Source organism: Macaca thibetana, chromosome 18, assembly GCF_024542745.1.
Source record: "Macaca thibetana thibetana isolate TM-01 chromosome 18, ASM2454274v1, whole genome shotgun sequence".
Classification (NCBI taxonomy): domain Eukaryota; kingdom Metazoa; phylum Chordata; class Mammalia; order Primates; family Cercopithecidae; genus Macaca; species Macaca thibetana.
This window is the reverse complement of record NC_065595.1, coordinates 56,018,008-56,078,955: the sequence shown is the minus strand read 5'-3', so window position 1 is coordinate 56,078,955 and position 60,948 is coordinate 56,018,008. Positions and strand designations below refer to the sequence as shown.

General features: G+C 41.2%; 1 pseudogene; it reads right to left on the bottom strand.

The window, feature by feature from the left end:
• Positions 1-1,514: 1,514 nt before the first annotated feature.
• On the bottom strand, positions 1,515-24,257 carry LOC126941096 (eukaryotic initiation factor 4A-III-like; annotated as a pseudogene).
• Positions 24,258-60,948: the final 36,691 nt, after the last annotated feature.

Genomic DNA, 60,948 nt, shown 5'->3' with positions numbered 1-60,948 from the left:
GGGTTTCTCTGACCTTCTGCTGCCCCCAATTCATTCCCTCTTCTCTAGGAAAGACAGCCATCCCGGGGCATCAGCACAAAGTCTATAAAGTCCCCAAGGCTTCCCGCTGGTGTGGGTTTCAGAGGCTGCAGGATATCCCAGTGGCAGAGTAAAGGAAGAATTAATGCAAACAAAACCTCAAGCCATATGATAGAATCTCAAACTGTTGGGCAAAAATGGACTCAGAGAAGCTGCTAGAGAAGGTGTTATTAGGATAGTTTCTCTCCCTGTTTTGAAGTCACAGTCTTGAATTGAAAAGCACACTCTATTGTGCAAAATACCTAATATTTCTTAAGGATTGACTAGGTCCCAGACTGTGAGCTATGCACGTGACACAAAGGATCTCATTTAATCCATGTAGTGACATTCCACGGGGGATCTCCTGTATCCCCAGGGAGGCCCAGAGAAATGAAGTCGAAAATGATGGAATTGGGATATGTATCCCAGTAGACTGACTCCTGAAACTGTTATACTGCTGGACTCACAGTCCCATGCAGAGGGCATGATGAGGAAAAGGTGGGCACCAATCTTTCCAGCACTGAGAGGGAGATGAAATGAAATCACTTCTGGTAGGATCCTATTAGAAGACAGAAAACCATTGTGTGTGAAATGTATGATGAAGCCCTAGAAAGATGTTTCTCTGAGTCAGTCATTAGTAAATAAGGGATCCAGGGTTTGTGAGCAAGAGCATCCAGATTTTAGTTGTTATTAACCATTTTTGATGCTATAGTAAAAATATATCCCCATCTTGGGAAAACTGAAAACTATGAGGAAGTACAGAGGAAAAGAGATGTTCTGTAATTCCACTGCACTGAGATAATTATTAATACTTTAACTTGCTTCCTATGTGTTTTTTGCATAGTTGAGATCATAGCATATAAAATTATCTGTGTTGATTTTTTTCACTAAATTTTATCACATAACTACATCCCCAGGTTGTTGAAAGCTCTTCATAAACATCATTTTAATAGCTGCATAATATTTCATTTCATGCATGTAATGTTATTTCTTTATTCCTTTAATATTGGGTATTTATGTTGTTGCCACTTCCTCATTATTAAAACAAAAGAAAAACAACTAAAAACCATTGTGGTGGATATGTATGTACTTTCTGTATTTTGGTTTATTTTCTTAAAATTGAGTCTTAGAAACAATCTCCCTGCATTGAAGTATAGATATTCTATTTTTGTTATTTAAAAATAATTTAGTAATTTGAATAATTCTAATTACTATATTTTTATGGGAAAAGTTTTAAATGTTTAGTGAAAAAGGCTTAAAGCAATGCATTATTTACATATGGATAAGAAGACATGGCAGGATCCCCAGAGCTTTTCCTGGGGTGTTTGGGGGAGAGCTATGTAAAGATAGTCCACATAAACCCCACTAAATAAAAACTGCTCCTAAATATTTCCAAACAGGAACCCAAAATAGATGAACAGTCTCCAACTCATCTTTAGAGTAGTGGGACTGCTTCTTCAGATCAGATCAGTGGTGTTCATAGACATTGCTTCTATCTGAGTGGAATAGTACTGTTCAATGTCTCTCGGGATGCGGATGTCGGTCATTCTTGACAAAGTTAATGGCCGCACCCTTCCAGCCATATCGACCTGATCTCCCAATTCTGTGCGAGTACAATTCTGTTTTTGGGCAGGTCATAGTTAATGATGAGAGACACCTGAGGGACATCTGACCTCCCGGCCCAGACATCTGTAGAAATGAGCCCTGTGCTGGCGCTGGATGGGAACTCCTTCATGACAGACTGTGGCCCTTTCTGAGGTGTGTCTCTGTGCATCGAGGACATGGTGAGAGCAACGTCTTTCATTTTCTCCACCAGTCAGTCAGTTTTCCTTTTGGTATTACAGAAGATGACCACCTGAATGACAGTTAGCATTTTGTAGAGATCACACAGGATGTTGAGTTTCCACTCTTCTCTTTCCACTACCACAAAAAGCTGTTTGATGCCTTCCAGAGTCAATCCACCAAGATGCGGACTGGGTCCAGCATGTACTTGCTGGTCATCTCTAGGATTTCGCGAGGCAGTGTGGCACTGATGAGAACTACTTGTGTGGCTGGAGGCAAGTACCTGAACATGTCATAAATCTGATCTTTGAAACTTAAGTTTACTTGTTTATTATAAAGGATATTGCAAAGGATACAGATGAAGAGATATGTAGGGCAAGGTAGTGGGGAAGGTGCTGGGAGCTTCCAAGCCCTTCTGACTGGGCCACTCTCCAGGAACCTCCATGTGTTAAGCTCTCAGGAAGCTCCCTAATTATTTTCAATAAGTAATACAAACATGTATAAAACACAAATTCAAAAGATACATAAGGTTATACAGTGAAACCAAGCCTTCCCACTCTACCTTCCAGCCACCAAGAGTCCAGCTTCAGTTTCTTGCTTTTCCTTTCAGAGAAATCCTTTGCATTACAAGCACACGTATCTGGCAGATCATTCTGTGTCACAACATAAAGACATGCTTTATTATTTATTATTTTTATGTCACCCCGGCTGGATGGAGTGCAGTAACTATTCAAAGGCATGATCATAGTACACTACAACCCCCAACTCCTGGGTGCAAGTGATGCTCCTGACTCAGCCTCCTGAGTAGCTGGGACTAGCATTTTTCTTTTTAATGGCTGTGTACTGTTTGAATGTACATCTCCTATGGATGGACACTTAGTTCTTCCTAATTTTTTCCTGCAATAAACAATGCTGTACTCAGTCATGCTATGTGAATCTTACTTCCACAGGATAAGATCTTAGGAGTGGAATTGATGAGTTAAAAGATACAAACATCTAACATTTTGATATATATTACAAAATTTATCCCCATAGAGATTATATCAGTTTATATTTCTATCAGTGATATGAGAAGAGAGAGCCTGTTTTTTCATATTCCCATCTACAAAGTATATTATCAAATGTATTGAAGTTTGCCAGTTTAGAAGGCTAAAGTGTTATTTCATTATAATTTTAATTACTGTTATTTTGAGTGAAGCTGAGCATTTTTTTGGAAGTCACTAATTATTTCCTTTCCTGAGCAGACTGTGTTCTTTTGCGTTGTTTATTTTTTTCCTTATTAATTTGTAGGACATTCTTTACATAGTGAAGAAATTTTAGCTCTTTGGTTGTGATATCATCTGCAAGTGTGTGTTTTTGGCCTAGATTATCTTTTCAATTGTTTATGTTATTTGTTTGTTGATTTGTATGTTTTTGCCATTCAGAAATATTTTATATGTATAGTTCCATCTTTCACAATTTCTATTTTCAGGGTTCTGAGTTTTGTCACATACACAGAACGTCTTTTCTCACTTGGAGGGTTTAAATATATTTTTCTACTTTCCTTTGGTATTTTTATGGGTTTATATTTTACACTTAGATTTTTGCTCAATCTAAAATTTGTTTTTGTGTAAAGCGTGAGATAGGGATACAACTGAATATTTTTTTCACATAGCTAACCTGTATTATTTATTGTGTAAACTACCTTTTGCCTGTTATTTTGAAATGCCAACATTAACATATATTAAATTAGGCCTGGTGGCTTGCGCCTGTAATCCCAGCACTTTGGGAGGCTGAGGCAGGCAGATCACTTGAGGTCAGGAGTTTGAGACCAGCCTGGTCAACATGGTGAAACTCCTTCTCTACTAAAAATACAAAAATTAGCCAGGTGTGGTGGCACATGTCTGTAATTGCAGCTACTTGAGAGGCTGAGGCACAAAAATTGCTTGAACCTGGGAGGCAGAGGTTACAGTGAGCTGAGACTGTGCCACTGCACCCTAGCCTAGGTGACAGAGTGAAACTCCATCTTAAAAAACAAAACAAACAAACAAAAAACCCATATATTAAATTTATATTGTGTATTTGGGTCTATTTCTCAATTTTTCTGTTTTGTTCTATTGGTATTTTTTTTATGAATGGTGGTGTACTTTAAAATTATTCTAGCTTTATAACAGATGTCAATACCCAGCATTGCTCTTTTTCATTATTACTCTTTTTCTTGCTTTTCTTTTCAGATAAATTCTTTACATTTTCCTGAACAGTCTTGACCACTTTTTTTCCCCCCATAGGAACATTAGAATGGCTTTGCCTGTGTTTTTTTCTTAATTATATGTAATTTCACTAGAGTTTTTTTTTTTTTTTTTTTGAGACAGTCTCATCTGTTGCCCAGGCTGGAGTGCAGTGGTGCCATCTCGGCTCATTGCAACCTCCACCTCCCAGGTTCAAGCAATTCTCCTGCCTCAGCCTCCCAAGGAGCAGAGATTACGGGTGCCCACCACCATGCCTGGCTAATTTTTTTGGTATTTTTAGTAGAGATGGGGTTTCACTATATTGGCCAGGCTGGTTTCGAACTCCTGACTTCAAGTGATTCGCCTGCCTCAGCCTCACAGAATGCTGGGATTACAGGTGTGAGCCACCATGCTGGGCTCACTAGAGTTGTGTTAAATTCTCTGATTAATTTGGGGAGAGATGACGTCTTTATAATTTGATTTTCCTTGTTTCAGAGAATGGTTGTCTTTCCATTTATTTACTTACTATTTGCCCCTTAGTAGCATTTAAAAATTTACTTCATGTGGATTTTTCATACTTCTGGCTAAGTTCATTCCTAGATATATTATCCCCCTCAGCTTTTTTTTTTTTTTTTTTTTTGCTATTTCAAATCAAGTCTTTTTCTTCCATTTTACAATACAACCGGTAGTTGCCTGAACAGTAAATATGTGGTGGCTATTAATTTTATGTAACAGTTTTGTTTCTGATCACACTTATGCTCGTTCTTAGTTTCAGCAATAGCTTTGCATTATTAAAACAGTTGACTTGGATTTTCTTGAGAGAGTATTACATTATTTTAAATGATGCTAATTTTACCTCTTTTCTTTCTCTCTCTCTATTTTTTTTTTTTTTTTTTGAGATAGGGTCTCATTGCGTCACCCAGGCTGGAGTGCAGTGGCATGATCTCTGCTCACTGCAGCCTCTGCCTCCCAGGCTCAAGTGTTCCTCCCACTTCAGCCTCTTGAGTAGCTGGAACTACAGGGGTGCACCATCTTGCCTGGCTAATTTTTTCGTAGTTTTTATAGAGACGGGGTTTTGCCATGTTGCCCATGGTGGTCTCCAGCTCCTGAGCTCAAGCGATCTGCCCAACTTAGCCTCCCAAAGTGCTGGGATTACACGTGTGAGCCACCGTGCCCAGCCTCTTTTCTTTTTTTTATGCCTCATTTCTTTTTCTTGTTTTGTTATATTGGCTGATATCCCCATTATAATGTTATATAGTAGTTGATAAAGTGGGCATCTTTGTTTTGTTTCTCATCTTTTGAGAATATGTATAGTTTTTTCTCAGTAAGCATGATGGGAGATTGAGACAGATGTATTTTATCATGCTAAGGAAGTTTACCCATCTTTTCCTATTTTGTTAAGATAAAAAAATTAAAAGTAGATATTGAAATTTTCAAAAGCCTTTTTTTTTTTTTTTTTTTTTTTTTTGAGATGGAGTCTCACTCTGTTGCCCAGGCTGCAGTATAGTGGTGTGATCTCAGCTCACTGCAACCTCTGCCTCCTGGGTTCAAGCGATTCTCCTGCCTCAACTACCTGAGTAGCTGGGATTACAGGCACCCACCACCATGTCCAACTAATTTTTTGTATTTTTAGTAGAGATGGGGTTTCACCATGTTGGCCAGGCTTGTCTTGAACTCTTGATCTTGTGATCCTCCTACCTCAGCCTCCCAAAGTGCTGTGATTACAGGAGTGAGCCACTGCACCCAGCCTGAAATGCCTTTACAACATTTATGGAGACAATTGTATGGATTTTTGCTCTTGATCCATTAATATCAATGGGTTTCTTAGTATGTTTTGAATAATCCCAATTGTATGGATATTTCAAAGACTCTAATCCTTATTGTGACTGCCTCGTAGTATAGATTGTACGTGTTTGCTACCCCATCATAGTTGTATCAGAACACCTAGCAAATGTAGCATGGGGATGGTAATCAGTGGTCTTCTGCAGTAAAAAGTTATTATTGAAGAGATGAAGAAGATAAAAAATTTAAAAACCAGAAAGGGCTGAGAGGTGGGCAGATCTTCAATCTTAGTCCATTTCTGTGGGAAAACCATCTGCGTAAAAGCACCTTGCATCTTTGCATGATTCAGTTATAGCAACAGGAAAGTACAAAACCCACCCACGTGGAACCACTGTGCCTTCTAGCTTATGAAACACTCTTTCTGGGTACCTATGGGAAGAATCAGGTATGTTATTCAGGAAGGCTGAGAAGCAAAATTCAACTAACATGGACACAAAAGGAAATGAATTGGCTCATATAACTTGGAAATCTAAGAGGGTGGATCTGACTTTGGGTAGAGCTGCATCTATGAGTTCAAACACTATTATCAAGATTGTTCTTTGTTTTTTGGCTGTTGGCTACCTTTGTTAACTTCATGCTTAGAAAGTCATTCTTCACATCCCAACAAAATGGCCATCAGCAGTGCCAGACTTATGCTTACCTCATTCTTCATTCTTCTTGAACTAAGAAGAGACCTTATATTTTTTCCCTCCTACTATCAAAATATTTTTTTTCTCGTTTGAGTCAGAGTAGAGCCAGACTGGTCTCGAACTCCTAAGCTCAAGCAACCCGCCCACCTCGGCCTCTCAAAGTGCTGGGATTACAGGCGTGAGCCACTGCACCTGGCCTAAAATAATTCTTAAAAAAAAAACAAACTATGGCTCTGCTATGCCACAGGTCCACCTGCTTTTTAATTGCTTTGCTCAGGAAATGGAGACATCCTGATTTTGACTTTTCTGCCTGGGTCATGTGTTTGCCTCTGCAGTGAGAAAGCAAAGTAGACAACAAGCAGTGGATGAGGTGATAGAACCAGGAAATTCAAGGAGCTTCCTGGCATTAGATCACATCTTCACCATGGATCTTGTTAGAAATAAATATTTCCTCTACAAGTTATGCAAAGAGACACCATGATACTTTTTTTTTTTTTTTTTTGAGACAGAGTCTTACTCTGCACCCAGGCTAGAGTGCAGTGGTGAGATCTCAGCTCACTGCAACCTTCACGTCCTGGGTTCAAGCGATTCTCCTGCCTCAGCCTCCTGAGTAACTGGGATTACAGGCACGCCCCAACATGCCTGGCTAATTTTTGTATTTTTAGTAGGGACCAGGTTTGGCCATGTTGGCCAGATTGGTCTCGAATTCCTGACCTCAAGTGATCGGCCCGCCTTGGCCTCCCAAAGTGTTGAAATTACAGATGTGAGCCACCGCACCCAGCCAACACTATGATACTTTGAATTTAGCTGAACAGGCTCTAAAATTTAGATATTCTTATCGTTTCTCAGCCAAATCATGGGAGGCGAGCATACTGCCTATAGACTCTATTGAATATTATTTGAAAGCCCATTAAATTAAATACACAAACCCTTGGCAACATGGGATTGCCATGAATTTGACTTTTATCTCTAATGTGTCAGGAAATAGTTGATGATGTTTCCTCAAAAATGACAAAGAAAATAAATTGAAATTAATTCTTTTTAGTTGATTAACTTCATGGCAATATGCATATACTTCAGAGGTTCAGGATTTAGGGAAAATAAGCATCCAGTGAAGAAAAATTGAATAGAAAGACTTGGAAGAGGAGAACTCACAAATACAAGTGAGAGATGTTTTGACAGTAATGGGATATCAAGAGCTGAATTGGCCCTGAAATTGTGTTCATTAAGTGTTGTGTGTTTCTTTGAGGTTTATTAAGACCCTGGAGAGGAAACAAACACATTTCAACACAGAGAAATAAAAATACTCATTTAGGACTATAACATGTCTCCCTTGAGTTTTTTTAAATGTTATTTTTGACACACTTTTTTGGCATTTTGACACGCCGTTGTTACAGATCCAGTCACAGCACAGTACTTCCATTAGACAAAAACAACAGCATTTTTATTTCTCTAAGAGAAAAAAAGTTTGAAGTGAGATTTGAACTGGCTTTCAAGAACTCTTCAGTGCAGCGAAAGAGTTGAGAAGATAAGACTGAGATGACATTTGTGTGAAGAAAGGCGGGTAGGCCCCTAGCTCCTTCTCTAGGAACCCAGTCACTGTCAGCTGAGTTACTGTGCGGGACAAAATCCCAATAGCAGCACAGCCTTGACCTTGTCCTCAGGTGCTTTGGAAAGAAAACCTCACACAGGTACTGTGCATATGTCGGAAGATGGAGGGAATTTGGCTTTTTGCCAGGCAAGTACTTTGAGTGTAGCATCTCAGGGTTGTTGTCTGGGCAACTGTAATCCAAAGTCTCTGATAAGAGCCAGGAATAGGGGTGTGCCCCTGTAGTCCCAGCTACTCAGGAGGCTGAGGCAGGAGGATCGATTGAGCCCAGGAGGTTGAGGCTGCCGTGAACTGTGATCGTGGCACTACACTCCAGCCTGGGTGACAGAACAAAACCCTGCCAAAAACAAACAACCAAACCAAACAAACAAACATCCCTGATAAGACCTAGGTCAGATTTTGAGGAAATTTGGAAAGCAGAGAAGCCATTTCTTCAGTGTTTCAGGGATATCCAATCTCTGAAATCAACTCTCACACTGCTCCTTAATTTCTTCTCTTCTTTTCCTTCTCCTTTCCCTTAATTTCTGCTCACCTGTAGGTGAAATAGAGTATGAGACACTGAAAGTGACTAAGAGATCCACAATACATGTCAGTCCTGGTGAGGAATCCCTGAGGCCCTTGAGCCCACTTCTACCTCTCACAGTTATACCTGGAAAATGTCTCTGACTTTCATGAGCCTCCATTTCCCAATTTATAAAACGGGGATAAAGATATCTACCTGGTGGGGTTATTGTGAGGTTTTTTGCACCTGAAACAATGTTTAGAATGAAGTAGTTGTTCAGTTGATGTTAGTTTCTCCTTTCTTTTTCCTTTACTTAGGAGACATGAGACAGAAGTATATGAAAAAGTAATTAGCCTTCATAGAATATTTGCATATACAACAATTTTTGATCTAGACCCTGTTTACCAAGGCAAACTGTGGCTTTGGAAGGTAAATGAATGATTTTCTACAGTGACACATACTCCAGTCTACTCATTAGTAGCAGAGCAAGCAATCCTTTAGAAATATATGTAAGCAGGCTGGGCATGGTGGCTCACGCCTGTTAACCCAGCGCTTTGGGAGGCGAAGGTGGGTGGATCACTTGAGGCCAGAAGTTGGAGACCAGCCGGTCAACATGGTGAAACCCTGTCTCTACTAAAAAAAAAAAAAAAAAAGAAAAAAAAGAAAAAAAAAATTAGCTAGGTGTGGTGGCAGGTACCTGTAATCCCAGCTACTTGGGAGGCTGAGCAGGAGAATCTCTTGAACCCGGGAGGTGGAGGTTGCAGTGAGTCAAGATTGTGCCATTGCACTGCAGCCTGGGTGACAAGAGTGAAACTCCATCTCAAAAAAAAAAAAAAAAAAAAGAAAGAAAAAAGAAAAAGAAGAAGTGTATGTGTGCTGGCTAAAGAAAAAAAAATACATGTAAAAATAAATAGATAGGATTAAATAAACAAGAATGGACTAGTATAGCAAGCTCCTGCAGTCAGATGATCTGGGCTCAAATCCTGGCGTGGCTTCACACTCTTGGGTGAGCTGTTTAACCTTCTGAGCCTCATTCTTCTCATCTGTCAATGGGGATGACCATGGGGGCTGATAAGAGGAGGAATAACTGGAGCAATGACTATAAGCCAAGTAGACAGGGCCTGGCACATGGCATGGACACTTAGTGTTAGCCATTACTAACAATACAGAATGCAATTATCAGTCAAGTCGGCTGTTTCAAATTTGTAAGGGAACAAGGATAAGGCAAAAGATCCTAACACAATTCAGGGTATTTTTCCACGTAAGTCCTGACTGTTCCACAAGGTGTTAGGGCATTTTGGAGGTTGCCATTCGAAAGGGATTTAACCAATGGCTGACATCCCTGCTTGCTCCCCGCACCTCACCGCCACACTGTAGATCAGTGCCAGCTCTGTGCATGAAGCATTACTCATACTGTCTCTTTACACAGCAGTTAACCTTACTTGTCACTGCTTCCAGTGGGAGATCAAGAGCATTGAAATTACGGAGGTGGCACCATAAATCACGGTCACTTCTTGACATGGCCAGACAAAGCAGCTGGAAGGAGCCTTGCTGCAATGTCAGCTCAATGTTGAAATGTAAAGTTTTAACATATTAATTTTCTCTCTCTTTTTATTGTCATCCTGTTTTTTCCTTGCACCCTCATGACTCAAAGGAGAGCACGGGAGATTGAACTAGCAGCTTGGTGGGTTAATCACCATGCATGGTTTTTCTTTCTTTTTTTTCCCCCCTCCAAAGGGGAACATGGTGATTTAAGAATGAAATAATTGAGCAAATCTAACTTGATGTAGTGAAAGAGCTGTTTTCACCTGTGAAACGTCAAGTTTCAGCATCTCATATTTTAAACACAAAAGCTCTTAGAATGTAAGTTCCGTGAAGGATGTATCCAAGGTCTTGCGCCCTGCCTAGGACATGCAGGCACTTATCAGATATTTGTGAAATTCATGGATGACTGCTCTGGCTTTCCGTCTCTCTCATTGCTTTAGTTTCTCCTATTCTTTTACCAAGACTTCCTCACCTGACCCCTCAAGTGCCCCCCAGATATCAATGGTATCAATTAGGGAAACACCTCTGGGAGAGTTGTTAATATGGTTTGGCTCTGTGTCTCCACCCAAATCTCATCTTGAATCATAATACCCACGAGTCAAAGTAGGGACCTGTAATCACTACATGTCTAGGGAGGCAGGTAATTGGATCATGGCATCGGTTTCCCCTATGCTGTTCTCATAGTAGTGAGTGAGTTCTCAAGAGATCCGATGGTTTTATAAGTGTTTGGAAGTTCATCCTTTGCACTTCTCTCTCCTACTGCCTTGTGAAGAACGTGACTGATTCCCCTTCTGCCATGATTGTTAAGTTTCCTGAGGCTTCCCCAGTCATGCAAAACTGTAAGTCAATTAAACCTCTTTCCTTCATAAGCTACCCAGTCTCAGGAAAGTTCTTTATAGCAGGGCGAAAATGGACTAATGTAGTTGACTTTCTGGATTCAGTTCTTTTCCTACCGTACTTGGCTGCCATGACCTAGGACTTTAACTATAAACTTGTTCTTTCTGAGGGCTTAGGATTCTGAACTGTCTCTATTTAGTAGCCTGTTTTCTTGTTTCCTCATGTTAGGCAATTGGATTTTATGAAAGCTATGCATCTCTTCCCAGATTAATTCACATACAAATGAGGCACATGTAGTTTGGTCCATGATTTTTTTTGACCTTTTGGGGACACATTCATGAATCTAAGTCAAAGACCATGCCTTTTGTAATTGCCTGTTTAATTATCCGTAGCTGCCACCAAGCTCTTCTCTCCTTGAGGGCGGGGAATAGGTTTTCCTCAACTTCTATTCATTTCTCAACCCACTACAATTAGGCTTTCATCTCAAAACTACTCTTCAGAAGTGGGTAGAAGTGCTCTCCAGGCTGCCAACTGCCCGAGCCATCCCCGATTCCTATCGTTGGTCATTATTGCTCACTCTTGTCTTCTCTCCTTTTCTTGGCTCTCACGACACCATTCTGCCCTTGTTCTGCTAGCTCTTGGATGCTTCCTTCTACCTTTCTTCCCTGGTTTCTCTTTGTCTTCTCTACGCCTGAATGCTCATCTTCCTAAGGGCTCTATTCGCACTCCCCCTTTCCTTACATTCTACATCCCCTTTCTGAGGAAGCGCGTCTCAGTTCTTGGTTTCCATCACTATGTGTCCACTGCCAATACCCAGGGCATGTCCCAGCCCAGACCTCACTCCTGAATACCCCCTCACCTCCCTCTACATTCACGTGTGGGATGGCTCCCCTGGCTTGTGTTTGGGACCTTATGCCCAACATGTCCATTGGGAGAGAGCACATGTTCTTCACTCCTGATATTTTCTTCCACAGGGAGTCATGTGCATTAGTAAAACACTTTCATCCTCTTTGTACTCCTTCTCCACTTTGGAGAGGAGAAAACTCCCTGATTGGTGAGCTGCTCTTGGAGAACATGTTGTCTTGGTTCCTCTTGGCCTTCAGGAGGCTTAGTGGGAAAGTCCTTGCACCTACCATGGGAGGTAAAGGGCACCCATGGTGGGGAGGACCAGCAGCAGTCTAATTCGGGATTCAGCCTGCGTGAATCCACTGGCCTACAGGTATACACTGTGTTCTATAATATCAACCTTACTTTAAATAATGGGGATGTTTTAATTTCCTATTTGCTTTACTGTTTTATTTCTTTAGTGGTTCAGAAGTCAGGGCTTAGAAAAAGCACATTACTTGGCTGGGTATGGGGTAGGAGAAGGGGTGGAGAGGACTTTCAAGTGCTCATATTACCCTAAACTGAACTAATTATGTTCTCATGCTTTTTCTCTGGAATCTGCCTCTCTTCTGGTTTCTCTTATTTTTCTCAATACCAGACCTCTTTTTTCTTCCAGTGATATTTCTAGAACTTAGCTACCTGCCAGAAAATTTTTCTGAAAATGGCCTTAATTTGTGTTAATGGAAAAACAGGGAGATTTCACTCCCCATTCTGTCTCAGGAATACAAAGGGACACACAGATTCTGTTTAATGCTTATGAAGGGAAGAAAAGAAAGACTTCTTGGTCATGGCTGTCACCTGGAATTAACTGAGCCAAATTTCTCTAGCTACGATGAAACAGTCCAAAAGAGGTAGAAAATAGAGATCCTGCTCTCATGAAGTTTAGCATTTAAGGAGGAGGATTGTGTCAACAAGAGATACCTGAGATCACAAATAATGCTAAAATACTGAGATACACAGGAGAGCTATGATAACTATTTCAAATTCAATGAGAGGCCGGCCTTGCTGACTCACATCTGTAATCCCAGCACTTTGGGAGGCTGAGGCAGGCAGATCACCTGAGCTCAGAAGTTTGAGGCCATCCTGGCCAACATGATGAAACCCCATCTCTGCTAAAAATATAAAAATTAGCCCAGCATGGTGGCAGGTCCCTATAATCCTGGCTACTTGGGAGGTTGAGGCAGGAGAATCACTTGAACCCAGGAGACGGAGGTTGCAGTGAGCCGAGATTGCACCACTGCACTCCAGCCTGGGGGACAGAGTGAGACTCCATCTCAAAAAAAAAAAAAAAAAAAAAAAAAAAAAAAAAAAAGAGTGCTGAAGTGATTGGATGGGGTTGGCTCCTAGCACGTAGAACTACTGTTATTATCATTTATGGAGAAGATGCGTGTATTGTTGGAATAGGTCAAGAGACCTGACTCACTTTTGCCTTTTACATCCAGATAAATTGTTTTGTACTCTAAGACCTCTTAATTTAAACTCTGTCCTGCTTCTGTGCAGTTTGAGATGCCGTGGTTGGCTTATTGTATAAATATGGGCTTGGTTTCTATTCTGTTTTATTCTTTCCTAAACTTTATATACATCCTGACATAATTCTTGCAGGTGTAAATTCAGCCTGTAAGCAACAAGAAATATCACATTCTACGTTTTCTTTAAACTAATGTAAATCTGTTGCAGAGCCCCTATCCACAGGGCTGTCTAGAAATTCAATGTTGGTCATTGCTGAGGCTCCCTGTGGAATTCTACCCCTGAATGGTGCAAAGCATTTGGGCATTAGAGGCTGAGCATCAGGGATGACCATCTGGTCATCGACCACCAGCCTGTTCCTGTGACCATATAAATTTTTAGTGTCCCCGCCTTCAGATTGGGAGGCTCTGCTACTTGTGTGCCATGTCTTTGGGCCCAGGAATCCCGAAGGAGGCCGAGGCATCATTGTACTTAGGTCTGTCCTCTCTAGGTGTCTCCCAGAGCAACACCTTCAAGGTCTTATGACCTCCCTAGGCACTCCCTGAAATGGGTGTAGATATGAGCTTCCCACAGGACTTACATGCCTCTCTCTTCATTTCCCAAAATATGTTTCTCTGTGTTATGGGCTGAACTTTGGGGTCCTCCAAATTCATATGTTGAAGTACTACAGCACCTTAGAATGTGACTGTTTTTGCAGATAGGGCCTTTAAAGAGGTAATTACGTAAACATGAGGTCATCCATGTGGGCCGTAATCCAGTAAGCTCGGTGTGTTTGTAAGAAGGGGAGATTAGAACACAGGGAGAGACACCAGACAATGCAGCCCAGGGAGATGAGCATGGAACACGCAGCAAGAGTGCGGCCACCTGGCAAGCCAAGGAGACAGCCTTCAGAAGAAACCAACCCTGCCGACACCTTGACCTCAGACTTCCAGCTTCTAAAACTGTGAGAAAATAAATCCATGTTGTTTAAGCCGCCCAGTCTGTGGCACTTAGTTATAGCAGTCTTAGAAAATTGATATATTCTGTATCTTAAAAAAAAAAAACCCAACAACTCAGGTTTTTACAAAAAAAGTAGCTTTAAGTAGCTTATATTTTCTCAAATTTCTGTGGCAAGAACAGTAAGAACCTTGCTATGTGGAGGGGGATGGTGCAGTGGAGGAGGAGAAGACTATTCCTTGAGAACCCAGGCAAATTGGTGTCTCAGTAAATTGTCCTTCCATAGACTGGTTTCTGTTTGTCCACTGTTCCTGCCTGGTTTTCTTCTGGTGACAGAACAGATCTCCTTGCCTTATCGACCTACCTACATACTTATCTACCTCCACCCCATCCTCTTGAAGCACCTATTTGCCTGGTGCAAAATTCCAGATATGTAACTCTCCTTTAACTGATTCATATTGACAGGATTGGAAGATTTGAGGTCAATGACACACTAGAGCCAAAAAGGACTTCTGACCACACTTGTGTCCCAGGAGGTGAGGGGGGTTTTAAAAGACTTGTCCTGAACATGACTAGTCAAAGATTGTTTCGTAGAAACATCCTCAATATTTATTGAGGCTCTGGCCGATCTGTGAACCAAGTGAGCCAACTGATTGTTGAGCCCAGTTTCCACATTCATATTAAAAGTCAATTGGAAAAGACAGGATTTCCGAGCAGTTTATAACCTGCTTTATTTCCCTTCCTTTCTACCACCCCGTGATTTTGGTAACTTTATTACTCTGATTGGAAAAAATTGTTGTCTAATGATATTAAAATGTGCAGCTACTGATAAACTGTGACCAGTTCTTGGCTTTTTGCAAGAGCTGGGAATATTAGATGTCATTAAATATTTTATCTGCCTTCCTTCATGCTTTGACTTTAATGCTGTGTTCAAAGATCATTACTCAGTAATGCTGGCAAGGCTCCCCTCCTTTGAAGACATTCTTTATAAGAGCATGTAATATTCATTATTACTCTGAGTTGCCTGCTTTTTTCCATATGTCCCCTCCCCTCAAAAAAAGGTTTCACTAAGGGTGAATTATTCTAGGTAAGACTTAAGTACTATAGGAAGCTAAGAGCAAAACAATCTAGACTTTGCACATTGGCAGGGTGTATTTTAGAGCAAAACGTGTTTTTAGGGCACTGCAGGTCCTCATTCATGTGAAGGCTTCTTCAGTCTTGGGGCTGATGCTCTAAGGTTATACACAACTTTCAAAGAATGGGTTTTTAGGGTGGCTAGACCTTTATCTATATGATGGGAGAGTTAGCAAGCATGCTACAGAAAGGGGACCAAAAAGCGTATAATAAAACCATAAGACACAAGGAGTAAGAAGGAGAAACGTTTGCAGCTCTATGAGTCACTGGATAGTGTCTCCAATTTTTCCTCCCTAGTGATTATTTTTAACAATGAAAACCATCCATGTCTTACTTGGGAGGGCTTAGGCGTTCCCTTGGTAAAGGTTAGGAAGATGAACAAAATGAATTCAGATGCTGTTGAGGTCCTTCCTTAGGAGGCACCACCAGAGAGATGACTCTCAGGTCTTGACATCCAACCAGGCTGCTCTTCAACAGTTTGCTTTCAGTCTCATAACGATGGTCTTTCTGTCGTCTCTTTGGCCATTAGGCAGCTTAAAGGAACACTCCAGGATCACTTCTTGTACCTGGATGGGGCCCCATGCTATGACTGTCTGCATTCTGATCTTACCTCTGGTTTTTACTAACTTTCTATTCTCATTTGCCTTTGCCCTGATTCCTTCAACTACTTTATTCTTTTGTGATGTATATACTTTTGTAAGTTGCCTGAAATCCTATGTGGATTGAAGTGAGGGTAAATATAGACAAAGGAGGAAAATGAATTATGGAGTTTCCCTTGCACCTGACAGTTCTGTGTAATAGGATATTGGGAGTTTAGGTACGATGAGGGATGTCTTTTTCCGAAGTATTTTGTGTTTTGTTCTTACAGGCACTTGTAGGTATTTTTGGACCTTAAAATTGGAACACATATTCTGAGATAGGGTCGTCTACCACAATAGCAACAAGATAGAATATTTGGAACAGGTCTGCTAAATAGAGGATGAATGGCCATATTATGAATAGATTAAATATTACATAAAGAGCAAAGGAGAATTCAGGGAAGTAAGAGAAACAATATACATATCTACAACTAAAAAGGGTTGAAATTTTATTTTACAAGCTACAGATAAAGTAATTCTAAAATTCATAACACTAAATTGCTACCCATATATTTTTTTAACCAAGGCTGAAACATGTCTTTTGGATTGGAGGAAGTTATTTATTTTAAAAAAAATCATAATTTGTCCGGGTGAGGTGGCTCATGCCTGTTATCCCAGCACTTTGGGAGGCTGAAGCAGGTGGATCACCTGAGGTCAGGAGTTTGAGACCAGCCTGGTCAACATGACAAAACCCAGTCTCTACTAAGAGTACAAAAATTAGCTGGGTGTGGTGGTACGTGGCTGTAGTCCCAGCTGCTTGGGAGGCTGAGGTAAGAGAATTAATTGAACCTGGGAGGCAGAGGTTGCAGTGAGCCAAGATGATACCACTGCACTCCGGTCTAGGAGACAGAGTGAGTCTCCATCTCAAAACAAACAAAAAAAAAAACAAAACAAAAAAGCCCAAAACAATAATAATTTACTATTTTTCCATGCCAATCGATAGTACATTTTGAGATGTATTATATATCTATTCCTCAAACCATCGGGTCTGAAATCTGAAATTCTTAAGATCATGGGCTATTCTCTGTTCAAGAACAAATTGAGGCAGGATAAATGCAACAACCCTGGATGTGATCAGTTGGATTTGACTCATGCCAGGACAGAGAGGCTGGTTTTGGCTTGCTGTTGGTGACTGGGCATTTCAGCTCTAATTTTGATTTTCATGAAGCACAAGTTATATTTCTCTTGGTTTTTGTTTTTTGACACAGATTAGAGGCAAAGGAATGCTTCTTACCACCTTCCCATGCACACAGGAGACAGTGTAGTTCGATCTGCATTCCAGTGCACTGTCTCAGCCTTCTCCTGAGGGTTCTGGAGTTAATGAACTAAGTCAAAATCTCTGAGCAAAATGATTTATGTCTCTGGGGATAGAGGATGCCATGTGGGATCTGCCCAGATAGCAAACAATGATCATGTGTCCCAACAGCAGAAGGGTTTGCTCAGGCTCTGAGAGAGAGCAGGTTTTGTGAAAACCTTAATGCTGAAATGTAAAAGGCTTTGCGTGCACTCTGTAGAAATGTAGCTCTCCATCCTAAGTAACATTTTAGGCAGCATATTGGCAATACAAAACATTTGAATAAAATCACTGATGGTATTAGTCACCATCCACCCCTTTCCCTGAGTCTTTAGGGATGTGCGTGCATGAAGTGCAAGCTAAAATAACCTTAATCTAATCACCTCTGGAGATTGAGAGGCGTGTGCTCATATAAATGTCAAGTTGGGACATAATTTAGCTGATCTCTGGGGTTTATCGCTATTGCCAGACTTCCTCTTTATTTGATCTGGTGAAGCAAATTAAATGTGTCTCTTTAGTTCTAAACCAGGTAAGGAAAGGAGACTAGAATTTGTGAGTTTCTTATTTGGATACAATAATCATGCAGCCAGTCCTGATTTATGGAGGCAGCAAGGTCCACTGTGTGTGCAGGAGCAGCAGAAAGGAACCAAGGGCCAATTATCTTGGCCTACCTGTTATCTACTAGTTGGAGGTTGTCTCCTTGACAACACTAGTAGATGTACTAAAGGCTGTGGAGCAGAGGTTAATTGCAAAACAAAAATAAAGCTGTACTTAAATATTAGAGGAGAAAATTCTCTTTGTGTACACCTGGCTCTGGTCATTATTCTCAGCCCTGTGAGAGCCAGACCTCCAGGTAGCGCATTTGAGATGCGTAGATAAGGAGAGCTCATCCAGAGACACCCTGACCTCCAGTAAAGACAATGGCTCTTTGCCACAGTTGAGGAATATCGGGGCTCGATCTTGATGGAATATGTAGGGCATTGTTTTCAGCTGGGGTGATTTTGCTCCCAGAGGACATTTGGCAATGTCTGCAGATATTTTTGGTTGTCACATTGGGGGGATGGTATCTAGTGAGTAGAGACCAGGGATGATGCTAAAAACCCTGCAACGCACAGGACAGTTGCGCCACAACAAAGATTTACTTAGCCTAATAGATCAATAGTGCAAAGGCTGAGAAACTTAGGTCTGGTGGAAGATTTATATATATTTAAACATATAGCATTTACTAAACTAAATGGATAAAAAAGAGATCTGTCTCATTTTTCTAAACAAATGCAAGTCATATGATAACTGGGTTATTAACATTCTAGATGCACCACAGGGACAAATTTTCAGCTGTGCAGTCTTTTCACTAGATCACTAAACAGCAAAGCAAAAATATTACCTTAAAACTGCAGAACATACACATCCTTCTAATGGCATGAAAGAAATTAAAAAAAACATACAGAGGTCCTTTTCCCAATATGAAATAGACATATCCAAAATTTCAATTTGCAGCCTCTTAATCCTATGCCCCCGAGACTACATTTTAGGTATAGTTACAAATATCTGTTCCAATCATGCCAATATTCATAAGAACATATTTCAACTTCATCTATATGTAGACCCAGAAGGGAACATTTTTAGTGTGATGCGATACTGCATAAAGCAGTTGATGCCTTGGAGGTGGATCACTCCATAAAATAGTGCTGTAAATATTTTATTCAGCACACCAAGTTTCAGTTGACAGGTCCCTACACTCCTTTGCCTCTGCTGAGGCACACACATTTCTTCTCCAGCCCCTGCCGCTGTGGCAACTACTTGCTGCATAAACAATCTCTATGTAGCATGGCAAAGACTTAAAATAACACCAACGCCTTCTAGTCATACTTATAGAGAAATGAGTCCCCTTCATATGTAATCAACTTGTATAACTGACTTCCAGAATAGAATAGCTGTTTTGTTTTTCATTTATTTTGATCCTGCATTTTGGTTTCAAGAAGAGTTATTTCTATTTAGCAATGACTGCTCTGTGGTATAAACTAGATATGAATGTATGTGACTGTTCACTTTATTCTTTGATCAGTGTTGATACTTTTTAGCTATTTATTTTTTGATCCTAGCACTTGCTAGCTTAGTTTAGTTTTAAAGGCTAAGCTGGTGTGAAGTCAGCCTGGAAATCTCTGGGATGACCAGTGTTGCTTGGCATCTTACGTGGAGAGCAGCTTAACTGCATTTGCCTTTATCCTCGTGATGTGCAACAGAGCTCCCATTCCCATGAGACCTGGGGCCAATTAAGCAACTCAAACAGGGAGGCACGACAGCATAGTGATTAGATGTACTGCTTTTAGAATTGTGACTCCAACACATGGCTAATTGTGTGGATATTGAGAAAGTTACTTAGTCTATCTGAGCCTGAGTCTCTTCATAATAGAATGAGAGATCATAATACTGCATGGGTGGTCATGGGGATTAGTAAGGGCTCCATAAATGGTAGCTTTGAGATAATGAGAGATGCTATGATGTCATTCATTGGGGACCTCTCTTCTCTCACCTTCCAAGAGAGCTGGGTTCCAAGTCTTTCATAGCCTGGTCATCCCTTCCCTATATCCATTGAAGAAGTGGTCAACGTAGTCTTGTTCCACTAATCTATGTGATCTGCAAATTCTTGTGGCTGCTTTTTGCAAGAAAGCAGAAATCCCAGGCCCTTCCTGCTACCAAAGTGCTGGTGTTTCTTCATACCTCAGTTACCCCAAGACCTGAATACTCTCTTGGTGAGCTTAAATCATCACTTTCTTCTGCCAGCCTTTTGGGTTGCAAGGTTTCACCTCTGCTTACTCTGCTCACACCAGGGCCATCCCAGGGCCTGGCCATCTTTCTCATCATGGTCACGTGGTAGGCCTTGTTTCTGGCATTATCAAGAATCTGGTGACCTTGAAAGATCTGCCGGACACCAGATTCTCCCTTGCATTTCACTCTGCACTTCGAAGGCCAGTTCTCTCTCCAATCCTTCATTCTTTTGTGGGTAAATGGTGTGGGTTGGCCCATGTTTGGATGCGATTGATAATTGGAAGCAGCTTCTCTTGTTTTCCCTTCTTTTTTCTTTTTAGAGACAGGGTTTCAGTCAAGCGATCCTCCCGCCTCAGCCTCCCAAGTAGCTGGCATGTGCTGCTGTGTGTACACAGGTGTGTGTGATGCAGGTGTGTGCCACTGTGTCTGGCTAATTTAAAAAAAATTTTTATAGTGACAGGGTCTCACTATGTTGCCCAGGCTGGTCTTGAACTCCTGGGCTCAACTCCTGGGTTCTTCTGCCTTGGTCTCACAAAGCTCTGAGATTACAAGCATGAGCCATGGTGCCCAGCAAAGAAAGCTGCTCCTCTAGTAGAAAGTTTTGGCTACCATATTACCAGTGCTGTTCTGTTAGGTCTCAGGCTCTTTCTCCTTGGTGATTGGAAAGATAGTGTGTGTCCTGTTTCCTTCATAACAAGAAGACATATCCCTGTGACATTTGACAGAAGTTTATCAGATTATGAGTTTTTTGGATAGGAACAATGTTTTCTTCATTGTTTTATACTCACAGCCAATCACATAGAAGGTGTTAAATAGATGTTTGCTAAATGAATGATGATATCTGGGAAATGTAGGTGAATGAGTCCCTTATCTTATTTTTTACTTGTTTGGGATGCTGGGTGTTCTTTGGTGGAGGTGTGGGGTAGATAGGTTGCATGAGGGAATGGCAGGAGAGAAGTATATTGTGGCCAGAGCACTATGGCCTGTGCCATATATGGCAAATAGAATCTATATGACATATAAGGCAAGTGGAATCTATGTGACAATGAGAAACCAATGCAGAGGTTTTAGCTGCAAAAAGATATCGTGTGTCTAATTATTCTAAAAGTTGTCTTGAAATCCTCAAAAAAAAAAAACCTCAGAGAAAATTCATTTTAGTGGACTTGCATCCAAATCAGTTATATTCTGGATAGTGCATTTTATGTGTCATATAAGGAATGAAATGGAATCAAATAACAGGGTGTGGCTGGCATCTATAACTAAGCATGCAGATGGCCCCTTTCTTTTGTCTCAGATTATACATTTCTCTTTTCTCTGATACTTGGGCTTTTGGACCTTGAAAGGAATTACTTGTGAGAACCGAGGACTCACTTGGTTCAAGGATGCTGAACTTGGGAAGTTGTGGGGATTATGTAACATATCAGAGGGCAAATGACACTTTGCTAATAGGAGAACCCATAGGGCAGGAAGATTGTATTGTACTCCTAATCAATCATTTCAGCAATTCTCGACTCTTACAAATCTTTATTCTAATCTAGACTGCAGCCCATCTGCACTGAAGATGCAGTAAAACCATTAAATAAATTCACATTCATACTCTTTCATTTATTATTGGCTGTAACATTGACATTATCATATTTCATGTAGGGAGAAAAGTATAATAATTGTACTAACTATTTATATATATGTGCTCTTTCAAGAATTAACAATTTTCTGGTAATGGCCAAGAATTATCTTCTTAATACAAATGTATTTCTGTTGTTATAAGACTTTCTGCTCTTTCATATTAATTATAGCTTTAAGAAGAAATTGACTTGGATTTCTCTGTGTTTTTGTGTAATTGAAATTCAGACATATTGCTTTTGCCAAGAATATAGTGTTTTATTGCGTTTTTTGCAAGGTTATAGGACGATGAATTGGAAATGATCATTTTGTCCATTTTTTACAGGTTATATAAAAATGTCATTTGATGTGGTTTAAAGAGTCTTTTAACCTTTTTTCCCCAAGGTGGATCTCGAGGACAGTGGTGTAAGATTATTTAGACAATACCTTTAAGTATTTTGCTTTGTTTGCTAGCACTGTATCAATATAATCAACATATTTAGTAGCAAGAGCCTGTAAACAATAAATATATATTTCTAGGTAACTGACCCCCAAAATGATATTAAAGAAAATATTTATATTGAATACTATTTTTCTTTAATGTCATTTTAGGGGTCAGTTATGAATATTCTATTTAAAATGAGATAAATGATCTAAGTTACAGCTTATGCAAAACCACCTAGGGCATTGGGCAAAAGGCCGTTTAGATCAGCCTCTGATAATTCTGGCTGTCAAACTATGAGCTTAGGGACTGTGGCTTGTCACAAGCTCCTGTTCCATTCTCCCAGGCCACTGCTTAGTGGGTCAGCTACAAACACCACAAACTCAGTTGGCAAATTATGTAACTCAACATGTAGATTTTCAGTGTACAAACTACACAGAGATGGGATTTATACCAATTTAGCTCCTAACACTGCTTAACCCACACAATTACCTTGTGCTGTTCCAGCCTACTTTATTCTGAGACATTTAGATCATTCAGAGACTTTCTCCTACTTGCTGGTCTCCAGATGTGACCTCAAGGTGCCACCTCCAGATCCAAACTAGGCTGGACAGACGCACCAAATCCTTAACTGGCAGATCCTTTGGGGGTATAATGCCTAGGAAATCCTCAATGCATGCATTCATTCATTCATTGAAAGAGTCAAAAATATCCGAGCCCTTGCTATGTGCTGACATTGTGCTAAGTGCCAGGGGAAAAAAAGCAAATAAGCCCAGGGCCTTACCCTAATACAGTTCTCTGTCTGAGCGCCTTCATCTGGGCTCATTCTTTCAGCTTTCTGTTCTTTGTTCCTGGTTTGACTATGGAACACCGTCTCTCTCATTTTCCTCCTGTACACATTTATGGCCATCCTCACACACTGTGCTTCCCGTGGCAACTCATTGCTGACTCCAATTTGGCAGGTAGTTTATTACCTGCTCCATTTTATAGATGAGGCAGTAGAGAGCTCTTTTTTCTACGCTTGAGCGAAGCCCGTCTGCAGACATGAATGCTACAAGCTGAAAGGCAGAGGCCAGTGTTATCTGCATTTGAAGACACAACATTTAGGCTTTTCTTGATGTTCAGAGGAGCCCAAAACTGAGTTGTTCAAAAAATAATTTTTCTGGTATAATTATTTCTAGGTTGGGGAAAAAAAAATCACAAACCTCATCCAGGTGTAACTTAATTGACCACTGGATGTCACCATTACTCCATATAAATACTGTGGACGGCTGCTGGGCGCTAGGATTTAGGAGCATTTGAAGGTCTGTCTGTGCATTTTTAGCACTCTTGCTTTGTCCAATTTGCATTATAGTCACCCCAGAGCTTCTGCGAAACAAGACGGGATTATAAATAAGCAACTCAACAAAGAAATCAAATTCATCTTACCAAGGAGTAACCATGGTTAATGATCTGATTTAGGTGACAAAGGGATGCTTGGGCACTTGCAAATCATCCTTAGCAAACCTGAGTGAAAGCCATCATTTTTCCCTTTGTCTGGAAGTCTAGATTGCCAAGAGTCTGTGTCGCACAAAGATTCAGCACGGCACTCATGGAACTGAAGAGTCACAGTTTAGAGGTCACCTCTTCCAACATTCTGCCCAATGCAGGAAGCTCCTTAATCCCCTGTCCCCATAGGACCCAGATGAATGGTTGCCTGCTTCTAAGTATCCCTGGAGACCAAGCTCACAGATTCACCACGCAGCACGTTCTGCCTCGGGAGTGCTGGAATAGAACTGGAAGGGATAGGGAGGCCTTTCTTCAACTCACACGGTTGCTTTTCCTTCATGGCTGCTGTGTGATGTTATATACTCATTAGTGGAGGATGTTGTGGGAGTTCAGAGGAAGGGGCTTGGCCCAGCCCAGAGGGCGTGAGAAGGAGCAACTCTGGAAGGTTCAGTTCCTAGAGCAGCCTAAATGGGGCCTCTGGGGAGGCCCTGGGCCTTTTGGCCTCCCCGAGATTATATAACGGAATGGTTGCTTACTCTGGCTGGATACGGACCCTGTCCTCTTCATGTAGATGCTGCTGGTAAGTAAGCATCGAAGGAGCTCATGGAATTCAGCAGCGGTGACATTTAATTAATATGGTTCTCTCCCCCAGGGCTGTGGAGAAGGTGGAAATCTCATAATCGAATCTTGGTTTTGTACTGGAGTCTGGTCTGTAACTATAGGACCACTGCTACAGAAAGATGGCATTTAAAAAAAAAATTTTTTTTTTTTCGATGGAGTATCCCTCTGTTGTCCAGGCTGAACTGCAGTGGCGTGATCTCGGCTCACTGCAACCTTTGCCTCCTGGGTTCAAGTGATTTTTCCGCCTCAGCCTGCAGAGTATCTGGGACTACAGGCGCTTGCCACCGCACCGGCTAATTTTTGTATTTTTAGTAGAGATGGGGCTTTACCATGCTGGCCAGACTGGTCTTGAACTGCTGACCTCAGGTGATCTGTCCACCTCGGCCTCCCAAAGTGCTGGGACTATAGATGTGAGCCACGGCGCCCAGTCGAAAGATGGCACTTTAAAGCCAGAGGAAAGCATGACCTGTTTAGCTGTCACGCCCACTTCTGTTCTTTTAGACTGGGGCGGGAATACGTCTCCTTCTCTGCTCATTCCCTCACTTGGAAACCCAAGCAAGAGAGCTCAGAGCCCCATCTGGAGTCAGGGAAGATGGAAGAGGTGAAGGACTCCCTGCATTTTTATAAGGCCCCAAGGCCCTTGGAGACAAGATGCTTTTTATCCATTACTAACGGGCACTTGGCTTTTTCTTTGGCTCATTTCTGGTTCAGAATTTTAGTGAAATGACGAAGATCAGATGTTAGCTCTGGAATCCAACAGATGTAGACTTAACTCTTGGCTGGGCCTCCTTCTAGCTGTGTGACTCCAGGCAAATCACTTAGCTTCCTTAAACTTCAGTTTTTCCTTTTGCAGAACGAAGACAATGCTGATCATAGTATCAACCCTGAGGGACCGTGCTGAGGATTGAATGAGAATACATTCAGGCCACGGAGCACACACACTCCAAAAAGGCTCGCCGCTATTATGGAGTTGGATAAATTGACTCAAGAAAGGGCAGAAGGAACTTGATATTGTGACTGTACATTTCAGACAGGCCCCAAAGAGCAAATAATCAGATCACAGCATTCACTCCCAGAATAAGCATATTCAAAAACCCTTTCTTTGTCAAGCACGATACATGGAGGGAGACCCGTTCTGTTTCAGAAAGCTGACAGTTAAGTGGCCGAGATACACCAATAGACAACCCTAATAGATGTGGTGGATGCAACAGCAGAAATACGGCCACAGGTGTCACATTACCAGGTAGAGCTACTCAAATTTCTATGGATGCAAATGTAGTGGAAAGACACATCTAATTAATTTTTTAAAAGTTGCTGGATTCTTTTGTTGCAAAACTGGGGAATTTGGACTATGATATAGTGGTGGTTGCATAAATATGGCGTCATATGCAGTTTCTTGAGCCATTGCAAAATGTGCAGCTATTATGTAACAACACCCCTGAAAGGTGCTTTGAACAAATGTAACTTTCATGTTCCTTCACCGTATAAATGTCTATGTTCAGAGCAATACAATGAAGATTGCCAGAAAGACAATTGCCCCAAGCACATTCATATTTCCAGCTGACTATACCTTTTCCATCTGAATGTACTTCCTGTTGTTCTTGTAAGGCTTTTATGTAAATTGCTTCAACGTTTAAACCAGTTTAAACTTTATATGAGTGTATACTATGTAGATTAAAACAATAGGCAGAATCAACTTTCTTTTACTCAACTAATTATTGTAGTGGTGCTATTTAGATTGCATACTGCCAACATTGTCCCTCAGGATAAATCTTCCTTGACAAATGTTGGATGTTGAGCTATCATATTTATCTACCCCATCTAAAATGATAATTGCAGCCAAGACTTCAGAATTTATTTACCAGCAGCATATTTTTACAACTATTCATTTAACCAGCATTATTGGTACCTACAGTGTACAAGCTTATCTGACATGAACTCACAAATGGAATCCCTCTTTTCACTTAGCAAAGGTTAGCATCATATTGTTTCAGCCAACCTGTTTGCTTACCGCAATGTAGAATACCATCTGCACAGAGACAAAGGCCTTCAGTGCAGGTTCCTTAGACAGTTGCAGAAACATGTCAGTTTTACAACAAAAAGCCATTGAAATGATCCATGCTCTAATGATACGCACCAGAAGGATCCCATCAAAAAAATGATAATGAGAAAAAGATTTTGAGCTCCCAACAAGTATACAGTGAAGAGGGAATACTTGCCTGCTGGGTACAGTCCACAGGACTTGTTGAGGAGGATGGATTTTATTTTGTGAAAGGCCCTTTTATGGGCATGGAGACATGTCTGATACACAAAGCTGAATGGAGGTGAAGTGGCTAAAGAGGGAGCTGAATCATTTCGCTGTATGACAAAGAGATTAAGAAAGGTGGGGTTTCCAAAATCGATCTGGGATGGAGGAAGCATAAGGGGGACAATCGGGATCGGGGAGAGAGGAGAGAAAACGAGGAGATACAGGAGAGGTTTATAACACCGTGTCTTGAGGGGACAAGGGAAATTCCCAGTGGGGGCAGGTCAAAAACTTATGAGAATAAGGAAGTCTACAGGTGTAAAGACCCCTTCCTTCAGCTCTCCACATGAATACCAGTGCCTTATATATATAGGTGGAGTTTTGAAGAAATGAAGGTACAGTGTCCCCACCACAAGAGTATTATAATACAAGCAGGGTGGCCTAAGCAAGACCTGGGGAGAACCATGAGCTGTTCTCCATCAGGAGAAGCTCTTGCTGACCGATATACAGAAAACCCTCCTTGCCCCAGGTTTATCAATTTCACTCAACACTTGAGGTCAGCTTTGTACCTCCTCAATCCATAAAATGTAGGTTTGAATCACCTTAACCTAGAGGTTAAGGGAAAGATGAACTCACCCAGCTGATATTTGGAGGACGCAAAAAATGACAAAGATACTTGTATTAGAAAAGGTTCTCCAGAGAAATAGAACTCAATAGGATGTGTGTGTGTGTGTGTGTGTGTGTATTTGTATTATATTGGGTTCTACTTCTCTATGATATATATGTGTGTGTGTGTATATATATAGACAGAATATATATATAGCCTATATATGTATTTTGATATATAATGTATATATAGATATATATTATATATCCTATATGTGTGTATGTATATATGTATATCCATCCTGTGTGTGTATATTTATGTGTATATATACACATATATAATATATATATAAAGAAATTTACTTTAAGGAATTGGGTTATTTGGTTATGAAGGTTGAAGAGACCCAAGATTTGCAATCAGCAAGCTGGAGACCCAGGAGAACTGATGGTGTCAGTTTCAGAGGCCCAGTCTGAAGCCAGGAGCAGACCAATGTCTCAGCCCAAAGACAGTCAGGCAGAGACAGTGAGTTCTCTTACTCCACCTTTTTGTTCTATTCAGGCCTCAGTGGATTGAATGAGGCCCACTATATTGGAGAGCGCCATCTGCTTTGCTTGGCCAACTGATTCAAATGTCAATCTCATCCAGAGACACCACCACAGACATGCCCAGAATAATGTTTGACCAAATGACTGGGCACCCCATGGCCCCATTACTGTACCCCTCCATGGTAGCTTGCCTATTTAGACGCAGAGTGAGTTATAGCCAACACTTACTACAATAGCATAGAGAAATCACATGTTGGTGCAGAAATTGACCAATAAAACACTTCTGCTTACTAAATATCAATGCCTGTGGCTTTACTTCTATGGAAGCTCGGCAAAATGAAAGTCATTAAGTAAAAATTCATAAAATGGGAGAGAATTACTTTTATGTGAAATTATCTATTGTAAAATATTTCTTCAAAATTTTCTTTATTATGAATTTTATACAATCATAACGTAAAAATATTTAAATAACTACAAGATATTTTATTTTTTATTTTTATTTTTTTTGAGACAGAGTCTTGCTCTGTTACTGAGGCTGCAATGCGGTGGTGTGATCTCAGCTGACTGCAGCCTCTGCCTCCTGGGTTCAAGTGAGTCTCATAGTAGCTGGAATTACAGGTGTGTGCAACCACACTTGGCTAATTATTTTAGTAGAGATGGGGTTTTGCCATGCTGGCCAGGCTGGTCTCGAACTTCTGGACTCAAGTGATCTGCCCGCCTCAGCCTCCCAAAGTGTTGGGATTACAGGTATAAACCACCACTCCCAACTAAGTAATTACACAATGTTTAAAAAAAGTTTCGTTAAATTCTCATCTATAAAGTATCTCATTGAGAGATATATTTATGTCAAGGTTAAAGGTGTGAAATGAAGCAAGGCATTATTACTTAAACAAACAAACAAACAAACAAACAAACACAACCCAAAGCACCTGACCTGATATTCTACAAGTATTAGCTAAGACCCCACACTGGGAATTTCAAGATTCATTTTTGAATGAATAGAGAATTTAAAATAGAAGAAAGATCACCTTAATAGTGTTTATAATATCTAATAAGCAAGTTGTTTGTTTGTTTGTTTGTTTTGAGACACAGTCTTGCCCTGTCACCCAGGCTGTAGTGCAATGGTGTGATCTCAGCTCAGTGCAACCTCTGTCTTCCAGGGTCAAGTGATTCTCATGCCTTGGCCTCCTGAGTAGCTGGGACTTACAGGCGCACACCACGACGCCTGGCTAATTTTTATATTGTTAGGGGAGATGGGGTTTTGCCATGTTGGCCAGGCTGGTCTCAAACTCCTGACCTCAAGTGATCTGCCCGCCTGTTAAAATGAATGTCACAATAGTTATTTTTGGGCATTACAGGCATGAGGCACTGCACCCAGAACCCAATAAGCAACTTGTTTAGGTTCTTCTGTTTCATATGAAAGAAGGTGCACATGATAAAAAGAGTTCTGGAAAAAAAAAAAAAAAAGCTAAAATGTTTGAGTAATGTACTTGAAGAAGTAATATGTCTACATTTGCTAAGATTTGGATGCTTGTCCCCTCCAAACCTCTTGTTAAAATCTGATCACCAATATGGCAATATTGGGAGGTGTTTGGTTCATGAGGCAGAGCCCTTACGAGTGGGTTAATGCCTTCCCTTGAGGGTTCTTGCTCTATGAGCTCTGGGAGAGCTGGTTGTTAAAAAGAGCCCAGCACCTCCACCCAGCGTTTTTCTCTCTTGCCATGTGATCTCTTGGCACATACCTGCTCCCCATCTGTTTCCCACCATGAGCTGAAGCAGCCTGAGGCCCTCACCAGATGCAGTTGCCTAATCTTGAACTTTCCAGCCTGCAGAATTGTGAGCCATATAAATCTCTTTATAAACGACCCAGTTTCAAGTATTCTGTTATAGCAACTCGAAACGGACTAAGACAACACAACTATTGTTATTTTGTAAGAAGGGAAATGTTTTTTAGTTGGACTTATAACACGTAGACACATATACACTTGCACCTTGAAAGATCTGGGATGGCTACTTTTCAAAAGCACATATTCTTATTTTCCTCTCACCTGTGATGACAAATAGAAGGCAAGTGTTCTCTTCTGGAGACAGGTGGCCTGTGTAGTTCACTCTGGTGGACAGTGAGTGGTGGACCAGGGGGCCGATTCATAAGGTTATTGCCCAACGTTTTCCCTTTGAGGGTTACAACTATCTAATCAACTTGTAAAGGCCCTAAAACTTCTGAAGAAGGTGTTTTGGACTCACTCTCTTTTGGGAAAGAAGTGGCAGAGGAAAATAATGAGAGAGTTTGAGAAGTTACACAAGGGCAGAGTAGGCGGAATTTTTGCTCAGTTGTTTCTGGTTTCTTTTTTTCTTCTTCAAAAAAATTCCTGTTAAAATGAATGTCACAATAGTTATTTTTGTATTCTGCTTAAACATTATTTTATTCTGTATTCACGTTTAATGCAGAGAAGCATTTCAGCAGATCCTGAAAATCTCATTAAAACTTGACTTCCATTGTTTGAATAACAGCTTGAGAATGCAGACACACCAGTAATTTGGACATAATCCTGTGTATTTGTCAAAATGTTCTTTTAAAAAATTATACACATAAACAGAACGTTCTAAGTAGAACTGTCACGTTAACAACATTTTCCATGACTCTTGTCAATTTACTATACTAAATGTTTTCTGATACATTATTTACTGTGATAAGTTTGGATGTATGGCGTTTGTCCCTCTAGATACCTCCTAAAGCAGGTAGAGAACAAGTTCATGAAAGAGGAATCATCATGGTCATTACCAAATACAATTGTTTATGCATAAGATGTAAAGCATGAGATATAAATCAGATACATATCTATTTATCAGATGTGTAAATCTTTATACTTATATATAACATGTATGATCAACTATATAAATATCACAAAATATGTATAATATATACATGATTAATATGCATGAATGATATATAACGAATATGCATGACCAATATGCATATTATATGTACATAAATCTGAGAACATCCAATAAGATATGTGTATGTATGCACACATGCATACACACATGGACTGACATCTCCTTTGGAAACGGATAGGGGATCCATTATTTATCCTGTGACCTGATGTAAGGAAAATTGACCCCAAGTAAAATCCTGAGCGGTAGAGTGTGGTTCTGCCCCTCCTCCTCTCCCATTTCTGAATCCTTTGCCCCATTTCTGTGCTCCAGATGCACCAGGTGCTCAGGTCTTCCAGGCCATTGCTATTCAGAAAAGGAAGGATCTAATGTGGGCAAATTTTAACTTCATGTACCCAAACTGCAACATACATGGAAGAGACCAGAGTGGCTTTGTATGCCACTTCTAGGCCTGGCCTTTACTCTACCTCCAGATCCCCATTCTCCTTCTGCTGGGTCACTGCCTAAGAGTGGGGTGACCTTGGCAGTGTTAAAGCTGGCAAAGTTATAGATGGGAAAGAGCCGGGGTTTCTGAATTGCCACTTAGAGGAGAGCCACCAGCTGAGCAGAAGCATTCATTTTGGACTTTACATGAGTGAGAAGTGTACATTTGAGCCATCCTATTTGAGCCACTGTACAATTTGGGTGGGTTTCTCACAGCAACTGAAGTTACCCTAAGTGGTATACGGTTCATAGCTTTCCTTAGATAACCAAAAAAGTTCATTACTATAGCAGGTTAGGAAACCTGGAATCATATTCTAGGAGCACAGACACCATCAAATGTTATTGCTGGAAACATTCTTGAGATTTTTTGGCTACACTTCATGGCATGCCGGTTTTGATGGGCGAGGGGATGAGGGTGCAGTAGGAAGTGGAGGAGGGACGTGTGTGGTGGGTGATATGGCAGAGTCCACTCTAGGAGATCCTTCCAGCCCGCTCTCACCTAAAGCCCTGATCCTGATGAAGGCACTTGGATCTGGCCCGAGCACCTCATACTGTATTGGAGCACAGGGTGGTGATGGGTTTTCTTCCTTGGTCTCAGGCAATTGGCATCCCTGATGCATTAATTCAAGCTGTAGTGCTAATGACTTATATGTCATTCCTTCTGGAAGAGTTTTTGTTTTAAAGGAGACCTGAAGAAAAGGAAATTTCTTAACTCAAAATTCTGTTTTAAGCAATATGTCTTTTCTGTGGTGGTGTTTCATGCGTTTTGGAACCTGGATGCAGAAGGGTTTTAAAGAGATTTCGGGAAGGCTGGGTGCAGTGACTCTCACCGGTAATTCCCAGAATTTTGGGAGGCCAAGGTGGGCAGACTGCTTGTTAAGCCCATTCAAGACCAGCCTGGGGAACATGACAAAACTGTGACTCTACAAAAAATGCCCAAACTAGCTGGGTGTGGTGGCACATGCCTGTAGTTCCAGCAACTTGGAAGGCTGAGGTGGGAGGATCACTTGAGCCTGGAAGGTTGAGGCTGCAGTGAGCTGTAATTTTGCCACTGCACTCCAGCCTAGGTGACTGAGCAAGATTCTGTCTCAAACAACAACAAGAAAACAAAGCAAATAATAATAAAAAAAAGAAGCAAGAAAGAGAGAGATTTCAGAGAAACTCCCTGTAATCACAATATTAGCTAGCTGCCTATTCTACCTTTGTGTAAAGCCATTCATGAAAATGAAAATTCACATAGCGGAGAAGAAGTGAATACTCCATGTATCTCTATGCAAATAGAGATGGTCTGATATATTGGGGCTATTGTATTGGAACAAAAGGGCCAAATAGCTTTGAGACTAAGATAAGAGAATTGTAAATATGCCCAACCAGGCTTTGAGGGGCCCTCACTAGGGGATCGGATTATTTTTCACCAGCTAAGAATAAAGTGATCTTGGCTATAATATTTTTAGGCCAAAATGTTAATTAGCCATACAATTAGTTCACATTTTCTTTTTTCTTTTTTTTTTTTTTTGAGACGGAGTCTCGCTCTGTCACCCAGGCTGGAGTGCAGTGGCGCAATCTCGGCTCACTGCAAGCTCCGCCTCCCGGGTTCACGCCATTCTCCGGCCTCAGCCTCCCGAGTAGCTGGGACTACAGGCGCCCGCCACTGCGCCCGGCTAATTTTTTTTTCTATTTTTAGTAGAGACGGGGTTTCACCATGGTCTCGATCTCCTGACCTTGTGATCCGCCCGCCTCGGCCTTCCAAAGTGCTGGGATTACAGGCGTGAGCCACCGCGCCCGGCCTAGTTCACATTTTCTTTTGGAGGATTTAATAACCAGTTGTGCAACTGAATCTCCAGAAAATTGCATTGCAGAATGTTTTCATATTCTGCTATAAATTAAACAGTACAGAGGGGCACCTTTATTTTCTTTCATTTCCTTCTTAAACACAGACATTGGTAGACGTTAGGATTTATGTGACTTATTACCTCATTTCCTGCCTAGTCCTTTCCTGCCAGTTTCCTCGTTCAGTTTTCATAACCTTTTTTTGATGCCTGGGAGCCACTGGATATGTTCAGGCTGCTTTTACCTCCAGATTTGAGACGGTACCTAGAGTACAATTGTTTCAGGTGTTGCTCTGATTAACACCTTCCTCGCAGGGCATTTAATCCTGAAAAAGCTGTGGCAATTTGGAAGATCAGGGTCTTGATGTTAACTAGCCGTAGGAGAGACAGAAACGATGTTCCCAGGCAGCATTATCTCTAGAAGGTACCAAAGCCGCAAGAAATAAACATGTAAATTCAATCATAGAGGTTCAATGAGTTAATGAAGGGTTAAATGGGCAAAGATTTAAACAGAGGGTGTTGTCTCAGAAAAGAGCAGCACCATTTTTCAGGTTGGTAATTGAGGAGTTAAGCTTTTAGGAGCTCAAAGAACAACAGTTAAAAATACTGAGAGCCCCACCGGCAGTTCCGACCTTTATCTCCAGGGTCCAACTCCAGACAAGGGTCTTAATTAGCTGCAGAAAAATCTAGAGCTTTGGCAACAAACCAGCAGACATTAAAAAAACAAAACAACCAGTAAATAAAAGATCCGTTTTTTTTTTTGGTCATGAAACTTAAATAGGAGCAACATTTATGTAACCTTTTGGTGTTCCTGTTTCCCAGTTTCTCAGTTGTTTTTCTTTTCACATTTCCATTTCGCCTAATTTCTTTGCTTACATTTTCCCCCAAACTGAGTTTTTTTGATCTCCCTATACCATGTTACATCTCAATTTTTTTCCCCATGACCTTCATCTTACTCTCTTTTGTTTTACTTATGTATTTACATCCCTCAGATCCTTTAGATGCATTTTGGGGCATTTTCTATATATTATTTATAAAATGAATGCAGGCCTATTCTATAAACAATTTCAAACAATGCAAAATGGATAATGTTATAAGGGGCCTCTCCTGCATCTAGATTTTGTCTATGCATTTTACATACATCTACGTGTTTGTGAATCTAATAATATATATACACACTTAAAATTTTTTATACAAAGTCTTTTAACCTCTCTTTCGTATTTTCCTTCTTGTTGACTCTGTCTGCTGCATTCTTGGTAATGTATTCATCTTGCTTTTCAAATTTCCATATTTTCTCTTCAGCCGTTTTTAAGCTGCACTTTTATCTATCGATTTTTTTTTTCAATTCCAATTCTACCTTTTGGAAACTCTACCTAGATCTTATAGAAATCTTCTGGTAATCTTTGATAATATCTTAATCATTGTAATTTTGAAAACATTAACAATGTTCTTTAAACACATACAACACCTTTAATTTCTAGTCACCATCTTACTATTCCAATATCTGCAGGTTCGTGGGCCTGATTCTATGGCTGCTATTTCTGCTGTCTCTCACTGGTGGTAGCTTGTTTTCTTGTGTGTCTAGTGATTATGAACTCATGTTCCTTGCAATTTTATTTGTTCTTTGAAGTCTAAACTGTGTTTTTCCAGAGTTGATTTGTGAGTTCACCAACCAAGATTCTTCGAAGTAAATTTGTAGCTAGATTTTTTTGGGTCCCAGCAGTAATGAATTGCAGCTCCAAATATGCATGAAAATGAGCTTATGGTTAGAAATTATTGGGGTGAGAATTTTCTTTTTCATGCTCTAACCAGACACAAGGCTGAGATATGGAAGTGTTCCCACCAGCCCCCTCTCAGAAACCTTTTTAAAAAATATACCCATTGTGACCAACATAGTGAAACCCCGTCTCTACTAAAAATACAAAAACTAGCCAGGTGTGGTGGTGGGCGCCTGTAATCCCAGCTACTCAGGAGGCTGAGGCAGGAGAATTGCTTGAACCTGGGAGGTGAAGGTTGCAGTGAGCTGAGATCGTGCCATTGCACTCCAGCCTGGGCAACAAGAGTGAAACTCATTCTCAAAACCGCCCCCCAAACCCCCCAAAAAGCAAACAAACAAGCCCCCCAAAACACACCCATCAAGGGTACCACTTTTTCAGTCTGGACTTTATGATATGACCTCTGACTTGTCGGACCCCAGGTATTATTTCCTTTCTCACCACTTGTGAGTGGATAACCTCCCCAAGATTTAAATATCTGGGAACTGACATGTACCAACGAGGCAAACAGTGGTCTCAAGTTTGGTTATCTCTTTGGATTTGGGATTTCCCATCATATACGGCTTTAAGAATTTCCCCTTCTTTCTCACCAGCTTAGCCGTGCATTCAAAAGATGCTTTTTTACATTTTTACAGCAAAATGGAAAATGTTGTGCACCAAATGACACCAGCAGCAGAATGAAAGACAATTCTTGGAATGGGAGAAAATATATAAATCATATATCTGAAAAGTGATTAATATTCAGAATATATAAAGAATTCCTAGAATTCAAGAACAACAAAACCCCAATATCACTCAAAAATGGACAAAGGACTTGAATATTTTTCCAAAGAAGATATATAAATGGCCAATAAGCATATGAAAAGATACCCAACATCAATAATCATTAGGAAATGCAAATCAAAACCATTGTGAGATACCACTTCATACCCATTAGGATGGCCAATAAAAAACCCCAATAAATCACAAGTGTTGGTGAGGGTATGGAGAAATCCGAAACCAGTGTTGGCTAGAATGTAAAATGATGCCGCTGCTATGGGAAATCTAATGGTGGTTTCTCAAAAAACAAAAAATTATCATATGATCCAGCAATTCTACTTCGGGTTATATAACCAAAATAATTGAAAGCAAGGTCTCCAGCAGCTCTTGGTACGCCCATGTTCATAGCAGCATTGTTCACAACAGCCAAAATGTGGAAGTAACCCAGGTGTCCATCAACAGATGAATGGATAAATAAAATGAGGTCTACATTTACATAGTGAAACATTATTCGGCTTTGAGAAAGCAGAAAATTCTGTTGTATGCTACAACATGGATGAACCTTGAAAACACTATGCTAAGTGACATAAACCAGTCACAAAAGGACAAATATGATTAGATTCCACACATGTGAGGTACCTAGAGTAATCAAATTCATAGAGATGGAAAGTAAAGTGGTGGCTGCCAGGGAAAGAGGAGGTAGGATATTGGGAGTTATTTGACGCACACAGAGTTTCAATCTTGGATGATGAAAAAAGTTCTGGAGATAGATGGTGGCGATGGTTGCACAACAATGTAAATGTACTTAATGTCACTGAACAGTACATGAAAAAATAGTTAAAACGGTGAATTTTATTTTACATGTATAAAAGAAAATCAGTGTTTGTTTGTTTGTTTGTTTGTTTGAGTCTTGCTCTGTCACCCAGGCTGGAGAGCAGTGGTACAATCTTGGCTCACTACAATCTCTGCCTCCCGGGTTCTAAGCGACCCTCAGCCTCCCGAGTAGCTGAGACTACAGGTGTAATACCACCATGCCCAACTAACTTTTGTATTCTTTGGTGGAGATGGGGTTTCACTATGTTGGTCAGGGTGGTCTCAAACTCCTTGCCTCAAGTGACCCACCTGCCTTGGCCTTTCAAAGTGCTGGGATTACAGGGATGAGCCATCATGCCTGGCCTCACTTTCAGCGTTCTGTTCTGAGACATCTAGGAGTCCACAATGCTGGGATTAGATATCCTCCTGGGACTCATTTTTCGTTCACATCATGATGTCTACTGGGCAGTGAACTTTAGCTACATATGAATACCCAGCCAGATTCCAAGATTGTGGAAACCAAGATGACAGCCTAGGAATTCAATGTCCTGCATCACTGAGCAGCCCGCGTTGTTCCTTTTCTTCAGTGACTATCCTAAATTAGTTATTTATTTTACATCTCATTATTTATAGGTTCCATTATGATCTTTGATAGTAGCAACAATCCAATTCTTCTTTGACGAATAGATACACATTTCATGTCAGAAGAGCATGGATAAACTTGTCAGAATAATTTGACTTGAAATCTTATCACCGTGTGTATGTGTGTATGTGTGTGTATGTGTATGTGTGTGTATATGTGTGTGTTTATGTATGTGTGTGTGTTGGTGTGTGTGTATGTGTGTATGTGCCTGGGTGTGTGTGTGTATGTGTGTGTGTACGTGTGTGTATGTTTAATGTGTGTGTATGTACGTGTGTGTATGTGTGTGTATGGGGTGTGTGGGGGTGTGTGTGGCGGTGTGGGTGTGGGTGTATGTGTGTGGGTGTATGTGTGTGGGTGTATGTGGGTATGTGTGTCTGTGTATGTGTGTGTATGTTTGGGGGGGTGTGTGTGTATGTGTGTGTGGGTGTGTGTGTATATATGTGTGTGTGGGTGTGTGGGTGTGTGTGTATGTGTGTGGGTGTGTGGGTGTGTGTGTCTGTGTATGTGTGTGTATGTTGGGGCGTGTGTGTGTATGGGTGCGTGCTTTATTCGTTCATTCAGTCATTGGTTTGTTCCACAAATATTTACTGTTATGTATTACACACTGTCTAGACACTGGGGACACAGAGGTGAATAAGACAAATTTTCTGCCCAAATTCTAATGGGGGAAGATATACCTACATCAGCAAATAAATAAACAAGGTAGTATCAGGTAATAAGTCTGCAAAGAATACAAAACAGGATAATGAGAGTGTGACGTGAGGAGGTGCTGTGTTGGCTAGGAGGTGCTCGGGAGAGGAGTCCCTGGGGATGATATTGAAACAGGAGCGTTCCCTGATCCCCCTCGCAGGACATAGGACAGTGGTGTGGCTCGCCTATTTGACTGCTGCTGCTCAAAACCCCCTAGAGGAGTGCGCAGACGGACAGGTGAAAGAGCTCAAGTGGGCGTGTGTTACAGTGTGACCTTTTAGCTTTGCTGTCCGCAGATCTCTTGAGGGTTAACCAGCTTAATGGACCCTGTGCCTTTCTGCAAGGGTAGAGGGCCAGTGTGACAGCTTCCTGTATCCCGAGCTCTTGTCCAGCATCCTGGAAAAATCGGGTCACACACGAACTTGAAGGATGAATGCAGGAGTTTTATTGAGTGGTGTGGGTGGTTCTCATCAGGATGGCTAGGGACCAGAAGTTGGGAATGGAGTGGGAAGATAATATTCCCCTGGTGCCTGGCCATCCAGCTGCCAAACTCCTCTCCAACTGCCCCCAGCCAAATTCCCCTGGGTGTTCAGACGTTCCTCCTCCTCTCTCTTTCTCTGCCACATCGCTCTGCCGTCCGTCTGCTTGTCTCATCTCCTTGCCTGCTGGTCTGCTTTGGAGCCTGGGGTTCAGGCTTTATATGGGCATAGGATAGGGGGCACGGAGGGCCAAAAGGCAACTTTTTGGGAGTGAACACAGGAATACCTGTTCTCATTTAGGGTAGTGGGTATCCAGGCCTGCGGGTGGGGCCTTTGCCTGGGAACGACCCTGTTCTACCCAGTATTTCTCTGTCTCCTGGCTGTATCAATATTTAGGTTGAGAGCTGACACTGATGACAAGGAAACTGAAAATATCTGGGGAAAGAGCTTTTCACAAAGGGGGAATATCAAGGGCCCTGAATCTACCTGAGTTAGAATGAATTATCTAAATCCTATCGGAGATAACAAAATTCCAAGCAGGTAGGGACTAGATTGGTGAATATTACCCTTACTGTATGTGACTTCTTAAAAAATGTATTTCTGAAACGTAAACAGCCAGGCATTCATTTAAATCAGTAGCAACTACCTTTCAACACTGAAATTAGGCAGCGTCTCTGCCCCTCCCACCATTTCAGCAATGGGAGAATATTGTTTTCACTACCTGCTCTATTGTGCATATATTTAATAGGTAAACTATGAGGGTGATAACAGTTTTGCTTAGGACTTCCTAGTAACGACTAAGAAAAACAACAGCATAGCTTTGTGTATGGATGATACAGCATTATAGCCTCTTTGCATAATTCAGGCTTTTTGAATTGTTGATGGGCTTGAACGTCCCAGTTTGGGTACAGCAATCAAATTTTCCATTTAATTGCAAAGTGTCACCTCTTTGTATGCTTTATAGACAAAAGTCACAGGTATAATGGTACAGATAGCATATAGAAGTGTCAATCAACTTGCCAGTTCAGCTTTTCTTTCATTGGGGAACAATAGCAAACCTCAAATATGCTTGCAGTTTGGATTTCTGATTTATACACCACCCGATAGTACCCCATTTAATCTGTTCACCTGTGGTTGCTTTGTTCTGAATTTCATGGCTCTGTTGTTTTACACCCTCTCTTGCATACATTTTCAGAGAGAGGCTGAGGATTGCAAACCGTTGGTTTTGGGGAAGTTGGAATGCTGCCACTGTCTGAATTGCCTGAATAAAGAAAAGTAGGTCCTGTAATTATTTTATTTTCTCCCCAGCATGTGATTTGTGATTGATGACACATGCATAGGGGGCTTTTGCCATTAGGCTGGCTGATCCCTCTACTATGACATTGATGTCACTGTCACTGTGCTCGAAGCTATAGTTAGGGCAACCCTATAGTTAGGGCATGGGGAAAGGAGCATGGACTTTTTAATGTGTTTGAAATAGCTACATGCTGACAGATATCCCCACGTGCTTGCTGATGTCATGACTGGGGCTCCTAGAAAGCCCGGGAAATGAAAAGAAAGAAGAAAATGTTAGTTGAGGCTCCAGAAGGAGAAATGATAGAGGCATACAATAGAACATTTTGCAAAAAAGAAAATCCACGAATCTCTACAAATTTCCTTCAGGTCTAACTCCTGCCCCTCCCACCCTGCCCACCCCATACAGAAGCATCCAAGACACAAACTATTTAAATCTGAAGAAATTCAGTATTAAGAGAGCTATCCTTCCATGGTGCTCATTTGAAAAGCACAACAAACATACATACAGAAAACCCAAAGTAAATTAAGGTGGTCTTTTCCTTTCTTTTCATTAAAAAATGCATATCGCAGTGTTTACTTGGTAGACCAATTATTTTAAAAACTGGGTTTCAAGGAAAAAGTCACTTTCTGGCAGAGGCCATACATGACAAGTTCCGTTCCACAGTGGATTAAAATGGTTGCGAGGAGATGCTAACATAACTTCAACTACGGCAGTGTGAACACACCACTGTAATAATTCATTTAGAATGATGACACCTGAGACCTAATTTAAAAGTCCTAGATGAATACCAGTCTCACATTCAACCCTGAGGGCTGCCGCAAACATACGTAAGAAAGTCTAAGAACCATAGTGAGTCTAATTGAATTGGACTTAAACGGACCATTGAGATGGCCTCACTGAGCTCAGGGGAATTCACATTGTCTATACTGTATCAGAATCACAGCTTGAACTGAATAACTGGTTACATTCAATCATGTTACTGTAACTCATGCTTGAGGTAAAGGGGAAACCTTTTGCTATCAGCCAGGCTGGATGGAAAACAATTTCAAATCACTTTAAACCCAGTTGGCAACTACTTTGCCAATTATGGAATCCAGTGGGAAAGGTGTGTTCGAGGGCTCAGGACTAAATGATTTATGTCAGGCATCTGGGCCTCCCGAGGAATGCGGGAGAGTGTGCGGAGGAGGGGCGTGTGGCTAATTATTTCTCCTAAGAATACTTTAGTGAGGTAATTTGTGCCCACAGATGAGCCACACTGCAGGCTGGATAAAAGGCAAGGTAAGCACAGACATTCCTAAGATCCCATTTAGAGATGGATAAAGAGGGAGCCTGAAGATTCAAATACACTTTCTCATCTCTTCGCTCTGAAACATTTGGAGATAAAAAATAGAAAGAGCAAACTTAGTTCTCGGCTCTAACAGGCAAGTTGTGATCAAAGTCTGTAATTTGTACTGCAGGTATTGCATTGGCTGCTTTCAAACGCAGACTTACTGGCACAGGTGACATGCTATAATGCATCAGATGGATGAGCGTGAATCTGGGGTCCTTTATAATGACCCTGAGAAATGCCTTTTTTTGCTCCTAATTTATTTTAGATGACTGTGGCTGCAGAGATAAGAATTTCTATCCTACTCAATGCCTTCTAAAGAAGGATGTCACCATTCTCTGGGATTCATGTATGAAGGTCTCCAGCTGAGAGATGATCCTGAAAGTTATCCCAAGAGTAATGAGTTCTCCTATCCCAACTCAAACAAATAAAAAGGATCATAGAATTCCACTATAGAAACTTACAGTAGAGGCGGATAGGTTTCTTGAGTAGTCTTTTCAGATCCTTTCATCATTGAACACATTTTAAAGGTATTTTGAGTAATCTGGAGGAGATTATGAGTGCTGTAATGATATTAAATCCAGCACTGGGGGGTCTATTTGAAACCTCACGCGAGTGTGTCTGTACAAGGCTGGCACTCCTGCTTTCTCGTCTTTCCTCTCTTCCAGCAGCTGCCTGCCATCATTACAGCTAATAGAGTGGGTTAAACTTTTGGGCTAGCTAGCGGCTCTGAGTATCTCTCTAATGGTTTCCATTGTGTGCATCCCTGGAAAACACTTCTGACCAATGAACCCCTAACTGCAAATGACACAGGCAAGCTTCATTGAAAATGACACCACTGGAGGGAACCTTGCACTCATTTGGGATGTTTCCTCACTGGGGAAAGAAGGCCATTTCAGCAGTCACACCAAAGGGATGTTGTCATGTGGCATTTACTTTTCTAAGGCACAGAACAAAGCAGTGGGGGAAGTTTGTGCTCCTACATGCTAACTATATGTTTAGCTGTGTGATGCCAAAATGAAAAGCCCTGCATGTCCAGAGGGGAGAGCGAAATTGCAGTCTTCCCAGTTCATCCTCATACAGGGTGGGGAATGTGGACATCAGACAATCTAAACTAAATCAGGATCCGTGTCTGGAATCAGTCTTGTTTAAATGCACAGCTTGTGACAAATGGGAGTCAAGTGCCACCAGAACGGGAGTGTGGCGTGGGAGGGTCTGAGATTGGTCATTGAGAGTGCTGCATTCAAATTCTTGGTTGCAACCAAATATGTTGCTTTGGATGAGTTTCTTCACTTTCTGAGTTTCTTTCAGTTTCCTCTGTAACATGAGGCAGGTAGAGCAGATGGTTTAATCCAATCCAACAATTGTTCATTGAGTGGTCGGTTTGTGTCAAGATTTGCCCTAGGCAATGGGGAGAGACTATGGGAATGAAACATGTACCGCCAGCATCCTTTTGGATTTTAAAGTTTAACAAGTAAGACTAACATTAAAAGACGATTTTAAGATGACGCATTTTAGCAAGTGGGAAGCCTACAGTGCTATGGAAGGAAGTGAGAAAGTCTGAGCAGTCAGAGATGGCGTCTTGAGGAAAGTTGTTCAGGTGGAGCCTGAAGGATAAGGAGGTTTGGGTTGAGCATGAAGGCTGAGGAGGAGCCAGCCAGAAAAAGATGGGAGTGTGATGAGGTAGAGGCGCATTTCAGATGAACTAAGCATTTGTGAAGGCTCGGCACAAGAAAAAGGTCGGGACTGGATTTCAGAACATAAAAGAAAGAGTGAAAATGTGGGTCAGGATGAGGGTTGCACACAATGTAGTAAGCATGCATTTTGTCCTTGCACTGAGGGCAGTGGAAACCACTGAAACAAATTCCACGGCAGAGTGGGGGTGAGGAGGCAGATATCTGAAGTTCCCTCCAGACCCAGCATTCTGGGGCTTTCCACATGGTTGTTTTGACCTCTCTAGGACCCACTAGAGGGATTTAACACTCAGGTACAATCCAGAGAAGAGGACACAAGGCAGTGACCTCAGAAACTCACCTCCAGTCTACAGCTGGTTGAAGCCTGGCGTATAAAGGTGGATTTACCCATGCGGGTTGGATCTGGTGCCTTTGACCTCAGCCTCAAGAGATGAAGTCAGTCTTGCCCAGACTCTGGGTCATGCTCTTTAGTTCTCTGTTAGACTCACCAGGGGCTTGTCAAAGAAATGAGAGGCTATGTTACATTCCCAAGTCTCCTTGCCAAGGGAGAAAATGGGAAATGGAGCTCCTCAGAACTTTGGCCTCTTCTTGATCACCTCTCTTACGGCAAGACTTTCTTTCATTTCTTTTGTTTTGTTTTGTTTTTTCTTTTTGAGACGGAGTCTCTCTCTGTCTCCCAGGCTGGAGTGCAGTGGCACGATCTCAGCTCACTGCAACCTCCGCCTCCCGGGTTCAAGCAATTCTCCTGCCTCAACCTCCCAAGTAGCTGGGATTACAGGTGCCTGCCACCATGCCCAGCTAATGTTTTTGTAGTTTTAGTAGACATGGGGTTTCACCATGTTGGCCAGGCTGGTTTCAAACTCCTGACCTCAAGTGATCCGCCCACCTCTGCCTCCCAAAGTGCTGGGATTACAGGCGTAAGCCACCGTCCCTCTGCCAAGACTTTCTTTTTTTAAGATATATTTTTATTTCAATAGTTTTTGGGGTATAAGTGTTTTTTGGCTACATGGATGAATTGTAAAGTGGTGAAATCTGAGATTTTAGTGTACCCATCACCTGAGTAGTGTGCATTGTACCCAATGTGTGGTTTTTTAAATCCCTCACCCTAACCCCACCGTCCCCCTTCTGAGTCTCCATAGTCCATTATACCAGTCTATATGCCTTTGTGTACCCATAGCTTAGCTCCCACTTATAAGTTAGAACCCGTGGTATGTGGGTTTTCATTCCTGAGTTACTTCACTTAGAATAATGACCTCTAGTTCTATGCAAGTTGCTGCAAAAGACATTATTTCGTTCTTTTTTTTTTTATGGCTGAGTAGTATTCCATGGTGTATGTGTACCACATTTTCTTAAGCCACTCATTGGTTGATGGGTGCTTAGGTTGGTCCCTTATCTTTGCAATTGTGAATTGTAGGGCAAGACTTTCTGAGACTTCCCATTGCTGTTACTCTGTCTATCCCTGGGGGTGCAAAGGTATTTGGCAGCGACTAGAACTCATTCACAGGGAGTCCTCATAGCACCTAACATTAGGTGACACTTAATAGTGATGATAATCACTTATGGAATCCACTAAGTAAAGACGTTTTGAATCCCTTCTCCCATTCAAAAATCTTGACAACCCTGTGAGGCAGATATGCTCAGCTTACTGATGAGGACGAGGGCTTGGCAAAGTAGGTATGCTGTTCATATCATATGGCTAGTAAGTGGAAGAGTCAATATCGTACACTCCTGGATTCAGAACTTTAAATAACCCCATGGTACCTTCTAGGGAAGCTTCTGCTGTGTGTTTGGGGGGTTTGGTGAGAGAAAGGTGAATTTTAATCTCCCGACATGCTCACTCCTTCTTCCGGCTTTGTGGGGGATGTAAGTGAATAACCCCAGTGCTGTGGTGCACTCGTTAATCTTGTAGCGAGACAGGTGGAATGTAGGTCTGCAGGTGGCCTTAGTATGGCGGGGATAACTATGTGCATTCACCGGTCCCTACACAGGTCATACCTACCAGCTTGCGTTTGCTTCTGACATGTCTGGGCCGTGTGAATTGTCCTCTACCCCTCTGGAGAGATGGGCCCTGTGGCTGCTTTGGGAATCGTCCTTGCTTTTGGGAAGAACATCAGTTGTGTGTTCATTTAGATACGACAGTCCTCGTATTTGGAATCTATGCATTTTTTGTTCCCTGGTCTCCGAAGTTAATAGCAGAGGTGGTGATAACAAAACCCAGACTGTTTTGACAAAACAAAACTGTTTTAACAAAAACCCTACTGTGTAGGAAGGAAGGTCACAGGGAAGAATAGCTTTAGCAAGAGTCAGACAAAGGTTCTGTTTTCCAGTTTTTGTGTGTATTCTCTTTTGGAAGGTACAGGCCCTGCTGAAGGGTTCTAGAAATAAAACAAAAATGGAGGGAAAACTTCTCAATATTCCCTGTTTCACAAAGAATTGTTGTTGCCATTTTCCTTTCAAGCAAATATACAAAAGTGAGTTGAAAGGAAATATCATCCAGAGTGTTAAAGCTTCTTTCAAGTTTTCAGTTCTGTGTGGGTTTTGTGCTAATGTTTTTCTGATAGAACAGAGCTCAAGAATGAAATATAGAAGAGGAGTTGTCCATTCAGACACAAAGTGATCAATTCTTGTGACATAGTAAGAGATTTAGATTTTTTAAAATCTGTCCAACAGGCTGGATGTGGTGGCTCCTGCCTGTAATCCCAGCACTTTGGAAGGTTGAGGTGGTGGATCACCTGAGGTCAGGAGTTCAAGACCAGCCTGGCCAACATGGTGAAACCCTATTTCTACTAAAAATACAAAAATTAGCCGAGTCTGGTGGCACGTGTCTGTAGTCCCAGCTACTCGGGAGGTTGAGGGAGGAGAATTGCTTGAACCCGGGAGGTGGAGGTTGCAGTGAGCTGTGATCATGCCATTGCATTCCAGTCTGGACAACAAGAGCAAAAGTCTCTCTCAAAAAAAAAAAAAAAAAAAAAAAAAAAAAAAAAAATTCTGTCTAACTAAGATTAAATGTTTAATATTTTGGTGGAATTAGTAGGATAGCCATTTTTAGTGATAAATTATTTTAAAACTAGAAAAATTAATTTAGAAAAAAAAAAAGACATCCAGAGAATAATCAAGAGTTCAAGCAGCAATTTTGTGATAGGCCAATGTTGGATCAACAGTCAAATCTGATAGTGCGTTCCCCCGAATGTTTTAACCAGAATGACATTACTTGGAGGAATTAGTATTTTGAGTTATGTAAAAGAAAGCCCTGCCTATTTTGAGCTATGATAAGAGGCTCAGTTCTGTAAAACCGGAGAAGCATGGGACATGTTTCTGCTTTGGATTGTACATGTAATTATTTTTTTTGGATTAATGAATGGGACTGCCTCTATTCGTAGTGAGAAAATGTCAATTTCAGAGATATTCAAAGGCTGCCAGTTTCTCTCACAGAAGTTTGCCACAGGGATTCTCTTGTTTAGGAATATATATATATTCCTTTCTGAGATGTCCATTTGCTTTTACTAACAAAGATTAAATGCTTAATCTTTAATGTTTAATATATATATGGACTTTTGTTTAGGTATATATGGCATATATATATTTCTGTTTAAAGTTTGCTGAGAGATTAATTTGCCATTCTAATTCACTATTCCTTAGTAAAAATTGATTAGTCAGATAATTTGAATGGCACATTATAAAGCAGAGAGAGGGGACTTGAGGGAGTGGGACAGTGAGTTTGGGTGGGGGAAGATGGAAGAGAAGATGCCTGGGACAGAGCTTCCCTCCTTCCCTCCGTCCCCTCTCCTCACTCCTTTCTTCCTCTCTGTCTCCTTCCTCTCCAGTCATGCATTCATCCGGTATTTATGAAATAAGTACCAGATACGATATTGGGCACTGAGAATACAAGGATAACTGAATGAAAGTCTGGGCCCTCCATGCAGCTGCAGCCAGCCACTGTAGACGAGGAGCGAGAAAGACCATGTCACCAGCTGAGTGCTATGGCGGCCAGCAGAATCGGCCACCTCGCCTGGACTTCCTGGGAGAGAGCTGCCTGTTCACATCATGAAGGTCAAATGCAAAGAGCCTGGCGTGCTTGGGGCCGTCTCCTGGGAATGGCAGCCCAATAAGTGGGGTGAGTAGCGGAAGGAACTCCAAGGTTACGTGTGTCCCCACTCAAAAATGCCTACTGGCCTGGAAACAGGCCACCCTACAAGTGTCGGGCGTGATTCTGCCTCTCCCCAGCCATGTGGCCTCAACCACATCTCATTACCTCTTGGGCCTCATTGCGCCCATCTGTGCCTTGCAGGCCTTGGCTCAGACGCCCTGTCCTGGCATTTTCCATTTCTGCCTCAACACTGTAGAGTGGACGCAGTGGAGTGAGCGCGTCTCCACACTCACGCTGCCTCAGAATCTAGTGTTATGATAACGTTTCTGGGAGGAGTTTGAAAATCTTGCTTGTTGAAACCCAGTTTCATAATTTCCTTGCTTCACTTTGCAAAGAGGCAGGGCATTTTATTTGCTACCCACTGCTTAATCGTGATAACTCACAGCACAGTTAAGGTCTTATTGAGGAAGAAAAGGCTTTGATCACCTTTAACAACTCTTGGAAATCCCTCTAAGTGCCTCTGCTAATTTTTACCTCTTTTAATAGTGTTGATATGTTCAGTCACCCGTGTCCCACCCACTTACACACCCTGCCTAGGGTTCCCCAGGCACAGATATTCACTGACTTAACTGTCTTAGAAGCTATTGTTAAAATAATGTCTGTGATATCGATAGTGGTGGGTGTCCGAGTGCAGCTCATAGGGAAGGAACAGTGCTGGGAGCCCATGACTCAGGCCCTCATTCCGGGCCTGAAGCTCCCTTCCCCACCCTCTGCAGTGGAACAGTAGAGTGAGAAGCCAGGCCTGTTTCTTGGCCTAAGGGTATCAGTGAGATGACCCGGCTGGGGGCTGGGATGGGGAAGAGGAGTCATGCCTCACGTACTCTTGTGCTTCTTTCAGGAGTACAAGAGAGACTTTCCCTCTTGATCTCAAGCCAGAGGAGATCCTTGTTAGGCCACAGCATGGCCTCTGTTCTTGTGTGCAGCCTAACTCTGGGTCTGCTTTACACAGTGTCCTTTTTCTGTCTCCCAAGGAGTGAGATTCTGCCAGACTGAGGTGTTTTAAAATACAGTGCCTTAGGCCACGCATGGTGGCTCATGCCTGCAAACCTAGCAGTTTTGGAGGCCACGTCGGGAGGATCATACGAAGCCAGGGGTTCAAGACCAGTGTGTACAATATAATGGGACCCCGTTTCTATAAAAAAAAAAAAAAAAAAAATTAGCCAGGTGTGGTGGTGTGTGCCTGTAGTCCCAGCTACGTGGGAAGTTGAGTGAGGAGCATTGCTTGGGCCTGGGAGTTTGAGGTTACAGTGAGCCATGATCACGCCGCCACACTCCAGCCTGGGTGACAGAGCAAGATCCTATGTCTAAATATATACATATTTACTCCCAGTTCCTAAGAAGAGGGAGCACGCCATGCTGGTGGGAAGTGGGGTCACAGCGGAGCACATGGGGAAGGACCAGGGGAGTCAGGAGGCAGATGGAGAGTGAGGAGCTATTCACAGAGCCCTTTACTGTGATTTCTGTGGAAGGAATGGGCAAGAGAGGATAAGCAGGTTTTGGATAATTGTAGGCTAGCTTGAAGAATTTCAGTGGGCTCTGGGACATAGGGGCTGTCCGTAGTTCCCTAGCTGTCTGGTACCTGGCTGTGGGGTGATTAAGGCAGGGGATAGTGGCACAGAGTGTGAGAGCCGGTAGAGGAGGTGATGGGGCTTTAGCTCCGGATTGGTTGGTTTACATTTGAAAAGCTGCTCTCCAGAAGGTTGTTTACTCTCTCTAGGAACTGGCTAATCCTGGGAGGGGCAGTTTCTCCAAAGTCAGCAAGACCCCAGAGGTGAAAGCATCGGAATACAGAAAAGATGTGGTTGATACATGGGGACATTTTCACCTAAGACCAGGTCAGCGTCCTCGAGGCCACCTATCTTCCCTTTCTTTCTTTCCTTTTTTTTTTTTTTTGAGACAGAGTCTCTCTCTGTCGCCCAGACTAGAGTGCAATGGCATGATCTCGGCTCACTGCAACCTCTGCCTCCAGGTTTCAAGCGATTCTCCTGCCTCAGCTTCCCAAGTAGCTAGGATTACAGGCATGCACCACCGTGCTTGGCTAATTTTGTATTTTTAGTAGAGACGGGGTTTTGCCATGTTGGCCAGGCTGGTCTCAAACTCCTGACCTCAGATGATCCACCTGCCTTGGCCTCCCAAAGTGCTGGGATTACAGGCATGAGTCACCGCACCCGGCAGTATCTTCCCCTTCCTTCCCCCTCCATGCACAATCCATCATCAGAGAGCATTGACCCTACTTCAAATACACATACTAAATCTGTCCCCTTCCCTCCAGTTCCCCTGCTCCCACCTGGTCCAAGTCACTAGCGTCTCTCATCTGGGATACAGCAATGCCTCCCAGCTGGTCTCTCTACTGCTACTCTCAGCCTTTCTTGTCAACCTTTACTCAGCAGCCTGAGGGATTTGATAAATCAGATCTTACCACTCTGTACACCACCTTGCTTAAAAGCATCCAGTGACTTACCACTGCATTTAGAATGGACAAACAGGCTCGGCTTGCTTTGCCCCCTGCCTCCTGCCTCTTCTGACCCCCCGGTGCTCCATAGCCTGCAGCACATCAGGCACCCCCACCTTCTCTTCTTGCCCCCATGGCTGGATCCTCATGCGTCAGGTCTCAGCCTAAATGGCCATCCTCATATAGACCAAACACTTCATCTAAATGCTATCGAAACACCCCTTCCAACATTTTTCAGTCCCCTGTTCATCACTAATTGTTATAATTAATTGACTGGTTTTGTCCCTGTTTACTGTCTGCATAGTTTAAGTGACCAGTATAGGGGTTAAAAGCATAGTTCCAGGGTCAGACTGTCATGACTGAAGTCTGACTGTATTATTTATTAACTCTGTGACTTTGGGTAGCTACGTATCCTCCTTGAATCTCAGTGTTTCCATCAGTAAAATGGGCTCAATAAGAGTACCCCTACCATAGGACTGCTGTGAGAATAACATGAGATAATCCATGTAAAGTGCATAACACATGATGTGTTACAAAAATGAGCTGTTATCATCATTGAGATGCAACCTCCATGAAGAAAGAGAATGTTTTGTCTTGTTCACTGTTGCCTCCCCAACCCTTCACACTGCCTGGCACATGGAGGTACCTAATAAATACGTGTTGAATGAAAGAGTGGCCCTCGGCTGGGTGTGGTGGCTCACGCCTGTAATCCCAGCACTTTGGGAGGCCGAGGCGGGTGGATCATGAGATCAGGAGATTGAGACCACCCTGGCTAACATGGTGAAACCGTATCTCTACTAAAAATACAAAAATTAGCTGGGCGTGGTGGTGGATGCCTGTAGTCCCAGCTGCTTGGGAGGCTGAGGCAGGAGAATGGTGTGAATCTGGGTGGCGGTGCTTGCAGTAAGGCAAGACCGTGCCACTGCACTCCAGCCTGGGCGACAGAGCGAGACTCCGTCTCAAAAACAAAAACAAAAAAAACTAAAAAAACCAAAAAAAAAAAAAAGCAGCAAAAAAGAAAGAGTGGCCCTCTTTGGCAGTGTCTGGCTCAAGTACAATACTGCTGCATTATCCCAGTGGGAAAAACTTTCCGTTGGAGTGAGAGAGCCCAGAAAGGGCCGTATCATCAGCAGGCATGTAGAGGTTGCATTTCCTGTCCTGGACAAGCCCCCATTCCAGCACGTGGGAGGCTTGACCTCCAATTTTTGATCTGCCCCTGTGCATCTGTGTTCCCGTAGAAGGTCACCTGACACCTTTTCTGGGTGGCAGCTTTCAGAGGAGCAAAGGAGGAACTGGAGCAGTTAACCTCTAAGAAACCTTCCAGCATGACATATCTTTTTCCCTTTTTTTGGGAAAAGAGTTTTATTGAGATATAGTTCACATACTATAACATTCACCCATTTAAAGTGTACAGTTCACTGTTTTTACCATATTCACAGTGTGTGTAACTAGCAGCATAATGTTAGAATATTTTCAACACCCCAAAAAGAAATCTCATACTCGTTAGCAGTGACACCCCATTCTCTCCCCACAATATCCTTTCTCCAGCCCCAGGCAACCATGAATCTACCTCTTGTCTCTATTGGTCTGCCTATGTGAGACATTTTATAGAAATGGGGTCATACTATATGTGGACTTTTGTGACTGGCTTCTTTTACTTAGCGTAATGTGTTCAGGATTCAACCATGTTGTAGCATGTATCAGTAATTTATTCCTTTTCATATATCAGTAGTTCATTCATTTTTATTGTGGAGTGATACTCTATTGTATTGTACAATAATTTATCCACCTATCTACCAGTTGATGGGTATTTGGGTTGTTTTCTCATATAGGTCATTATCAATAATGTTGCTAGGAACATAATTCATGGGTAAGTTTTTGTGTGGATGTGTATTTCCATTTCTCTTGGAGATGAATCAACTGCCAAGCTGTTTTCGACGTGGTAGCACTGTTTTACATTCTCACCAGCAATTTATGAGGGTTTCAATTTCTCTACATCCTCACTGTTATGGTTTGAATATTTGTGTTTCCTCCAAAATTCATGTCGAAACTTAATTCCCAACGCAACAATATTAGAAGGTGGGGACCTCTGGAGGTGATGAGGTCATGGGGGCTCCACCCTCATAAATTGGATTAGTGCCTTATAAAAAAGGCGTTCACCCCTTTTGCCCTTCTGCTTTTGGCCATGCTGTGGGGAGAAGCTGCACTGATGGCTCTCACCGGGCACCGAATCTAGTGGTGTCTTGATCTTGGACTCCAGAACTGTGAGAAATAAATTTCTGTTCTTTGCATATTATACTTAGTCTTGGATATTTTATTATAGCAGCATAAATGGAGTAAGACACTCACCAACATTTCTTACTGTCTTTTTAATCATAGTGAGTGAGTGTGAAGTTGTGCCTTGCATTGTGGTTTTGATTTGCCTTTCTCTGATGGCTAATGATGTTGAGAATCTTTCTGTATGCTTATTGGTCAGTTGTTTAACTTCTTTGGAGAAATGTCTATTTAAAATTTTTTGCCCATCATTTTAATTGGGTAATTTATCTTATTGGGTTGTAAGAATTATTTGTATATTCTGGATATATGTCCCTTGCCATATATATATTATAATCTGCAAAATTTTTCTCCCATTCTGTGGGTTGCCTTTTTACTTTTGATGGTATTATTTGAAACACACATATTTTAATTTTGATAAAGTCTGACTTACCTGTTTTTTCTTTTATTGCTTTTGCTATAAAATGTTTTCAAAGATCTCAGCATTTTAGTTTGTGTTAGAAAAAAATGAATACGTGTGCAAAATAAAAGAAATAACAAATAATAGAACAGGAAGAAAACAGCCTCCTTTGGCTGGGCACAGTGGCTCATACCTGTAATCCCAGCATTTTGGGAGGCCAAGGCAAGCAGATCACTTGAGGTCAGGAGTTTGAGACCAGCTTGGCGAACATGGTGAAACCTCGTCTCTTCCAAAAATACAAAAATTAGCCAGGCGTGGTGGCAGGCGCCTGTAATCTTAGCTACTTGGGAGGCTGAGGGAGGAGAATTGCGTGAACCCAGAAGGGGCACATTGCAGTGAACTGAGATGGTGCCACTGCACTCCAGCCTGGGCCACAGAACAAGACTCCTTCTCAAAAAATAATAAAAATAAAAGGGGGCCTCTTTCCAACCCCTGACCTCTAGTCCCTCAGTCTTCTCCCAACACACATTCCTATCTAATTCTTAAACACACACGTGCGCACACACAGATAGAAGCATCATAGGTATATGGTTGAAACTGTTCTTTCTCTTGTTTTTTATTGACATAACAATGTATCTTTGAGGTATTTAGCTCTAATTCATACATTAACACTTACTGTTCTAGAAAATGGTGGTATTGTGTTCAGTTGGATGTGGGTACCAATGTTGATTTAACCACTCCATTATGATGGACGTTTTGGTTGTTTTATCTTTTGCTACTGATAATAATGCTGTGCTGAATAGACTTTTAGATTAGTTTTCACACTAATGTACCGAGAGTATCTCAGGGTGAATTTCTATAGCTGAATTTGTGGCGTCAAGGAGAGAGAGTACCCATTTAGACTCTACATGCATCAATAGTTTATTATTGAATTTTTGATCTTTGCTAGGATGAAAGGTTAAAAACATGTATTTTATTATAGTTTTATTTATTTACTTTATTATGAGTTCAGTATCTTTCCATATTTCTTCTGTGAATGTTCTTTGCATATTCTTCCCCCTTTCTCTTTTTCTATAGAATTTTTGCTTTTCTTATTAATTTGTTCATTGTATATGAAGATTATATATTAAAGACATTAGAGATTAGTCCATCTTGCAACTATTTTTTCATTTTCTTTTTAATAACCATGTTAATTATACATGTGCACAGGATTTATTTTTCTCTGCTAAATTTTGTTTTTTATGTAATCAAATTTTCATTTTTTTCTTTAATGAGCCTAGACTTCGCATCTTAGTTAGAAAAGCCTACCTACTCTAAGTTGCTACAAAAGTCCACATGATTTTCTAGTATTCTTTATTATAATTTAATTTTAGACGTCAACACTTCTCACATCTCTGGGATATGCTTTACACATATACTGAGGCACTCCATTCCACAATCCACTCCATACCAAATAGTTATTGCAATGAGATGTTCCATATTATTTAAAGAAATACTCTTACTATACCTTATATTTTCTTATCCATTTTGGTCCTTTTCTGAATACTCTCTTTTGTTACATTGCCCTTTCTGTCACTCCTTAGAGAAAGCAGCAAGCTATCTTAATCATTATAGCTTTATAATAGATTTTAATCTCTGACGCAGCCAGTTTCCTCAATTCTTCTTCTTTTTTAGAATTGTCATGATCATTCTTACAGGTTTATTTATCTACCTAAGAGCAAAATTTGTATATGTTGCAAATTTTAAATTACCTTTATGTGTATATATATTTTGTTCCAATTAGAAATAGATTTTTTCTCATATTTTATTTGTTAATTGACTGAAGCTAATGATTTATGTATATTAATTTTGTTATGTGAATTTACTTTTAAAATGATTTCTAATCTAATCTTTTTAAATTTCTTCTTTGGATATTCTAGTCAGTCATATAATCTACCAGTAATGGTTACTTGCTTCTTCTTTATCAACTGTTTATGTATGTAAGTTCTTACCCCTATCTGATTGTTTCGGCTAATGTCGAGAGCAATGTTAATTAATAGTAGTTATAGGCCAGGTGCAGTGGCTCACATCTGTAATCCCAGGACTTTGGGAGACTGAGCTGGGAGAGCTTTAGGTCAGGAGATCCAGAGCAGCCTGGGCAATATGGTGACACTGTCTCTACAAAAAAAAAAAGAAAGAAAGAAAGAAAATTAGCTGGGCATGGTGGCACCTGCCTGTGGTCTCAGCTACTTGGGAGGCTGAGGCAGGAGGATCACTGGAGCCCAGAAGTTCAAGGTTTCAGTGAGCCACTGCAATCTGGCCTGGTCAACAGAGTGAGATACTATCTCTAAAAAAATAGTAGTGATAATTTTCATTTGCTCCTCCTTTACAAGGATTGTCTTTTGTTTTTCCCTACTATGTGTGATATTGCTTTCTGGCTCAAGATAAAACTATTATCTATTATACTAGACTACATTATGCTATACTGGGCTGTCCCTGACATTTATGGGAGCTGGGGCAGGAGTCCAAATGGAGGCCAGCAAAAGAAATTTGTAAATATTTTGAAGTTGTTAAGCAAGCTAAAACTGTTAAGTGACAACTGTTTATCATGAAAAATATTCTTCATCAAGCTCTGAAGCCCAGATTCAAGTGTAGATGTCCGCACTTTTTAGGTCCTGTGCTGGAATGTAGCAGTGTGAAGAATTCAGGGCATTTTAGCCTGCTTTCTTTCTCATATCATGCCTAGCTCTGACCCAAATTCAGGGGCCTAATGCTCAGCTCATGTGCTAGGATTGCACAGCCAAACTTCTAAGCTGTATTTTCACCCACTTGTAAACAGTCGCTCTTTGGTCATTGCCAGCACCTGGGGTGTGCACATTTTGGGAGTGTATTGTCTTCTCACTGGAATATGAACCCAGGGAAGAGAATGTGCTGCCTCAGAATTTGGCTTTAGAGACACTTGTTCAGGGAATTCTGTCATCCTGGGTAACCTGAGGGTGGTCCAGCAGTGGGGGTAGGCTCTAAAGCATGGGGCTCAGAGCCCAGGATATGAACACACAGCTGATATTAATCACTTTAAGGAAGTGATCTAATCGTCCTATTCTTATTAGGAGATTTCACCAGTAATGGTTGCTGAATGTTTTCAAATGGGTCCTCAAATTGATATGATTATATACTTTTTTCTTTTGTTCCATTAAAATGATTTATTATATTAATAGATTTCTTAACATTGAACCATCCTTGCATTACTGGCATAAATCTCATTTGGCTATTTAGGCTTTGTAAAGCCATGTTTCAAAGGAATTTAATTGAAATATAACAAAGCTACCTCAAAATATAAAACAACAAATGTATAACATACTAGAGAAGGTTATTTCAGTCAATTAAGAAGAAATATGCCATGGAGGATCTTGTTATATTTGCAATGAGAGAGGCAGCAAACATTAGGAGATGAAGCCATTACAGGTTTTCATCTCTTGCTTACAAGGGCTCTGGGAACAAGCACCTCCTCCTTGTAAAAAGCCACTTGTAAAAATTAAGTAATTACTTTTAGATGAAGGGGATATATATTACTTGCTAATGAAACATCTACTTGGTCACAGTTATGTTTTGAACAAGAAAACAAACTGGCTCCAATCTTACCCTATATTATATTCTCAGTTTAACTAGGAACCCACAAAAATTCTAAAAGTCAATTCTGGCCTATTAACTTGTGACTTGCCATAGAGTCTTGGTAGCTCCATTTATTGTACAAGAAAAATATAATCAGCCTTAAATCACTGTAAAAGTTTAATCACCACTTCATTTAACCTTTTCATTTACAAGGTTGTTGCTGTTCTTGTCTTCAGTGATGTTCCAAACCATTAATTTATTCAACATCTTCTTATCTGTGTTTCCTCTATTGTTTTGGGAAGAATTAGGTTTCTGACGACGATGAGAAATTAGGATGAAGCTGTTTGCTGATTTGCCTGGGAACACACTGTGTGGCATTTAGCTGATACCTAATAAATACTCATTGAAGAGAAACATTTAAAAAATATTTTTTCCCATAAATATTTACTACATTTTTCCTACTTTAAACACAATGCCCCATAGCAAATGAAAATGCTGTAAACTTTATCTTTCTCAAGATAATTAAAGAAGGGATTGCCTCTCCCCTGGAGTGAGGAGAGGGTGTAAGCATGATTTTCTGGTGCCTGGTTCAGAATTACCTGGGTAACTTTAAACACTTGGATTCCTAAGCCACACCCTAAGTGTACGACTGCATAAGATCTCTAGGGCTGGGACAGGGGACAACTGTATTTTAGAGAGTTTCCTCAAGTAAGTCTTTCTGCGCATCCAAGTTTTTGGCTGGGGCAGGGGGGTCCCAGATTTAACCTTCAGGCTTAGGGGTACATACCAGTTACAAACTGGCTGTGGCAGCTCCATGGCTCTAGAAGAAAACACCAACCTAGCTTTCCAGCACTTCTTTTGTCTGTTTTCTTTAAGCAGTGAGACACTGGTGAAGGAAACACAAAATCTTATATAGATAGTAATGAACTTCCTTCTATTTTATAATGAATAATCATGACATAGTAGATAAATTGTTTACAATCAGTAGTTGTGTCATAGTGTCTAGCTGAGTATAGGTTCTGCAGGTGATAGCTGAACAGGATCTGGCTCTTTGCCTAAATTCATCCTCACTCCTATGTTAACATAGTAAACACACAGGGAAGGTCAGGTTTACACCAGGAAGATCTCAATATAATTTGATCACCTTGAGCCAATGCTGGCCCCAAACCTAATCAGTACTATTACCAAATAACCTCAACTAAATCATTTACCCAAACAAAAGTATAGGCGATAGAAATTTTGCCCTGGCGCCATAAACACAATACCATAAGGGAAAGATGAAAAAAGGCCAACCAAGCACAAAACAGCAAGGACACACCCCTATACCTTCTGCATAATGAATTAACTAGAGACAACTTCGCAAAGAGAACTGGAGCCAAATTCCCCGAAACCAGATGAGCTACCCAAAAACAGCTAAAAGAGCACACCCATCTATGTAGCAAAATAGTGGGAAGATTAATGGGTAGAGGTGACAAGCCTACTGAGCCTGGTGATAGCTGGTTATCCAAGATAGAATCTTAGTTCAACCTTAAGTTTACCTACAGAATCACCTAATCCCGTTGTAAACCTAATTGTTAGTCTAAAGAGGGACAGCTCTTTAAACACTAGGAAAAAACCTTGTGTAGAGAGTAAAAAATCCAATCTCCATAGTTGGCCCAAAAGCAGTCATCAATTAAGAAAGCATTCAAGCTCAACATCAAACACCTAAAAAATCCCAAACATTCTACTGAACTCCTCATATCACATTGGATTAATCTATTATTTTATAGAAGCAATAATGCTAGTATAAGTAATATGAACAGCTTTCTCCACTGCATTAGCCTACATCAGACTGAAAAACTTCACTGATACGTAACAGTCTAATATTAACAAACACAAACAAAACCAATGTTACCCATACTGTTAACCCAACACAGGCATGCTTCTAAGGAAAGGTTAAAAAAAGTAAAAGGAACTCAACAAACTTAACCCCGCCTGTTTACCAAAAACATCACCACTAGCATTAACAGTATTAGAGGCACCGCCTGCCCATTGACACATGTTTAACAACCGCGGTACCCTGACTGTGCAAAGGTAGCATAATCACTTGTTCCTTAAATAGGGACTTGCATGAATGGCATCATGAGGGTTCAACTGTCTCTTACTTTTAACCAGTGAAATTGACCTGCCCGTGAAGAGGTGGACATAAAATAATAAGACGAGAAGACCCTATGGAGCTTTAATTTACTAATGCAATCAAAACCATACAAATCTGCAGATTTTAAATTACTGCACCTGCATTAGAAATTTTGGTTGTGGTGACCTCGGAGTATAACTCAACCTCCGAACAACCTATGCTAAGGCTACACCAGCCAAGCGAATCAGTATGAACAATTGACCCAATAACTTGACCAACAGAACAAGTTATCCTAGGGATAACAGCGCAATCCTATTCTAGCGTCCATATCAACAATAGGGTTTACGACCTCGATGTTGGATCAGGACATCCTGATGGTGTAGCAGCTATCAAGGGTTCGTTTGTTCAACGATTAAAGTCCTACGTGATTTGAGTTCAGACCGGTGCAATCCAGGTTGGTTTCTATCTATTCTATATTTCTCCCTGTACAAAAGGATAAGAGAAATAAGGCCCACTTCATAAAGTGCCCTCTTTCCATAGATGATCTAATCTCAATCTAATAGAATATTATGCACCCCACCCAAGAGCAGGGTTTGTTAAGATGGCAGAGCCCAGTAATTGCATAAAACTTAAAACTTTACAATCAGAGGTTCAACTCCTCTTCTTAACACCATGTCTGTAACAAACCTTCTATTCCTTATTACACCTGTACTAGCCGCCATAGAATTCCTCACACTTATTGAATGAAAAATGCTAGGCTACATACAACTATGTAAAGGACCTAACATTGTGTAGGTACCTATGGATTACTGCAACCCTTCGCTGACGCAATAAAACTCTTCATTAAAGAACCCTTAAAATCCTCAACATCTACTATTATTCTCTACATCACCGCCCCAACCTTAGCCTTTTCCATTACCCTTCTCCTATGAACCCCCTTTCCTATACCTAATCCCCTAACCAACTTCAACCTGGGGCTTTTATTCATTCTAGCTACATCTAGCTTAGCTGTCTACTCCATTCTATGATCAGAATGAGCATCAAACTCAAACTACGCACTAATCGGCACACTACGAGCCATCACCCAAACAATCTCATATGAAGTTACCCTTGCTATTATTCTACTATCAGTCCTACTAATAAGCGGCTCATTTAATCTACACATACTTACCACAACACAAGAACACCTCTGACTTCTCCTACCATCATGGCCCTTAGCCATAATATGATTTATCTCCACATTAGCAGAAACTAACCGAGACCCCTTTGATCTAACAGAGGGTGCCAGGGAAGGTCAGGTACTGTTTGTTCTCTGGCAGCAACATTCTACTGCCATCCTACTTTTCATGCTTGGAGGTGAGTTTATATGTATCGAGGTTGTTGGATTTCTAGGAAAGAATGAATCTGAAGCCATGTGTAATTTATAAATACTAGAATATTAAAAGATCATTCTAAGATGGTAAAAGGTTTAAATACTGTAACATGTAGACATAATTGAGTAATGAAAATTTTCAAAGTACTTGCTTCATTCTACATGCAGAATCATCATTTCATCCTAGAATGAGAGAAATACTGCATTTGTAGTTCTCAGTTGTAACAGCTGAGCTGTTGCTTATGTTTATTTTCTTTTTTTTTTTTTTTTTTTTTTTTTTTGAGACGGAGTCTCGCTCTGTCACCCAGGCTGGAGTGCAGTGGCCGGATCTCAGCTCACTGCAAGCTCCGCCTCCCGGGTTCACACCATTCTCCTGCCTCAGCCTCCCGAGTAGCTGGGACTACAGGCGCCCGCCACCTCGCCTGGCTAGTTTTTTTGTATTTTTTAGTAGAGACGGGGTTTCACCGTGCTAGCCAGGATGGTCTCGATCTCCTGACCTCGTGATCCGCCCGTCTCGGCCTCCCAAAGTGCTGGGATTACAGGCTTGAGCCACCGCGCCCGGCCGCTTATGTTTATTTTCTATTGGGATGATGTTTAAAAGGCAAACAGAGGAGCTTGCTTTAATTGTTACAGTAAATTTATCTTTACTATCAATTGGAAAAATAATTTACTCTAAATGATATGATTTCTTAACATTTGTTATTGGAAGGAAGAAATAAACAGGAAGTAAATGAAATTAGGCTGTGGAGACAAGTAGGTTTCTGTACAGAGATGATGCTATTTTTGTAAATAACTTTTCTTTTTTTTGAAGAAATTAATACATATTACTGAAGAATTTTTGGAAAATATAGAAAAATATAGAAACATACAAAGCACAAAATGAAAATTGTTCTATTTCAGTTGTGTAACATACTAACTTGTTTTCAAGGGAAAGAAGAAAGTGGGAAAAAGATAATTTGCATTTTTAGGGTACCTGCTGGGCATTGTGTTATTCAGATTTATATACGTCATCTCATTTAATTCACCCAACAACCTTATGTGATGGGAATTATCATCTCCATTTTCTAGACTATGAAATTTGAAGCTCTGAGACATGAATTAACTTGCTTGGGTTGAACCAGCTACTCACTGCAGAGCTGGTTTGTCTATCTTTAATGTCTGTGTTCTTTTTGCTAATCAGAGTGATTTGTTTTCAAGTCTATTCTGCTTAGCTTTGGCACTAAAATAGATTTTCTTTTTCGTACATATGAAAGTAGTTACTCAAAAATTGCACTTTGGTGTGTTAACTCTGATGGGTGAGTATGGTCTGAACAGGAGAATCCAGGATTTTTCACTGACAGTGACTTGAAAGATACTTCAAGGTAGGACTCCTTAGTGGGAAGAGAAAGGCTTGCACCAACCACTTTCTAAGGAAAAGGATGTAGAGTTATCTGACTTGACTCTGTTCTGTGCAGAACAGAATCAGTGCAGAGGTCAAATGCAGAGTTAGAGATAGAGGCAAAACTTGCCATTGTGTATGTGTGTTTTAGAAATAATTCCAGATGGGAAGCTAAAATGCTAAATATCATTTTCTGAAAATTAGTTTAAAAACTCATTTTCTTCTGTTCCCAAGTTGGTCCCAGGCAAAACTGCAGTTTTACATTTCCAGAGACATGCTGAAGTTAGGAGCAAGGCCATGTGGTGTGGTGGGGGTGGGAAGCGGTAGGTTAGGGTAGCAGACGGGTTCCTGGCACAGGTGTTTCCAATCTGTATGCTCTCATGCACATCGCCTGTGGGAGAGGAGCTATGCAGGAAAGTCCAACATGAGAATGCACAAAAGAATTGCCTGGCTTGGCCAATAAGACAACATTGCCTCTTACTCGGCTCTTGAATGCCTTGCCTCTTTCTCCTTGGTTTGCAGAGGAAGGCCGGCTCAGGGCAGGATGAATAGCTGAGGGGCCAGACTGTCTTGTGCAACTACTGCCTCCTAAAATGGTGCCCACTGGCTGTGAAGCCCCATCAACCTTGAATGTTTGGTGGGAGGTGATGGTGAGAGATGTCTGCCTCCCTGCCAATGCCAGGATCCTTCTTGTAGATGGAGATGAAGCTGGGGTACCCCTGGAAGTCCTTGGCCTCTTTCCTGGAGCTTCTATCCTCAAGCTTTTTTTTTAACCATAGTTTTATTTGATTATTTTTCTGATAATTACAATAACAATAATAAATGTAAATGAGGCAGTTTTTTTTCACTGG